Source organism: Somniosus microcephalus, chromosome 18, assembly GCF_052327205.1.
Source record: "Somniosus microcephalus isolate GS21.2 chromosome 18, FLI_Smic_1.0, whole genome shotgun sequence".
Lineage (NCBI taxonomy): Eukaryota > Metazoa > Chordata > Chondrichthyes > Squaliformes > Somniosidae > Somniosus > Somniosus microcephalus.
Window position 1 is genome coordinate 16,170,867 of NC_141004.1, and position 72,089 is coordinate 16,242,955.

Consider the following 72,089-nt stretch of genomic DNA (forward strand, 5'->3'; position numbering starts at 1 on the left):
TGGCGGTTAGGATCAGATCAGCCATGATCTTATTGAATGGCGGAGCAGGCTCGAGGGGCCAATTGGCCTACTCCTGCTCCTATTTCTTATGTTCTTATGTGCCCATCCAGCGTCTTTGCTGCGTGCGAGCAATTATAGACGCGCTTGCGCACTACTGTCGAGTCGGGACTTCACCCCTCCCCCCCTCTCCCTTCAAGGGCCTCCAAACGCCGCGCAGGCGCAGTGCTCTCACCCCTTGTTCGGGTAGCGCATGCGCAGCGAGCAGTTTCGCGAAGGAGAAGGCTGCTCGCAGTTGGTCGCCATCTTGTGCTGCTGTGTTCCTATTCGCCGCCGGGGCATTGTGTTTAATACCGGAGCCAATCAGAGGGGCAAAAGCGCGGGGTAAGTCCGGCAAATTGCTGCCAACAGGCTGAGGAGCTGGAGTTGGACAGGGGAATGGGAGCGAGGTGGCGAGCCCCCCCCACATATTGGGAGAAAGAAGCAATATATTCGGAATTACAGAGAGAGAGAGACACACAGAGACAGACGAGGAGAGAAAGGGGGGTTTGGCGCGAAGCGTGGAGCGCTCGCTTTTCCTCGCGCTCGCCGCCGCCCCTGCACTTTATCCTTTTCGGTCCGCTTTGCCCGTTGGCCCAACGCAGTCCGCCTTACCCGTTCGCCCTACCCGGTCCGCCTTGCCGCCGCTCTCTGGAGTGAACTCTTCCCACTTCCCCCCCCCCCCCCCCCCCAAAAAAAATAATAATTGCGCGAAGCGAGGGCAAAATGGCGACTGTGGGGTCGGAGAGAGGGAGAGGGGGGGGGGGAAAAATCATGTCCAAGGGCCCACGGCGAGTCGGGGCTGTCTGTATATTATTATTGCAGGGCATTGTTATCAGCCCCCCCCCCCCCCCCCCCAGTTATCTGTGATTCTCCAATTCTGGCCTCTTGAGCATTCCTGATTTTAATCTCTCAGCCATTGGTGACCGTGTCTTCAGTCGCCAAGGCCCTAAGCTCTGCAATTCCCTCCTGAAACCTCTCTGCCTCGCTTTCCTCTTTTTTAAGACCCTCCTTAAAATTTAATTATAGTCCTGGCGTGAAATGGTGGGCGGCAGCGTAGGCTATAGGAATGTAGTGTATTCTGTGCAGCCCTCGCTTTTTACAGATGTGTAAATCTTCCTTCACCGGCATATCTCTGTACTCTTAATGCTGCCCCATAGTGATCCACGTGGAGGAATGTACTTGTGTGCAAGTGAATTTATGCCAACCTCCCTGTCTGGGGAAAAAAAAACCACCCCCCAATAGCCTCGTTAGCCGTCTCCATGTCTAGCCTTTCAGTCCCCCTTCCTTTCTGCGTGTGAGGAGTGCTGTGTTAATGCAAGCTGTAATGCTTCACATTAATTATGGACAGCTTAAAATGTTGGGAAATCTAGACACAGACATGGTGGGGGAGTTATTTAACTCTTTTTCATATGGGGACTTGTGTATAAAAGGGAACTTGTGTATAAAATAACGTATTGATTTAATTCAAGTCTGATGTCAGTAGGATTTATTGTTTCAGATAAATTGATTAGCAATTTATAAATTGTAATTTTTGACTCTTTTATAAGAGTATAAAATAAGTCCCCATGGAATGTTTTCAAAAATATAAAACATGTCTTTTTGGGTGATGACAATGTTGCTTGTGTTTGACTTGAGAGGTTGGACCTGTTGGCCTGCATTCTAGGGTCAGAGATAGTGGATGCATTGGTTGTAATCTTCCAAAATTCCCTAGACTCTGGAAAGGTCCCAGCCGATTGGAAAACATCAAATGTAATGCCCATATTCAAGAAAGGAGGGAGACGGAAAGCAGGAAACTCTAGGCCAGTTAGCCATTATAACATCTGTCATTGGGGAAAATGCTGGAATCCATTATTAAGGAAGTAGTAGCAGGACATTTAGCAAATCATAATACAATCAAGCAGAGTCAACATGGTTTTATGAAAGGGAAATCGTGTTTGACAAATTTATTAGAGTTCTTTGAGGATGTTATGAGCAGGATGGATAAAGGGGAACCAGTAGATGTAGTATATTTGGATTTTGAAAAGGCATTTGATAAGGTGCCACATAAAAGCTTACTGCACAAGATAAGAGCTCATGGTGTTGGGGGTAATATATTAGCATGGATAGAGGATTGGCTAACTAACAGAAAACAGAGTTGGGATAAATGGGTCATTTTCAGGTTGGCAAACTAACTAGTGGGGTGCCACAGGGATCAGTGCTGCTGCCATAACTATTTACAATCTATATTTATGACTTTGATGAAGGGACCGAGTGTACTGTAGCCAAATTTGCTGACGATACAAAGATAGGTGGGAAAGCAAGTTGTGAGGTGTACACAGAGTGCAAAGGGATATCGATAGGTTAAGTGAGTGGGCAAAAATTTAGCCAATGGAGTATAATGTGGGAAAATGTGAATTTATCCACTTGGGTAGGAAGAATAGAAAAGCAAAATATTATTTAAATGGAACGATATCTGCGCTCCTCTAATTCTGCCCTCTTGAGCATCCCTGATTATAATTGCTCAATCATTGATGGCCATGCCTCTGTTGCCTAGGCCCTATGCTCTGGAATTCCCTGCGTAAACCTCTCCGCCTCGCTAACTTTCCTCCTTTAAGACGCTCCAGTCACCTGCCCTAATTTCTCCTTGTATGGCTTGGTGTCAATTTTTTTGTCTTAATAATCCTGTGCAGCGCCTTGGGATGTTTTACTATGTTAAAAGCGCTATATAAATACAAGTTATTGTTGTTGGCGAGAGACGACAGAATGCTGCGGTACAGAGGGATCTGGGGTCTTTGTACATGAAACGCAAAGCATGCAGGTGCAGCAAGTAATTAGGAAGGCAAATGGAATGTTGGCCTTTATTGCAAGGTGGATGGAGTATAAAAGCAGGGAAGTCTTGCTACAACTGTACAGGGCGTTGGTGAGACCACACCTAGAGTACTGCGTGCAGTTTTGGTCTTATTTAAGGAGCGATATACTTGCATTGGAGGCAGTTCAGAGAAGGTTCACTAGGTTGATTCCTGGGATGAAGGGGTTGTCTTGAGGAAAGGTTGGGCCTATACTCAATTGGAGTTTAGAAGAATGAGAGGTGATCTTACTGAAACATAAGATTCTGAGGGGGCTTGACAGGGTAGATGCTGAGAGGATGTTTCCCCTCATGGGGGAATCGAGAACTAGGGGGCATAGTTTCAGAATAAGGGGTCGCCCATTTAAGACGGAGATGAGGAATTTCTTCTGAGGGTCGTGAATCTTTGGCATTTTCTACCCCAGAGAGTTGTGGAGGCGGAGTCATTGAAAATATCCACGGCTGAGATAGACAGATTTTTGAACTACAGGGGAGACCAGGGTTATGGGGAACAGGCAAAAAAAGTGGAGTTGAGGCCAAGATCAGATCAGCCACGATCTTGTTGAATGGCAGAGCAGGCTCGAGGGGCCGAATGGCCTACTCCTGCTCCTATTTCTTATGTTCTTAGGTTGATACCTGCTTGGAATCTCTTGAATTTTGCAGCTAATATTTTGTATTTAAAGTAATCATGATATCACTGGTTTATGTGTGAAATATAAATTAATTTAAATCCCCAATCTTTAGTTTGCTTTGTTAATGGGTTTACGTTTTCCTACCTCTTTTAAGTTTTGATTCTGAACTTCCTTGAGGAATGTGTATTTTATTCAGTAAAATAAATGGGTTTGAGTTTTGTTTTTTTTAAAAAAAAACTTTTCATCTCCAGCAAATCTTGTTCAAAAGTATTAGTTCCCAAGATAAAGATGGAAATCAATATGAATTTAAAATGACAGTGTGCAACTGAGAGAGATTGTAGCTTGGGTATTACATTTGATAAATGTGGTCTGGATCAGTGTTCTCATTGAGGTTACAGTCAACCTAACTATGAATTTTCATTCCTATGTCCACTTGAACTGGAAAATTGAAATTATGGGTTATATCCTTTCAAATTCGGAGTCTATGGAAGGCATTTTGAACTGTACAACAGTTGAGATGAAGTATTGGTAATAGGGATGGTTCATTTGAGATGATGGAACAATATCACAAAAGAAGTCTGAGCATTTCTTCCTATCGCATATCACTGCTTCAAATTAGCCAACTAATGAGACAGGTCTGTTTGCCAATAATTCTAAAGGACGCTCGTTTAAAGTTACAAAAGTTGTAAGAGTACTGATAGTAGAACTGAATAGTGAAATAATGAAAATTTGAAATAAAAAAAATACGAGATTAATGTAAGAATATAAATAGGAGCAGGAGTAGGCCATACGACCCTTCGAGCTTCTACATCAACTCCACTTTCCTGCCCGATATCCATATCCCTTGATTCCCTTAGTGCCCAGACTCTCTTGATCTGAGTCTTGATATGGATTCCTTATGTTTGAATTGGGGTATTCTAAGCACTGTTTTTGTACAAAAAGGACAATTAGAAGAAACTCAGGCCTGCTGCTTTACCAGTAAAGTTTATCACTATGCTATAATTTTAATAAACTTTTTTGGATTGATAACTGCATCCATGTGCTTCTTGTGTTTTTTAATTTGTTAGTACTCTGTCAAACAAAACTTAGACCATAAGCTTTTTAATTTGTTAGTACTCTGTCAAACAAAACTTAGACCATAAGCAGACTGTTTCTTTATGCTTGACATTACTTTTTATCATTCTTCAAGTGTCACTGGCAAGGCCAACATTTAGACCCCCATTAGTAGTTGCACTTGAGAAGTTGGTGGTGGGCTGCCTTCTTGAACCGCTGCAGTCCATTTGGCAAAGGTACTTCCACAATGCCGTTAGGTAGGGAGTTCCAGGATTTTGACCCAGCAACAATGTCCGGGTGGTGTGTGGCTTGGAGGGGAACTTGAAAGTGCTGGTGTTCCTATGCACCGGCTGCCCATGTCCCAGGTGATGGAGGTTGTGTGTTTGGGCGGTGTTGCTGAGGAAGCCTTGGCGACTTGCTGCATTGCATTTCGTAGATAGTATACGCTGCAATCATGGCGTGCCGATCAAGTGGACTGCTTTGTCCTGGATGGTGTTGAGCTTCTTGCGTTTGTTGCAGCTGCACTCATCCAGGCAAGCGAAGAGAATTCCATTACACTCCTGACTTGTGCCTTGTTAGTGGTGGAGGGGCTTTGGGGAGTCAGGTGAGCCACTTCCTGCAGAATACCCAGTCTCTGACCTGTTCTAGTAGCTACGGCATTTCCCACATTACAACAGTGACTACACTTCAAAAGTACTTAATTGGCTGTAGAGTGCTTTGGGACGTTCTGAGATCGTGAAAGATGTCATATAAATGCAAGTCTTTTTTTATGTGGTAGTTCCATAGTTAAATATTTAATTGTAGAAGCTTCACAAATTTGGTGATAAAATAAATTCCATTTTGAGTTACATAACCAATCAATATCTGTGTTGAAACTCGTTCTTATGTTTTGCAACAAGAACAGCTACTCCTGTACTTTTGAAAATTTGTGTATAATTTCAAAATGTAATCTTTTTAAATGGCTGAGCTATGGTTAAATCCATCAGTTCTCAATTATGTGCAGTCAATAACTTGTTTGCCGCACTCATAATTATGTGAACAATTATTTTAAATAATTAACTTAGGAAATTGAATTGCAGGGACATCTATCTTGTTTGAAATGGGTTCTCTGCCATAATCAGGTAACGGAGCCAAAAAGTGTCAACACTTTTTCTATCTAATCGATTTATCCAAAAAGCAAGCCAAGCTTGTAGGAACATTTTAAAGTAGATTTTAGTTAAATGTAGGACATTGCTGGTGCACACTAGTGTGTTGCACATCCGTAAATAAAATGAGACATTTAGCAAGTAGAACAGGAGTTAGGTTATTCATCCCTTTGAGCCTGTTCTTCTATTCAGTTAGACCATGGCTGATCTATATCTCCATTCCCATTTACCCCCTTTTGTCTATAGCTCTACCCTTACCTAGTAAAAACCTGTCAGGCTGGGTCTTAAATTTCAGTTGACCTGAAATCCACAGTATTTTGGGGGTGAGAGATCCAGATTTCCACTACCCTGTGAGGAAAAAGTGCATCCTGACTTCACTGCTGAATGGCCCAGCTCCAATTTTAAGATTGTGCCCCATTCTGCATTCCCCCACCAGAGGAAATAGCTTCACTGTATCTGTCCTATTGAATCAGTTTACCATTTCAAACACTTCTATCAGATCACCCCTCAATCTTCTGTACTCGGGAATACAAGGCTAGTTTAAGCAACTTGTCCTCATAACCCTTTAAACCCTGTCATCATTCCGGTAAATCGGCGCTGTACCTCCTTCAAGGCCAATATATCCTTCCTAAGCTACAGTGCCCACAACTCAATGCAGTACTCCAGGTGGGGTGTGACCAAGGCTCTGTACAACTGAAGCATCGCTTCTTCCACTTTTATATTCCTGCTGCCCTTGAGATAAAGGCCAACATTCCATTAGTCTTTTTAATTAATTCTTGTAACTGTGCATCAGCTTTTAGTGATTTGTGTACCTGGACACCTAAATCCCTTTCCTTCTCCACAGTATCTAGACTTGCCATGAAGAGCATTTACTGATTTGTCGTCTTGAATCCAAAGTGGATGACCTCGTACTTCCCCAGTTGAACTCCAGTTTTGCCCACTCTATCCATCTACGTCCCTTTGTAACTTCCTGCTCCCATTTACACACATTACTGTGCCTCCTAATTTATTGTCACCTGCAAACTTGAATATATAACTCACTTTCTTCAAGTGTTAGTCATGGCTTAGTGGTAGTACTCGTGCCTGAGTCAGAACCTTGTCTGATGGAATGCTGCACTGTAGGAGGTGCCATCTTTCAGTTGAGATGTTATAACAAGGCCTCGTCTGCCCTCTCTCTCACATGGATGTAAAAGATCCCGTGGCACTATTTGTAGAAGAGCAGGGGCGTTCTCCCCGGTGTCCTGGACAATATTTATTCCTCAAGTAACTTTACTAAAACAGATTGTCTGGTCATTATCACTGCTGTTTGTGGGACCTGGCTGTGTGCAAATTGGCTGCCAAATTTCCTACATTACAATGGTGACTGCACTTCAGAAGTACTTTATTGGCTGTGAAGCACTGGGAGTCGTCCCAAAGTCATGAAAGGCGCTAGTCTTTTCCGTCAAAGTCATTGATATACAGACCCCTGAGGATCACCACTTGTTACATCCTGCCAATCATTGTACATTCCCTTTATCCCTACTCTCTCTGTCCTACCTCCCAATCAATTACCGACCCACATCAAAATGTTATCTCCAATTTCGATTGTTTTTATTTTTGATAATCTCGTGTGGAACCTTATCAATTGTCTTCTAGGTGTCCATATAGACAACATCCCTAGACACCCCTATCTACCACCTCTTAGTAAATTCAACTAGATTAGTCAGACATGACGTACCCTTCACATCCATGCTAACTACAGGAAACTTTGTGCTATCCGGCACCGACGGGACCGAGCTGTTGCCGTTCCCTCAAAACTGCCGGACACTCCAGCGCTAATGTTGAAAGATACGGAAGCTTCTGAGCTCCGTATCTGTCAACAAACCCTGTTGCTTAGCAACAGCTTCTAAACAGTCCAAGCGTCTCTGTAGCTTAGCAACAGCTTCAGCAGAGCTTGACTGTTGAGGAAAAAAGCAACGAGAGGAAAAAAAGCAACGAGAAAACCTAACGAAAACGGCACCTGATTTTTGCCAGTGGCTCGAGCATTCCGGACAGTTAGCCCCTGGATAACACAAAGTTTCCTGTATTTGCTCAGTTTGTACTATTCCAAGTACTCAGTCATTGTAACTTACCTCAACACTTTCAAAAGGGAATTGGATATCTACTTAAAAAGAAAAAAAATTGCAGGACTATGGGGAAAGAGTGGGACTAATTGGTAGCTCTTTCAAAGAGCCAGGACGATGGGCTGAATGGCCTTCTGTGCAGTATCATTACACTGTGTCCCTGATGACATATTTTGGTAACTTCTCCACAACTGACGTTAATCTCAGTCATGTACATGTTCCAGTTTGACCCATTTGAATTTTTTTGCCAAGACCAAAGACAATAGAAGAATCCCTCTATTTGTATCCAATCTTAAATCCTCTGCTGTCAGAGTTTTCAATCATCCTTAATAATGGAAAGAACTATTGCAAAAAATGCTAATAAGCATGTGCTCACATGGCATCTACCCAGCAGAATATTTGAAGTATTTTGAGCCACATATTACTAGAGTGAAATACACCTGATTACAGATTTGTCACTGATGGTGGGAGTGGTGGAAGACATTTGAATTCAGTACTGTCGTTGACTGTTCAATGTCTGTGGGGCCTGATGCACTTAAATTACAACGTATTTGAAGCCCTGAAGCTTCATTGACTCTTACTGTAGCCAGACGGTGCAGAACTAGTCACTTACAGTAATTAAAGGTTAAATAAATTTCAACGTGACCCAAGAAGGCATATAGATATGTGTGTATATAGAGAAAGCAAGTACAGGAAACTTTGGTTTATCCGGAGGTTGTATGGCCGGAAACCTCGATCTAACGGCAGAAATCAGCAGCCGTTTTGTTAGGTTTTTTTTTCTTCTAGCATTTTTTTAAACAGTCAGTCTCTGGAAAGCCTCTCTGAAGCTGTTGCTAAGCTACAGAGACGCTTCCAAGGTACGGGCCGACTGTTTACAAGCTGTTGCTAAGCAACAGTGTTTGTTGTCAGATACGGAGATGAAAACCTCCATATGCTTCAGCATTAGCGCTGGTCTGTCCGGAAGTTTTCATAGATCGGCATCACGCCGGTCCCGTCGGTGCCGGATATCGCGAAGTTTCCTGTATAACCATTTAAGGATAAAAACACAAAATGCTGGAAATACTCAGCAGGTCACGTAGCATCTGTCGGGAGAGAAACAGAGTTAATATTTCAGGTGTTTTTCTCCCCACAGACGCTGCCTGACCTGTTGAGTATTTCCAGCATTTTCTGTTCTTATTTCAGATTTCCAGCATCCGCAGTATTTTGCTTTTGTAGCCATTAAGGATAGCTGCTGCAACTGTAATCAAAAGTTTGTATCTTCAAAGTACCAACATTTTATTAATTTGCATCATATAAACCCTTAATTTTGTGAATAGGTTTTTTTTTAAATCCAGAAATGAGTCATTGTTGGAGATTTAACTAGGCCTGAGTTCATCCCGTTCCATCATTACAGGGCAGCTTGTATGAATGCTCCAAATTTAACTGTCAAAATATTTGGGAGTTTGCATTGGAAAATAATAATGGAACATAAAGTTGGGAAATACCAAATCTAGCAAAATTAAGCTGTGAACCTAGCGAGTTGCTGTATTATAATGAACTTGCAACCTACTGATACAACAATAACGTACATTTATATAGCACCTTTAAGGCAGAAAAACATCCTGAGGTGTAATCAGATAAAAGTGGACGCTGAGCCAAACAAGGTGCCATTAGGAGCGGTGGTTTTAAAGAGGGTGTTAAAGAAGGATGGAAAGACAGAAAGGTTTTGGGAGGGATTTCCAGAGTGCAGGACCCAGCCGGCTAAAGGTATGATGGCAATGAGAAAGGGTGGGGTATGATGGCAATGAGAAAGGGTGGGGTGGGGGAGTTCACGAGAACTCAGAGTCTGAAGAGCCCAGAGTTCTGGGGGGAGTTGTAAGGCTAGAGAAGGTTACACAAATAGGGAACGGTAAGGCCAGAAGGGATTTAAACACGTTGATGAGATTTTTAAATTGGACCACGAGCCAATGTAGGTCAGCAAGAACAGAGGTGATGATTGTTGAGATTGTAGAAATTACCAATCTCTTTCACATTATCAGGATCGACAGCAAACCAATATGGTGGGAATATTGTGTTTAATCAAAACTTAAGACGGAATATGACACACTACTTATACAGCAAAAACAGATGACCGCGACAAGCAGCTGGTACCAGTCCCGATCAGACAGACAGCTGGCGTGTGCGAACAGTTCTCCGGCTTACGGCCTTTCTCCCTCTCGCCTAGAACCTCCAGGAATGGGTTGAGTCTGCTCCCGGGAGAGTGTTAGACCAGCCTCACTCTTGTATGGCTCTCCCCTCCGCTGTCTGTGCTATGGGCTTTTAAGTTCTTTCTCTTATACCCTTTTTTAGGGGTAGGCCTGATGTAAAATATGGACAGGACCATTTAAACTGTAAGGGCTCTTCCTAAACCAAGGTGCCCAATGGCACGTCGAGTTCTTTGTCTCAACTTCGAAATAAAGATCCTCACTCCAGCAGGGGTCTTCACAATCATTACACATGCTTTATTGTTTATACGCTTTGAAGGCCTAGCGATTGGGATTTCTCTTATCTCCCTTGTCCCTATCCTCCCTAGTTTGGAGTCAGACATGACATTCTCGGCCATCAGATGTTCGTAACTGCTTGTTATCAGTTATTTATGTTCATGTTGTTCATGCAGCTTTAGCTATGCAAAACTAACTATTTCATTATCAGACTATTGTACCATGGAATGAATTATTAAATTCCCAAAGATATCTTCTATTCTCATACACTGGTTAACTTACGCATTTTAAAGCAGTTTTGTTAAACAAAGTCAAAATCCTAACTTGGCATTATAATATGGTTATTAGCAGTAATGGAAGAAACATGGGCGTTGGGCCTTGGTTGGTCAAATTAAAGATTCATAAATCAACCTTCCTAGCACACAAACAGCAGACAGCTAGCCTGGAAACAAGGGCCGCGATCTGTATAGAAGAGGCGGGCTGAGGGCTGGCCCGCTGCACGGCAGCTTTCGGGCCTGCTCCTGGATGCCACCGGCCTGCAGTTACGATTTTTGCTTGATTGGCCTTGTTACAGCCAACGTGCGGGTCCCTCTAGGCAATTGCTTGGAGCATGTCAGTTTTTCGCATCTGATGACGGGTTGTTTAAGTAAATATTTAAAGGGGCCATGTCCCCTTTGCCAATAATGTTAATGGGGTGCCTTGGTGCTATATTATCTAGATATGGGGAGTTGACAGCGACTGGCCTGAACACAATTTATTGAATGCACTTGCTGGTCATATTAGGGCGAATGTTGGTGGTGACACTGAGGGGAAACCACCGTTTATTAGACAGATGATGCCTGGGGTTTTGAGAATGTCGGACTTATATTCATCTCCATGTGCCAGCCACCTGTGGTTGAAACGTAAGCTTATGCGAATCTGGCATAGATGAGTGCATCACTTGCCTGACGGCCAGCAGTGTGGCCTCCTGCTGCTGGATTGGCCACATCTTGCCCCGCAAGGCATCGCTCGTTTTCCTCCTCAGAGGCTGTCTGCTGAGCCACTTGTTCATCCGGCAGCACTAAGCCACGCTGCTGTGCGATGTTGTGCAAGGCGCAGCAAACCATGATGATTCTGGATACCCTGGCTGGTGCATAATGCAAGGCTCCTCCAGATCTGTCTAGGCATTGGAAGTGCATTTTGAGCAAGCCGATGGTTTGCTCGATGATGCTTCTGGTGGATATGTGACTCAAATTGTACTGCTCCTCGGCTTCGTTTGATGGCCTCCTCATCGGTGTCATAAGCCACTTCTTCAGGGGATAGTCCTTGTCGCCAAGACGCCATCTGGAAAGTTGGTTTGGTGGATAGAAGAGCTGAGGCACAGTAGACTGGCACAGGATGAAGGAGTCATGGCAATTGACAGGGTACTTTGCGCAAACATGCAGGATGATCTTCCTGTGGTTATAGATCAGCTGGACATTCAGGGAGTGGAATCCCTTGCTGTTGACAAGTACAGCTAGGTTGTGATAGGGGGCCCTAATGGCTACATGTGTGCAGTCTATAACGCCCTGCACCATTGGCAAGCCTGCAATATTGGCAAAGCCAACTGCACGCGCTGTCACACTTGGGCCATCCGTGGAGAAGTGGATGTAATTGTGCGCCTTTGCAAAGAGGGCATCAGTGACCTGCGTGATGCAGGTGTGTGCGGCCGACTGGGAGATGCCACTGATGTCTGCAGCTGATCTCTGGAAGGAGCCCGAAGCAAAGAAGATGAGTGCAGTGGTGACTTTACAGCAACGGGTAAGGAGTGTCCACACGCTCCTCTGGGCTCCAGGTGTTGGTGCAGCATTGCGCAGATGTCAGCGACTACATCTCTCGAAAGACTCAGCCTCCTTTGGCACTGCTGCTCTCTCATGCTGAGGAAGCTGATCCTCTGCCTGTAAACCCTGTGTTGGGATTATCTCCTGCAGCGAGGTGCAGCCCTGCGCTGAGGCTTCTGCCCTGTGCATCATCAGGTGGGTAAGGAGGAGGTTGGCCATCATGGTGCTGCTCATGGGTTTTGGACAAGAGATGCAGGGGGGATGTGAGGAAAAACTTTTTTACACAGCGAGTGGTGATGACCTGGAATTCGCTGCCGACGGAAGTGGTGGAATCGGATACACTCAATATTTTCAAGGGGAGGCTGGATAGGCATTTGAGGGAAATAAACTTGCAGGGCTACGGGGATAGAGCGGGGGAATGGGACTGACTGGATTGCTCTGCAGAGAGCCGGCATGGACTCAATGGGCCGAATGGCCTCCTTCTGTGCCGTTATGACTCTATGGTGCTGCTGTTGTGGCTGGTTGTGGTGCTGCCACGGCTGCTCTTCCTCCAAATCTGACGACCAGGATGTGAGGATATAAATGTTTCCCATCCCGTAGCTATAGATTTCATTTGAGGCAAGAAGCTTGCAAGCGCACAGTCGAAGTGGCCTGAAATTATTCCAATCAGGTCACACTGCAGATGGCTGTCAGCTTGAACAGTCAAGGTCAGTAGATTTGCAAAATCTTATCCCAAACCTCCAACAACAAGGTTGTTGCATTTGAATGTCAGCCATGTTACAGGAACGCTTTTAAAGTGCTGCACCAATGACTACAAATCATCTCCAGCAACTCGTCTCCTTGCAGCTGGCCTGTTTCTGACAAGACGGGAAACGAGCCAGAAGCACGAAAATGGGAAACCACTATCAAAATAGGATTAGCCAGGCAGCTAACTGCCTTAACTACCTGTTCCAGCTGGGTCAGTTTGAGAGCGGCTGACCCGACACTCACAAAAATCACATGGGGGCGGGTTGGCAGTCCGACGCTAATTTTTCCGATTTTCACTGCCGGCCCGCCTCCTCAGGGCTATTAAAATCGAGCCCAAGGTCATATGTGACCATCACAATGCAAAGTGTTATAACATCCGCAGGGAACCAAAACATAAGCAAATTCTAAGCATCAAGGTTCACCAGACTGGTTCCTGGGATGGGGGGATTGTCCTATGAGGAGAGATTGAGTAGACTAGGCCTATATTCTCTCAAGTTTAGAAGAATGAGAGGTGATCTCATTGAAACATACAAAATTCTTACAGGGCTTGACAGGGTAGATGCAGGGAGGACGTTTCCCCTGGCTGGGGAGTCTAGAACCAGGGGTCACAGTCTCCGAATAAGGGGTCGGCAATTTAGGACTGAGATGAGGAGAAATTTCTTCACTTAGAGGGTGGTGAATCTTTGGAATTCTCTACCCCAGAGAGCTGTGGAGGCTCAGTCGTTGAGTATATTCAAGACAGAGATCGATAGATTTTTGAATATTAAGGGAATCGAGGGATATGGGGATCAGGCAGGAAAATGGAGATGAGGTAGAAGATCAGCCATGATCTTATTGAATGGCGGAGCAGGTTCGAAGGGCCAAATGGCCGACTCCTGCTCCTATTTCTTATGTTCTTATCTATCCAGTTATTCTAACACCAGTCTGAAGAGACTATTTGTCTCAAGTTCTAATACCATCATGTAAACACAGCATTATTCGCGTCACAATTTTATCCGCATAACCATATACATTTTGGACATCACTGATTTCTACCATGACTAAGTGGAACTTAGTGCAGGTTACTATACAAAGGTGATCCAGATAAATGACACTTTTTGAATAAAACATTTTTTATGAAAGTGGTGGAAAAGTGAGCTCGCACAGATAACCAGGCTTTCCCTCTTTCCATCCATCAGTAAATGGTCGAAAGTAACGAAGTTGGCTCATTGCTCTATGGATGATGCAGTAATAGAAATTGCTTGGTAACTATTCTACTTCGATGTGACCTTTCCTACCAAACAAGTGCCCAAAATTGAAACCAGTAGTGGGGAAGATTGGCTTTCTATTATTTCTGTTCTGTACATTATAGCGCGGTGGTGATCAACCTACGTCATACACACTGAAAATGGTGTATATGGTCAGTTGAAAAATAATGCCCTAGTAGACTAGGAAAAATTCTTGATTGTGCCCACAGTATCCAGTGGCAGCCTGTCATGCCATATCAGAACATGATTAAATGAAGCTTGCATGTTTCTATGCAGCAAACTACTCACGACTTCTTAGAATGGGAATTTTAATTAAATGGAAGCGGAAACTACAGGAGAAATTCTGCAACTGAAGTTGGCATGCAGCAACCTAATAAGTCTACATTTTGTCATTTTATGGCATTCATACTCCTAAAAGATTCACCATCTGTGAAATGTAGTGGTTGAATTCTATCCTGCCAAATTAATTTCACTTCACTAAATGAGCCATCATAGTAACTACCCTGTGGCAGTTTTTGAAAAATATAATTGTGTACAAAGCTGGGTACTGATGCCCAGTGTCAGAAGACCCACAATTATGCTTTAATGAAATCCCGTTGATATGCCTGGATGTTGTGAATTAAGAACGTCACAAAGGGTGTGCAGTACATAGCATTAATTGCATCTTCTTCTTGAATCATGTGGGTACCACAGACATGCCAACTCTTGCGAATTTATCATGAGAGATGCGATTTCGAAGTAAAATTAAGCCTCATGATCTCGCAAAAGAACCGCCAAATCTCGCGATTTTTAAAGAGCTCCCCTGCAAAGCTGGTCGTGCACACCTTCAGATGTCAGTCATCGGTTAGTGACGGCCGAATGCGTCCGGGGGCAAAGGTCAGGAAATGCACTTCTTGTCTGGGAGCAAAGGTTGGGGAAGCACCAGCTTTTCTGTTCATGGAGGATAGTGGATAATCCCAGGGTCCAGGAGCTGCTGCTCACAGCAGTCGGGAAGGAGGCGGGACTACAACTTTCGGGTTTTAGCCCCGCCTCCATGGACGTCCGGCCAATCCACGCGATTTTCCCTTGATTGACCTTGTTAAGTCCGCCCAGCAGGCCAATTAAGGGCCACCCGGCAACAGGTGACATCACAGACTGAAATTTCATCTGTCAAGAGTTTTTGACAGATGATATATCAGTGTTTCACAGCTGTTTAAAGCTGTCAAACACTGACAGTCTGACTTCTAACCTGAGTCCTTCTATGCAGACTCAGTTAGAACTCTCACTGACAGTGAAAGCTGAAGGCTGTCACTTTTGACAGCTCGCAGCCATTCAGCTTTCAGTGCCAGCTGAGTGATGGACTCCCAACGCCTAGAGGAAGAAAGGCTTTTAAGGTAAGTACAGGTAATTTAAACTTCTTTACACACTTTAGACACACCAAACACACTTACACACTTACCTTTGCACTCATGCACCCATCACTCACCTGAACACCGACATCGCGACCCCTCCAAGTCCTTCAACCCGACGGCCCGCCTGCTCTAACCTGGCGTGGTTTGGAGCCATCGGGAATCCCACACGACACCCCTCAAAATAGGGATTAGGCTAAAAACTGCCTGTTAACTACCTGTTAACAGGCAGTTAATTGGCACTAATCCCTTCCCACCTCAGGTCGGCGGGTCCCAGTGCGGGGCGGGTACCCGCTTACTTTGAAACTTACGTGGTGGCGGGATGGTGTCGGGACCCCCGAATTTGGGATTTTAGCCCCCCGCACGCCTAAAAGCCCGCCTCACGGCACACTGAAAATCTGGCCCCAAGTATTTTTCCCCCTTCTCTCTCCTCAAGACAGTCAGGGCGCGGAGACAGTTGAATTGCTGCGATTTTTCAAAAGCGGTTCCTGGCTCAACCTAAATATACCACACACCTTATTAGCATATGCACATGTCAATCAGAGCCGCTACCACAACAACCCTGCAAAAGAAACTATCTGTGCATGCATGCAACCAGCACCCACTTTGTAGCTCAACCAACTCCAAATTAAGTTTAATTGCACTGGCTTCAATCAATTTGTAATTTTATTTTCTTTCTTTGAAATGACAGCGATGGGGGTAATCACTAATTAATTAATATAGATTACCCATTTACAATTATCAAAGAAATCACAAGTGAACCAGACTGGATTTACTAGGAACAAAACCACTTGTGTACATTTGTGTTTTAGAACATTTTTCAATTAAATCAAATAAAGGTTGAATGAACCACGTGTAATAGCATAAGCATTACTGCTATTTTACTAAAAATGAAAAACACTGGTTGCCCCCGTGTTATCAAACAAAAAAAACCAATTTTATACATGCCCGCCGTTTTTAAGGGACACAACTTACAGCAATAAAGGAACGTAAACGATTGCAGTAAATAAGCCACTACTGAGGTTTATAAACCAACTGTCAATCTGTATTGGTTTATGTTTGGAAAGAAATAGCAACTCATGATTTTTATACTAAATCTCTTGATTTTTAAGAGTTTGTCTCTTGATTTATGAGACAGTGGGCTTGGCATTACTGGTACCAGTGTTCTAAGTATGCCTAGTGACAACAATGCCAGACTAGATTTTGAAGATATTGAAAAAGCAGTAATGAAACTCGACTGTACACTAAAGAATGATGAACATAAACAAGAAATACTGATGCCCTATCTTGATATTTATTACTGTTATATTTAATCGCATTTGCTGTGAGAATATTTTGGTGGAAGTAAGGCAGTACTGAAGTTCCCTGAAAAGCATACATCTGCGAACAATCCAAGCCTTTATAATAATTTGCATGATAATCTTTTTTTCTTTGTCTCCTTTCTGTTTTCTTTTTTCTATGCCACAATGCTGTGTAACTAGCAGTGGCAACTTAGAAAAAAACATTCTGCGTTTGGAGAGCACCCATTGCCAGCACATTAATCAACTTCGCATCCATTGACATGAAATTTATCAACAAATTGCTGAAGGGTGCTTTATTTTTGCTGCCCCTGTTTCTTTCTCCTCCATTTTCCCGCCAACATCTTGGTGAGGAATAGAAAATGCAACAGATGCAAAGATATTTAAATAAATGGAAGTGAAGAAAATCTGTAGAGACCTGATTTGATTTAATAGCTACCATGATGGTTTTTTCTTAAATTGGCTGTCTCCTGCACCAAGCCGATAAATTAGATGGAAAATAAGTTTTTTGTAAAATAAAATCTGGTGCAGACTTCCTTCAGGTATTCTAAGCACATTGATAAGCAAACGCTGTCACCTGTGACGTCCCTCTTCTAACAGTATCTATCTATCTATATATATAAAGCGATGCTTCTGTCCTTCTGTCTGTCCTTCTGTCTGTCATCACGTGTGCGTCTGTCGGGCTATGCGCTCGAAAGTTACAGGGCGTACCTACGCGTGCGTTACGTCGAAAGAAAGCTTACCTTTCCAAAACGGTTTTAAGCGTATTTACGTTTCGGCCGGGCTAAAATCGCGCCCGCGGTATCCGAAAAACCTTAACATTCCACTCATTAGCATCTCATTATCCGCTCATTAGCGACAGAGTGACCTCGAGCTCGACCAATCGTACGCCGGGTTGCTGGCGTGTGCCGCCGGGCCAATCAGTGCGTGTGTGGGCGGGCCTTATCGTTCTGAACCGAGGTGAGTCGCCGCCATCTTGATTCCAAACTTTTCCTTTCTTTTTCCCGCTTTCTGCGTCTTTAAAAAAAACGTTGCTTTTAAAACACATATTGTTTAAAAAAAAAATGATTTAGAAAGTAATTAACTTATCTAATCTCATTAATTTTCCTACCTTTCCCCGTTTTTCCAGGTAGGCCTCGAAGCCTCGGCCTCTCCTCCGCACCCACGCCCGAGCTAGGCACCTCCCGGCCCCACTCGAAGGCTGGAGGGGCGGGCCTCAGCCCAGCGCCGCTACCTTACTAAAGGGTGCGCGCGCAGCAGGAGCAGCTGAGACGCGGCGTCTCTCTCTCTCTGGCTCGGCCGGGGGGCGGGGCTTGGTGAGCGTCAACGGTTACCCTGGCAACCGGGCCCACCGGCCGTCTCGCACAGCCGCAATCTTGAAGCCAGCTCGGGAGGCCGGTGCTCGGAAGATCGCGCCTCCGGAGTTCGGTGCTTGGCTGGTTGGGGGGGGCGAGTCTCGGGGGGGCCAACCTCGGGAGTTCGGGGGGTGGGGATCAGGGGGCTCGGGAGTTTGGGGGGACGGGGATCAGGGGGCTCGGGGACTCTCCCCCTCCCCTCCCTCCTCTCCCCCCCCCCTCCTCTCTCCTCCTGCCTCTCTCCCCCTCCCCTCCCCTCCCTCCCTCCCCTCCCTCTCTTCCCCCTCCCCCCTCCCCTCCCTCTCTTCCCCCCAGTCGCTCTCTCTCTTCCCCCCAGTCGCTCTCTCTCTTCCCCCCAGTCGCTCTCTCTCTCTCTTCCAACAACAACAACATGCCCTCGAAAAAGCCTCGGCACCGCCGAGCACTTCAGCTAGTATCCCTATAAAAGTCTTGCATCTAATGCAATCACCACACCGCAAAGTCTCGTACCTCAAAGTGCACGTCACATTTCCAACTGGTTGGTTTAAATGTTTTTGTTAAATAGGAACGAACGACAAGTGAATAGGTGCTGAGTGTACCAACAAATGAGTAACAGAAACATTGACGCAAACTAGCAGTCAGCCAACTGCTACCAGTAATGATTAAAAATGAATAACAATTACAATACTCTCTTTTAGGGGGAAATTGTTTCAACTGCACTCTTAATTTATTAATTACCCAAGCCTCTATATTAATATTTGTAAAATGTTAGATCAGCTTGTGTTCTTGCAGCTGGTTGGTTTAAATTTCATATTCATACATGAATGACAAATCCGAACTCCTGTGAGAGCTTTTTCTTCATTCTTATTTACAAACCTTTCTGTTTCTCTTTGAGCACTGAGGAAAATTACCCATCAAATCACTGGGGGGAAAAAAATTGGCCACAGCAAATCAAAATCTCGGAACTAATATATCCTCTTTCCTTTCCTCCCTCTTTATTAAACAACTTGTCCCCAGTGATTTCAGTCTCCATCTCGGCTTCCCTTATCCTGTCTGTTTCATTTTACCATCCTCCTGTGCTCCCTAAACCTCTTCCATATAAACTCTATGACCCATATTCTTGGCTGCCGCCTTGATCTTGCATCTCCCATGGCTTCTCGATTACTGACGTGCCATCTCTGATCACTTCCTTATATATCTTCCCACCTGTATCCTCTCCCCGCCCCCCCCCAATACCTTCCAACCCCATTTCCTTCTATGTCCGCCCCTGATAAAACTCCCCTAAGTTGTTTACCATTTGCAGCTCTATTTGTTCAGCCCCTTCTTCACTGTCTATTTCCAGTTGTTGCCCTCTATTGAGGCACTGACAATGCCCCCCACTCCCTCCTTTTCAAAACTGCTGACATCACTACTTCCTCAAAAAAACAACCCTCTGTCCTTGGAGACTAGCACACCATCTCCAAATCCATTTATTCTCCAAAGATCCCACAACTCCGATTAAATCTCTCCAATTTGGTTTCTGCCCCTCCAACCGCAACAAAATGGTTCTAACTAAAGTTACAAACAGCATTCCCTGTGACTGACCGTGGTGCATTATTCCTCCTCGACCTTTCTGCGGCCTTTGCCACAGTCAACCATGCTATCCTCCTAGAATGCCATTCCTCCATTGTCCAGCTTGATGGGACTGCCTTCGTTTGATTCCACTCTTACTTATCCAATTAGAGCCAAATGATCTTTACCAATAGTTTCTCTTCACACCTATGAACCGTCATCTCGGGAGTTCCCCAAGGAGCCATTTTTAAACCCCGCCCTTTCCTCATTTACATGCTGCTCCTTGACAACATCATCCACAGATGGTCAGCATCCACATGTATGATGACACCAAGCTATACCAGATTGCTTGTCCAACATCGTCCTGGATAAGCCGCAGTTTCCTACAGCTAAACATTGGGAAAACAGAAGCTGTCTTCTTCAGTCTCCACCACAAAATCTGTGCCCTCGCCACTGTCTCAAGTTGAACCAGACTGTTCACAACCATGGCCTCTTAGTCAACATCAAGCTGAGCTTCTAACTCCCCTATCCATCACAAAGACTGCCTCCATTCACCTCTGCGACATCACCTGCACCACCTCCTCTCATCCCACCTATTGTTGAAACTCTCATCCATTAAACTTGGTGACTCCAATGCTCTTCTCGCGTCCTCCGCCTTCCATAAACCTCAGCCCAACCAGAATGCCACTGCCTGTATCCTATCCAGTACCAGGCCACGCTCGGCCATTATCCCTGTCGTCACTGATCTATTTTGGCTCCTGGCCCCATACGCCTCATTTTAAATCCTCATTCTTGTGTTTAAATCCCTTTATGGCCTTACCCCTCCCTCTGCTCCAGTGGTGCAATCCCCCCTCCCCCCATCTGCATGACCAAAGCCACTTGATCAACTTACCGTTTAACAGACTATATATTCCTGGTCATAATACTAATGTGTGTTTATATGTGTATTTATTTATTCATTCAATAATTATCAATTTCCTATGGTGTTACACACTGAGCCGTGACCAGCTGAATTTGGGTTAAGAGAGTAGGAGATAATTAGACCAGGCAAATAATTCAATCCCCATTTTAAAGTCATACATTTTGACCTTATTTTTATATTATTTATAGTTAAAAAGAATGATTAGCAGGAATTTGGGAAGCAAAAGTAGAGTTGGTTGGAGCATAGAATTTATTCTGCAGTAGAGGTTGAGGAGAGGGGAAGTGTGTGCAAAACTGAGGTGCTACAGTGCCACCATTGAGAGGAGGGTATAATTACATGGTAACAATCTGAACAAGGCACTTTCCATTATAAATTTATAATGGGAAAAGTTGACAGAAGTGTGACAGAAATATGATAACAGGAAGTAAAATTTCGTAGACAGCTGGTGCGTACAAACCTAAGATCTTTAATATGTCATAGACGATTATAAAATGACAATACTCTAATTTACTTTGAGCAGTGGGACAGCAGATCTGTAGGTATTATAGTTTATAAAAATTGGCCAATGTCTTGGCCAAAGCAGATGAAGAGGTGCTGCAGTTGGCCTCGGCACCTGTGAGCAAGGGAAGGATAAAATCAGATAAGGTTCCCATTCCTGACCACTGTCCAGTGACTCGTACTGGAAAGTTCATATACATATGTAGATGATCTGGTGCGGACCAGATAAAGTTCAGTTGTGACACACCCCACTTGGAAAATGGTATGTGCGTAATATACCAGGCGACACCTATTGAGTATCAGCCAAGATGGGATAAAGGGAGAACATTGTGAGGGGGGGAGCAGATAGTTTGAGCGATCACTCTGTCTGTTAATGTGCTAATTCTGCTGAATTCTGCTGCAAAGGCAGCCTTGCTGCCTGATCAGTGTCTCCAGTTTACCTGAATAGTTTTTTTTAAAGATGGAGCCAAGGTTTGAAACCTTGCGAACACCCCACAAGAGTGAACTATTAGTAGGCCTCTTGCCTCACAGACTGAGTTAGTTGTACCTGCTGTTACTAATGTCCTTAATTTTATATAAAGTGTTTACATGAAATATGCAATATATATATATAGCAGTCTGACCTATAAATTGTACATCTAAGCCAGTTTGAAATGTTATGGGTCTCATTCCGGAACAATAAACCATTGCTATTTCAGGATAGAAAATATACATACATGATGCTTACAGTGCAAATGGTGATTTAAAAATAGTGGTGATTTCATGCGGTCCAAATGTCCATTCTGTTCCTTCCATGTAGCATTTATCCAGTGCGTCCAATCGCTAGTTGAACTGCCAATGTATTTCTGCCAATGGAAGTGCCATATTGAATAGTAGAAGCACTGTACTTCTAAATATTGGTAGAAATAGGTAGTGAATCAGGGATAACAGAAAATGCTGGAAATACTCAGCAGGCCAGGCAGCATCTGTGGAGAGAGAGAAACAGAGTTAACGTTTCCGGTCTGGGAGTGAATCAGGGAGTTTTTTTTAAATAACACACTGGGCTAAAAATTTTAAATATTTTACTGGGTCTCTATTGTGAAGCAATTTCTAGGTCCTCAGAGCTATGCAGAGTTCCCTCATGTGTTAGGAAGTAAGTACTACAACAGCCTTAAAAATGTCACCGTTTTGTAAATTTATATATTTGTCATTTCTAACGATCTTAAACATAATTAAAATTGTCCCTTTTGGAATTAATACTTCAATAAAGTTGCAGTAAACATTGTATCTTTTGTCTCCACTTCCTCTCTACCCCCTCGTCCAACAGTTTACAAACTGGTTCAGTTAGGGAACATTATTTTGAAGGGAGGGTGTGCTAATATTTCTAGTACAGCTTTCATTGGATGTGTAATAAATCTGGGAGTCACGAGTTGAAAATTTAATGTAGACACCATTGTGGCCTACTTCCATTGCTCTCAGTCCATTTTCCATTTCTTCAAACTCTATTTTGCTTTGCCCTGATGTGGTAGTCCATCCCCTACTGGCTATAATTGTAATTGGAACATTGAGGCTTTTCTAACCAATAGCAGCAAAGTTTGGAAGGTGATAGATACCGTGGAACCCGCTTAATCACAGCCGCTCGAGACAACCTCACAAATTGCGATGAAGCAGCAAAAGCAACAAAAACCAAGGCTGGTTTGGTGCTTGACAACCTGGTGCTTGACAATCTATTATTTACCTTAATTTCGTACATCTTGCAACAATGGTGGATACAGTATAACTTTTTTTTTAAAGAGGAAAATGCTTGTGAATTTTTTATGCTGCAAAGAATATTGTGAAACCTCTGAATTCTGGAAACCTGAGATTCAGAAATGTCATGTTTTTGTGCGACTAGCTTTTGAATCTTCAATTCCTCAAAACTGAAACATCCACGTGCTCACGCAGTGACGAGTTATGGTGCTACTTTTGCTGAACAATTTGGAAATTCGACTTCCATTCCTCCCTTGCCCACACAACACTAACAAACAGGTGGAAACCAGGTCAAGCCAGTTCAAACTGGTATGTTGACCAACAAACCCAGATTGGGAGGTGAAAGCCTCATTTCAAAGGTGACCAGCAGGATTTCGGCGCACCACAGTTGCATATAAGCAGGAATTGCAATAAAGAGAACTTTACACAATTGGAAGTATAGGGGGAAAACGGAACTTTAGAAACTTGCGTTAAAACGGGAGTTGAAAATAAGTGGGTATGACTGTCATTTTAATTCACCGCCCCACTCCCACTCGGACCTCACCGTCCTTGGCCTCTTGCATTGTTCCACGGAAGCTCAACGTAAGCTCGAGGAACAGCACCTCATCTTCCGATTAGGCACTTTACAGCCTTCCGGACTCAATATCGAGTTCAACAATTTCAGATCATAACCTCGGCCCCTATTACATTTTTACTTATATTTTTTATCCACCCCTTTGTTTTGGTTTTTCCCTTTCTCCCCCCCCCCCTTTCCTTTTTTTTTCTGTCCCACATGGCAGCTGTCTCCCATTCTGCCAGCGCATTTCACACCTAATCTAGAGCCGTCTTTTGTCTCCACTAGTCCTATCACCATCTCGTCTCGTTTTGAATACCTCTTAATGTCTCTTCTCTTTTGTTCTCTCCCAGCCCGGCCTCTTAATCTATTTCATTCCCTGTGCCTCTTTAGTCTTGATAAAGGGTTTTGACCCGAAACGTTGACTCTAATTTCTCTCCACGGATGTTGCCTGGCCTGCTGAGTTTTTCCAGCATTTTCTGTTGTTATTTATGACTGTATCAGCTTTATTAAACCACTGTTGTTACAAATGGATCAGTTTTGATAATTTATTTGCAATATGCTTTCAGGAGAGTTGACAGAAATCTCCTAAAGATTTTGAATTATTCCAAGCAAGTTTACAGATCAGTGTATTTTTTTCTCTCCCGTTCCTTGAATTTTCTTCTCTCTCGGCTCCTTGCTGGGATATGGTTCCGCAGGCAACAGGGGCCCCTAGATTGCCAAGAGGCAGTTCTTCGTGTATGAGTAGATTATGAGTATAGAGACTTTTTTGCAGGGAAGCATTGCAGGCAATCCCAATCCTGCCCTCACCGGTCATCTACACCCTTATGTGATGAAAATAGAATTTACATTTTATGAGGCATATATATCATATATGTATCCTTTTAAAATAGTAGTAGCCCTAAGTATGTCGCTGGAAAACTAATGCCTACGGGGCAGCAGTTTTTCTGTTTCAAAACCCTAAGAAGTTTTGATTATTAGTCGAGTCAGAGGTTATCAATTAGTGAATGGGGCAGTTTAAATGCGAAATCCATGAACACCCCTGAGGCATGTTGCTTTCAACTTGTGTGTTAATACTGTTGGTATTCTAGCTTCCGAATTAAATGCTGGAGCATAAGGCTCGTTGTTCCCATAATTGTTAAGCAAATGGTGATCCACTGTAAATTGCAGATTAGGATAGATAGCATCATTGTTGCATTGAAGCTTAATGTAATCAAGATGATGGATGATATCATCTTTAATTACTTGACCATCAAAGTGAAAGCATCCTTTATAACCTAGGGATCTTCTTGTTATTCAGTTTTTCTATTTATCATGTGGCTGCTACCTGAGACAGGTATGGATTGAGCTCCATAAGCAGAGCCTACATTTGGAACATCAGAGTTTTTGAGGTAAAAACAGAAAATGGTGGAAACATTCAGCAGGTCAGGCAGCATCTGTGGAGAAAGAAACAGAGTTAACGTTTCAGATCGATGGCCCTTCGTCAGAAGCTTTTGAGGGTTTGGTGAAAAGAAGGGAAAAAGTGAGACTTGTGGCAAAGATGATGGTACAGGGAATGTGGCTACATTTTTTTTGTTCTTGCAATGTGGGTGACAGGAGGAAGGCTGCATTTATTGCCTGAGAAAGCTGCCGCCTTGAACTGTTACCTTCTTTGTAGTCATGGTGCTTCAATGATGGTGTTAGGTAGGGAATTCCAGGATTTAGGCCCAACCACAATGAGGGAAAGGTGATGTAGATCCAAGTCAGAATGGTGTGTGACTTGGTGGGGAACTTGGAGGTGATTGTATACCATGATATTTCTGCTCTTGTCCTTCTCAGAGGTAGAGGTTACAGGGATCGGAGGTGCTGTCAAAATAAATTTGGTGAGTTGCTGCAGTGCATCCTGTAGATAGTGCACACTGTAGCCACAGTGTGCTGGTGGTGGATATTGTGTCCAGTGGCATGGGGTACAGATCAAACAGGCTGTTCTGTCCTGGATGGTGTCTTACATATTTTTGCAGCTGCACATATCCAGTGATTATTCCATCACAGTCCTGATTTAAGCCTTAAGATGATAGAGAGATTGTGAGGAATCAGGAGGTGAGCCACTCATCAGAGTACCTAGCCACTACTCTGCTGATATAGCCACGGTGTTGATGTGGCTGATCCAGTTAGGCTTCCGGTCAATGAGGATCCCCAAGCTGTTGAAAGTGGGGACCAGTGATGCTATTGAAGGTCGAAGGTTGCTGGTTGGATTTGTTGGAGATGGTAATTGCCTGGCACTTATATGGCACTAATGATAGCTGCCATTTGTCAGCCCAAGCCTGGATGTTGTCCAGATCCTGCTGTAAGATGGCATAGGCTGCTTCATTATCTGAGGGAGTTTTGAATTGAGCTTCTTCTTCTTATCGTGTCCACGGACAGTCTATACATAGCCCAGCCAGAACTGGACACATTTTTGCGCCTTGTTGTTGAATTCGGCAAGATCTGCAACAGTGCAGGGTTCCTCTAACGATGGGCATTGCAGGAGATGTTGCATAGTCTGTGCCTCAGTTCCACATTCACAAGTTGCCGGGCTGGTTGAATATCCCCATTTGTTTAGTGACACCTTTGAGCAACCTACACCGGTCCTAAGTCTGTTAAGGCACTTCCAGGTTGCCCAGTTGCAATTAGCTCCTGGGGGAAGGCTTTCATCAAGTAAAATTTCCATCGCTGGGGGTTGTTCAAGACTGGCAAGCCAGTCTTTCCACAAGGCGATGCGGGCTTCAGATGAGGTTGATTGTACAACACTGTTCATGAAGCTCTTCCTTGACTTTAGGCGGCTGGGTGTAGGTGTATGACAATGCAGAGGGTGCCTCTCATCTGATGTTTGACGGAGTTGCTCTTTCTTGCTGGCTACCGTTCTTCTTTTATCAGGGGGAGCGATACCCGCCAGGATATATAGGCTGTTGGTGTTTGTTGGTTTTAAGCAACCTGTGATAAATCGGCAGCTTGCATTCAGAACGGCATCCATCTTCTTGGCATGAGTAGACCTTTCCCATGCAGGGCAGGCGCATTCGGCAGTGGAATAGCAAAGAGCAAGTGCACTGGTTCGCAATGTTTTCGGGCTTGCTCCCCATCTTGTGTTAGTGAGCTTATTCAGGATGTTGTTTCGTGCGCTCACTTTTGCCTTTGTCTTCTCGATGTGGTTCTTGAAGGTGAGGCATCGGTCAAGGGTGACTCCTAAGTAGATAGGGTGCTCGCAATGCGTCAGTGTTGCTCCACACCAGGTTACTTTCAACTGGCGTTTGGCTTCACGGTTTCTGAGGTGGAATGCACAAACTTGCGTCTTTGATGGGTTTGCGCGAAGGTGGTTATCGTCATACAGGTAGTAGGATTTTAGTCCCTCCAAGGCCTCAGAAAGCGTTTTCTCCACGGTGTTAAAATCAGTGCTTTGGGCAGTGACACATAAGTCATCAGCATGTATAAAACAGCGTGTGACACCGTCTATAGGTTGGTCATTCGTGTAGATGTTGTACAGCAGCAGTACAAGCACGCTTCCCTGAGGAAGACCATTCTTCTGAATACGCCACCTGCTGCGCTTCCCACCTAGTTCAACATAGAACCGGCGATTCTGAGGCATGAATTGAGCTGAATACTGTGGAATAGTCAGTAAACGGCCCCACTTCTGACCTTAGAATGGAGGAAAGCTCATTGATGAAGCAGCTGAAGATTGTTAGGTTAAGAACACTGCTCTGAGAACCTTGCTGGCTGGCCTTTGATAATCACGACCATCTTCCTACGTGACCTCATCAATAGCTGGAGGGCAGGAAGCAAAGGGAAGGAATACAACATCCAGGAGGTATTGTTGTACAAGACCTTATTTAAGTTGCAATTTTGCATACAGTTTTTTTTTGCAGCACCTTATCAAAATGTCCAAAACATCAAGAAGGTAGGAGAAAAGGAAATGTTCATGGTCTGACTTCCATGGTCAAACTCCTTCCTACAGTATGTTTGGTTGGATGCATTTGTGTATATTTATATATTGCAATTATGAATTTTGCACCTCATCCGACCTGCATCCCACTGTCTTGCCTGTCTTATCTAGATCTGTTTGAGTGTTGTGATAATTCTAGAATACTATAACTAATGTCAGAGGGTTTACAGAATGAATGAGAATTTCACATCTTCCTGTAACTTTTTTTAGGTTTTGCTGCGTTCAATTTGAGCAACATTCTGCCAAGAAGCTGCTTACACATTCAAGTTAATAATGGAACAGTACACAGCGAATAATAGCAATTCCACCGAACAAATTGTGGTTCAGGGACAAATTCAACAACAGGTATGAATCGTATATGCCGAATACTTTCATTTGTGCATGTGGTTTGCACGTACAGATTGTATAAAATGTTATTGTAGTTTTTGGTGGCAGAAAATGGCAGCCAGAACACACATTTTACCATCGTAATAGTATTTACGGGGGGAGGCAACCTGTGATTTGCTCACAACCTTCTGTTAATGTCACTCTATTGCCAGTCTTCAGGCAATGTGCAAGGGTAGCCCAGGATAGCTTGCTCTTTCTATATGTTTTTCCCGTCCTTTTTCAAAACCAACTACAAGATTGGAGCCTTGTTGTATGGGCAACTCTGCCAGTTGCAAACCATATCGTACCACTTTGGCATGGTATGCTGGAGCACAATGCTGTGTGCCACTATAGTATTGTACAGTAACACCTTAATCTATACTGTAACTTAGTGCTCTTGCAGTTGCTGTGTTTAGTCAAATGGCAATGTTCTCAATTTGTGCTGAAATTCAGACAAGATGACATTTGGCCTCAGTACGTCTGGGTTCCTCCTGCTGGAAATTGTCTATCTGGACATTGGGCAAGGGCAGGATTGAGCTCGGTTCTGTTTTCCTCAAGGATCTGGCCAACACTCACTGCTTTGGGAGCGGTTACAGAGGACAGCTGTTGCCTGCTATCCATCAAGAATCAGAACCTTCAGGAGAAAACTGCAAAGGGGAAAATAAAACTTCAGCTTTTATTGGCTTGATTGTGGGATTGAAAATGATTTGGGTGTTTTACAAGTCCTGTATTTTTGTCTCTGTAATACAGCACTAATTCTCTGTTTTTATCTTTTATTTTACTCCTTTCTATTGTTTATTGTTCTAGGGTCAGCCGTTAATGGTCCAAGTTAGTGGTGGTCAGCTAATCACATCCACTGGTCAGCCAATCATGGTTCAAGCAGTGCCTACAGGTCAAGGACAGACAATTATGCAGGTTCCTGTCTCCGGAGGACAGGGTCTACAACAGGTCAGCACATATTTCCTTCTCATAAAATAGTTTTTTTTTCTCCTGGATTAATTCCTTTGATTTAGGGATATTATTTCTATTGTGTTGCTATGTAACCATTGTCACTAAATAGCACATGGGTGTACTAAGCCATTCAGACTAGGTTCGATTCCTGGCCTGTGCTGAGTTAGCTGATCTCGGCAGGAGGTAGTTGACTCAATTGGTCTCCACACCTCTTGAGCAATGTTCCCTCTAAGCTGCATGGGTGCACGGCCGCGCAGTAATCTGCAAGGTGCTGCGCAGGCCACTCGCCAACTTTTCCAGTTGAAATACTGTGGATGCGCAGAAATTTAAAGGAACCGCGCATTGACATAAACAGGCCATGCACAACAAAGAAAATTTAGAGGGAATGTTGCTCTGGAGGTTTAACATCAGCCAGGGCTCTGCCCTGATTGCTTTCCGATGCCACTTGCTGGAAAATGCATATGTGTGAATGTCGGGTCAGGACAGCACCAGGCTCAGTCATGACACCCTGCATGTTGACTAGCCTGCTGATATTCGCTGCTCGCACATGAAGAATGGCCAATGAGGCAAGGTACTAGAGAGGGTTACTGCTGTCTGTGCAAGCAAGAGACAGCACCTTCAGGAGAGGAGTGAGGGAAATTGTTTTTGGTGTAATAATGCATCTAAACTGGCTGGAGTGAATGGCCAAACAGAGGCTATCATAATAGTTCCCTGATGTGATTATTCCAATAGTGTTCTGTTAAGATGCCTGACAGACTACACCGCCAAGGGGTGACTAACTACAGTAAACTAATTTGAAAAGAAAGACTTGCATTTATATAGCGCCTTTCACGACCATTGGACGTCCCAAAGTGCTTTACAGCCAATGAAGTATTTTTTGAAGTGTAGTCGCTGTTGTAATGTAGGAAACACGGTTGCCAATTTGCACACAGCAAGCTCCCACAAACAGCAATGTGATAATGACCAGATAATCTGTTTTAGTGATGTTGATTTAGGGATATATATTGGCCAGGACGCAGGGATAACTCCCCTGCTGCACTTCGAAATAGTGCCATGGGATCTTTAACGTCCACCTGATAGAGCAGACGGGGCCTCGGTTTAACGTCTCATCCGAAAGATGGCACCTCCAACAGTGCAGCACTCCCTCAGTACTGCGCTGGAGTGTCAGCCTAGATTTGTTGTGCTCAAGCTTTTGGAGTGGGGCTTGAACCCACAACCTTCTGACTCAGAGGCGAGGGTGCTACCATCTGTATTTGAGTTTCTGGGTTTTCCTTGCTTAATAACTTGGATATTCCATAAATTCATAATTGTGTGTATCCGTGTTAACAACAACAACTTGCATTTATATAGCGCCTTAAACGTACCAAGCGTTATTAAACACAATTTGTCACCGAGCCACATAAGGAGATATTAGGGCAGGTGACCTAAAGCTTGGTCGAAGAGCTGGGTTTTAAGGAGCGTCTTAAAGGAGGAGAGAGAGCTGGAGGTGTAACAGGCAGAATTGGATGAAGCATATCGCTAAGTGTGTTGATCTAATGTGCTGTTGGCTAGTTAAACTGTTCTGTTAACAATGTAACCTGTTTTTAGGGGCTTCAAAATGTAAGCATAACTGAGTGCCTCTGCTGTATATTGAGAAAAATTTGGAAAAGTGTGTTGATAGATGGGTTGCGGCTTTGAGGTAAAGGGAATTGGCGAATAAGGCTGAATAAAGGCTGCTGCAGCAATGATCTCCTTCACAGCTGGAATTACCTTTTCTCGTTCCATTATATTTTTATGCTGTTAAAACGGTAGCCACTTAAAACAAAAGTAGCACAGTAGTGGATTCTGTTCATAATAGATCCATGATGGGTGTACCCTGTAGCTTCCTATTTGTAATAGAATCATTGATATAATTTGCTAGACTTGAGGACATTTCAGGACTTTCAGCATGTTCTAACCCACAAGCAATCTATTGCATCTTCATATAATCTGCCGTTACAAGTATGGACTGTTTCCATTCTTTTCAGATTCAGCTGGTTCAACCAAGTCAGCTGCAGATCCAAAGTGGGCAGGCTGTTCAGGTCCAGAACCAACAAGGTCAGCCACAACAAATTATTATTCAACAGCCTCAGGCAGCTGTGACAGCAGGACAAACACAGGTAAGTTACCTCAACACTTCAAAAGGGAATTGGATATATACTTAAAAAGGAAAGATTTGCAGGGCTGTGAAGAAAGAGCAGGGGTGTGAGACTAATTGGTAGCTTTTTCAGAGAGCCAGCACGGGCATGATGGGCCGAATGGCCGCCTTCTGTGCTGTATGATTCAATGAACACTAACGGGACAATCAACACCGTGCATCTGATGCTATCAGGGGTGGGGGGGGGTGGGGGGAGGAGGAGGAGCAGTCCATGATTGAGGTAGTCATGCATGAACTGTGGAAGGAATAGGTTTGATGGACCAAATTACCTTTTCCATTCCAAGCTTTCTTGTGTTCAATCTGTAGACGGGCATAGGACTGCCAACTTTTGCCCAGTCCAGGACCCAGCAGTGGTAATATTTTTAAGGGCTGTGTACATTTGTAAAATTGGTCTGCTCATGCATGCCTTTTCAAAAATTGCATCAGTCAATAAAGTTGACTATCCAGTTCAAAAGAAAGACTTTCATTTATATAGCGCCTTTCACGAACTCGGGCCGTCGCAAAGCGCTTTACAGCTAATTAAGTAATTTTTGAAGTGTGGTCACTGTTGTAATGTAGGAACCGTGGCAGCCAATTTTGCGCAAAAATGCAAGGATAATGATCTGATTTAGTGATGCTGGTTGAGGGATAAATACTGACCAGGACACCAGGGAGAGTTCCCCGGCTCTTCTTTGATCCATGGGATCTTTTATGTCCACCTGAAAGGGGATGCAGGGCCTCAGTTTAATGTCGCACCTGACAGTGCAGCACTCCCTCAGTACTCGGTGTCAGGCTAGATTTTGTGCTCAAGTCTCTGGAGTGGGACTTGAACCCACAACCTTCTGACTCCTAGGTGAGGGTGCTACCAACTGAGCTGTGGATGAAACCAGGTGAGTGATCACCCTAGAAGTAATTTTTTTTGCAATTTCTTGTTACTTTCCATATAATTCCCTATACCTCATCAAAAGCATAATTCCTGCTAAGACAGAAGGCGAGCCTCTGTCAGTACCACTCCAACTGATTTGAGAGGTATGTGAGAGTGGACATTAGCAACTTGCCTTTCCATTTTTGCTTTCTCTTTCACATTACATCTAGAACTACAAATGCAAAGTCTGGATCTATATTGTGCTGCAATATTTCCATATACTAATGAATCATACAGATTTTTATCTAATCTAAAATCATTGCTGGTACTTGTTGAAATCAATCATCTTGACTATACTAACAGAACATCCATTATGTTTTGACAATCGTGTTAGCAATAGCGAGTTTTCAGCATGCATCTTTAATGCTGAAACGTACTTCAGTATTGTAATATTAAAGCTACTTAAATCTCGTGAATGTTAACCCTATATGACAAAGATAAACACTTAAACCACTTCTGCTCACCCAGTCTTTTGTTTTTTATATGTTGTCTCTCATTGGTTTCTATTTTAATTTTGTTTTCAAATGTTATCCTTTTTTATAATTTACTGTTTAAAAAAGTGACTTAAGAATGTTAGCTACCTCTTTATCTGTCTATTTCAAAGGTGAGAGTTGGCTTTTTTGGCTGAAAGGTTCCAGCTTGACTCAATTGGTATCACTCTCACCTCTGACTCAGTTTATGGGTTCAGGCCCCAATCTCGGACTTGGACACATAATATAGGTTGACACTTAGTGCAGTTTTGAAGAAGTCCCCTCTACTGTTCAGTTGGACGTTAAGAATCCCATGATACTACTTGAAGAAGAGCAAGGGGTTTTCCTGGTGTTCCTCCCTCGACCAACACCGCTAATAATGTCATCCATCTCACTGTTGTCCGTGAGACCTTGGCATGCACAAAATGGCTGCCACATTTGCCTACATAAAAATAGTCATTGCGTTTCAATTTGTATCTGAAACATTTTGGGCTGTTCCTGAGAAATTTCATAACGTAAATAACTTTTGAAACTGGCTCCAAAGGCCCCTTGTTCAACTAGTTAAGGTTTGAAACTCCAAAAATTAACATGGTCCCATTAATGATGAAGCTAAGTCGATCCTTGATGCATTTTTTAAGCATCAAAATGTTTCAAGCTTGTTTTTTAACTCGTGCAGATAGGAGAAGGGTTACTGTCCCACTAGCAGTTGCTTATCAGAGTCTAAAAACTGTTTGCTGCCCCAAGCCATTTGGCTCAGATGAATGAATGTCATCAGCTTGCAGTCAAGATGGAAGAATTGCTCAGCTGAAATAAGACACCCAACGACTCTTGCTGTTGAATGATATTTACTGCTAGTCATTCCCAGAAATCCTGGAGAAGAGCGTATTAGAACCTCTTGTGGTTAGAGGGAGGAATTCTTTATGGCGAATGGATTGCAAAGCCAGAGAAGAGCTGAAAAAGAATATGTTGGGTTATAGATGTGAATATTTACCTAATGCCCTCATTGAGGCTGAGCCAGAAGAAATTCTATGAACAGCTTTGTCCTACTATCAGTGGCTGTCCAGCACAGTGACATCTCCCATATATCCAACCTACCTGTAAAAAGAACCAACAGTCAGCAACATCATTACAACAGGCATCTACAAAATTTCAACTGAAAATCAAAACTGCTCACTAGAATAGATCCTCTGGGCTTGTCTATAATGCTCTGTGTACAGTTCTATTGTATATACTAAACTGTGTTTTCTGTACACTACCAGCAATGTACAAATGTCTAACTGTGTTTAACTCAGAACAATGGCACAAAAAAATTGACTTGTTTTCATAACTGACTAGGGTCAACAGCAAATAGTGCAAGGACAGCAGGTGGCACAGACTGCAGAGGGGCAGACAATTGTGTACCAGCCGGTGAATGCAGACGGCACCATACTCCAGCAAGGTAACCAGCAAGTTTGTTGGAATTAATTTTTTGATGGTGGTTGGAATGCTAAGAGCAGACAGCAGTGACTTAATCAGCTGATCTTCCCTCCCTCACCTCTTTCCTACTTGTCACTACAGAATTTCTGGTGGGTCACTGGGCCGCATTTCTTTGCAAAACTGTTCATTATTGAATGATGTGCATTTTTTTTCTCCTATGAACATGTTATGAGCTGATAATGTAAATTTTCCCCTTTCTCATCCCTTCTGAAAGGGTGAGCATCAATAATTATGCACTTGCACCACATGCTGGCTAAAAGCTGATTTGGCTCGTGCATGCTTGCCCCATGTGTCATTTGCTCGGTACGTGCTTTGAAAACTGAATACATTGTATGCCCAGTACACAGAGAAGCCAATTTTTGCGATTAAAGCCGTGATGCTAATGGATGAATTGGTGTTCACTTGTCTGCTGTCCAGTGGAGCACGCCATGATATATGTGCAAAATGCATACCAGTGTCAACCTTTAGACAGGTAGGGTTGCCACTTTTCCCAAGTCCAAAACTGAGCCAAGAGCAGGGTATGGATGGGATCGTGGCTTGAGATTTAATGTCTTCTTTGCTGATGGTGAGAATTATTTGGTGACCATAATAATAGTAAAATATTGCAAAACAAAATAGAAAAAGTAGATTTTTAATTTTTTTTAAAACAGACTTTGACTGTCTATTCAAGAAAGGCATCAAAAGCTGATAATATATTTCTGGATAAAGGATTATTTGAAAAGAGGTGATAAAATTAAAAGATATGAAGGATAAAAAGGTTAAAATTTGATACTTCCCTGCTCTTTCAAGGAGCATCTTCAAAAGTAACAAAAATTTACTGAGGTAAGCTGTTAAGAGCAAGAAGTAAAACAACAATAAATGTATAAAATTGCACATTTAGCAAAACAATTATAGACACTTACAGTAAGTCAGTTTTTCGAATTGATGATTAAGTTGTCACTAGACTGGATTTCCATGGCCCTTCACAGTTTTCACTCCAGTTCGTGTTGAACAGGAAACTTCCTCAATTGCAGCCTTATTTTTCAAATCATATCTGTTCAGGAAACCAAATCTACGGAGGGTGTTCAGTCTCGCCACATTCAAATGGGATGGAATAGGTTTGCTGTTACTAGGGGTAGAAAACACGGGATGCTATGGCTCTTGTAAAATGTAGTTTCCTGAAAAAACCCTAGCAATGGTGCTGCACACCATACCGATGCAAGAACTATCCTCTTTCAAAACAATACGGGAGTCCTTCATCGTCAATATTGTCTATGGATGATCCAGTTTGCTGCAGTGGCTCGATGTTGGTTGGTTGGAGAGAAGAGCTCCTCTCGCATGATGCAGCTCCACCTCAACTGGGAGGCCACAGATTTCCCTCTTCCTGCATCTTGTGCCATTGGATTGCCTGGGTGCAGCGAATACAGGAATGTTGGTCAGGGAGGAAAACATGCTCAAATGGAGCCCATCTAATATTCTTATATTCACTGTGCCCAGACAATCCAGTAGCTCCAGGCGCAGGAACAAGCAAATCTGCTCCATTATTTTTGCATCAATGAGTGCACTAATGAGCCTGTATTTGTTCGCATGAGGGCATCTTGTTATTAACACCTAGCAGAGTCTACTTGTTTTGTATGTTTCTAAATCACATATTGAAAACATTTGTCAAAATAATCAGGCCACCCTTATAGCTGTGGGCGACACAATCCAAGATCTCCGCAGTACTGCCAGTGTGAAATGTTGAGTCAAGACTGGGTATTTCCCTACATTGTGGGGGAGAGGAGAATTGAAGGACACACCACCCCATGCTGTGGCACAGCTCTTGGCAGCTGGCTGCAGAGTAATACAGCTGGTGAGAAAAATAAATAAAGATAGAAAGTGAGAGGTGGGGGAGAGAAACACAGCCTTGTGGCTGTAGCATTTTTGGAACATGCTTCTGCATTTACAGCCAGCACTACAAGGTGCAAGGAATTTGTGCGGTGTTAACTACTGGGAGCCACAGCATTTTGCTGTTCCTCTAATTCTCATTTGGAGAAGTTTCAACATTTAAATTGAAATTTTAAAAGTTTAAGCAAATGATGAAGTGGTAAGCATTGACATTTACTGCAGAATATTTAAATGAAAGTTACATGCATTATTCAGAGATGCCATTTTTGGCAATAGCTAAATATGTCTGAATAAGAGCTACTGTGCTGAGCTAATGCAGTCATGAATCAAGCCTCCTGGAGCAAGTCGGTACTCATTTTCTAATATATATTTGCATATAAACATTTAGATTAGAAGGCAAAAATCGCTCCATAACAAATGGAGCTATTAATTTTCACTTAGTAAACTCCAGAGATAAAATATAACGTGTTTATTTTACCTTGCTTTAAATTTCAACAAAAATCTATCTCATTTTCTGGCCCCTTCCCCCAGCCCTTTTTTGGGTCATACCATGGCACTAGTCAGTAAGGCAAGCAACCTATTCACAGGTTTTTGAGGCAAATGGAGGGCATGTGAGTAGCCTAAGCTAACATACCTTCCAATTTGTATTCTCTTTTACTTTCCTTTCTCTGGGAAAGCATCTAGTTTCAATTCAGTGCCTCCATCCCATAGCATGACTGAGGTTGGGAGCTCACTGCATGTGTGATCATAAAATTAACCCCCAAAAGCATGCCAAACTCTCACTATGCCATAGATGTCTCCAAACTCTGCACCAGCACAAAACAGATGTGGAACCTTGGAACCCAGGCTCTGAGGTAGTACACTGTTCACAACAGGGCTAAAGCATATTAGCTAAATATTTGAAAATCTGAACCATTTTAATTTGCAATGATCTGTGCTTTGCATTACTTTTAGATCAATTTTGTAATAAAAAAAAATTTGCATTTTTTTGAGCAAGCTTACTTTAGTTGTTTACTTTAAACTTGTATGACTTCTATGCAAGGTTTGAAAGATGATGTGTATCGTTTTCTTGAAAAGGGAAGAGATTAATCTTGTTCCTTTCATTTTTCCTTTTCCCTCTGTTCTCTCTTGTTATCTCTCTCTCTCGATCCTCTCCTCTGATTTTACTCTGCCCTCTTTTTGCTCGTCTCCTTTTTGTCTTGTCTTGTCTTTCTCCTCTTTGTGTTATGTGCTAAAGTTGCAGTCCCTGTTACAGGCATGATCACCATTCCAGCTGCCAGCCTTGCTGGGGCCCAAATTGTCCAGACAGGAGCCAGCACAAGCACCACAAATAGCAGCCAGGGCACTGTAACGGTAACATTACCAGTCACTGGAAATATGGTCAATGCAGGCGGTATGGTGATGGTAAGTCTAGTTTGGAGCAATATAGTGAATAGAGCACAGCTTAAACATTTACAGAATACTTATTACTCAAATCATAACCAAGTCTGTTTAAGTTAACAAAAAGAGGATTCTACCCTTGAGGCGAATGCATTTTGAATCATTGGTCATCTGTCAGAATTACATGTGATAAAGATGTGCTATGTTGTAATGTGGTAGGACACAGGTTCCTGTCCGTGGTTCTCTGCTCTGATCCAGCTGTTAGTCAACCTGACTAGGGAGTGTACTGAGCAAAGACAAAGTGATACCTTAGGGGGAATCTCAGCCATGCTACCCTATGCTGGTTTCCCTGCTTTCCTGTAAAGCAGACCAATTGTGTGTTATAGGCACAGGTTTTGAGGCAGGTTGCCTGCCCACCCACTCCTCATTTCTTTTTCTAATTATGAGTAAAGTAGAGTTAAAAATGTATATAGCCACATAATCATTAATGTAGTCTTCTCCGAATATTTCTCTTGTAACATTTTTGTGATTAAGTTCCTCATTTCCTAATCCCACCCCATGGGCCAGATTTTCATTGGGCTGTGAGGCGGGCTTTCAGGCGTGTGGGGGGCAAAAATCCCGAATTCGGGGGTCCCGACACCATCCCGCCCAAAACCCGCCTCCACGTAAGTTTCAAGGGAGGCGGGTACCCGCCCCGCACTGGGACCCGCCGACCTGAGGCGGGAAGGGATTAGTGCCAATTAACTGCCTGTTAACAGGTAGTTAACAGGCAGTTTTTAGCCTAATCCCTATTTTGAGGGGTGTTGTATGGGATTCCCGACGGCTCCAAACCACGCCAGGTTAGAGCAGGCGGGCCGTCGGGTTGAAGGACTTGGAGGGGTCGCGATGTCGGTGTTCAGGTGAGTGATGGGTGCATGAGTGCAAAGGTATGTGTGTTTGGTGTGTCTAAAGTGTGTAAAGAAGTTTAAATTACCTGTACTTACCTTAACAGCCTTTCTTCCTGTAGGCGTCGGGAGTCCATCACTCAGCTGGAACTGAAAGCTGAACGGCTGCGATCTGTCAAAAGTGACAGCCTTCAGCTTTCAGTGCCGGTGACAGTTCTAACTGAGTCTGTGCAGAAGGACTCAAGTTAGAACTCAGACTGTCAGTGTTTGACAGCTTCAAACAGCTGTGAAACACTGATATTTCATCTGTCAAAAACTCTTGACAGATGAAATTTCAGTCTGTGACGTCACCTGTTGCCGGGTGACCCTTAATTGGCCCGCTGAGCCTGCTGGGAGGGCTCAACAGGGAAAATTGCGTCGATTGGCCGGACGTCGATGGAGGCGGGACTAAAACCCGAAAGTTGTAGTCCCGCCTCCTTCCCGACAGCTTAATGAAAATCCAGCCCCATGTCTCTGGACCCTACCCATGAAGATGAACAATCTGCTCACGAGCTACTACTAGTCACACTCTTGAACAAGCTATTTAAGGTGTGATAGTGATGCAGCGTGCCTTTCATTTAACATTTCATAATCCCATTGAACCAAGCCATTGCCAGAGAGTCTCCCCAGTGGCACAGCTGGGTTGAGGTTTTGTCTCATTGGCACAGATCTGCATTTTACCATTCCATGACGCTCTACTAAAAGGCCTCTTGCCGTAGCTTTGAATTTGGTGAGGAAATGGTACGGCATTCCTTGCAGGGTTAACAGGAACATCTCTTGTTTGTGATAAACAGCAAGTTTGAGGCTTCCTGGTTCTCCTAGGAGACACTAGCTTACTAAACCATGGAAGAAGTACAATATATATGTTGCAAAATTATCATCTACACAGGAGAGCAAGCTACCTTTTTCTTACCAATCTTTCCATTGGCTCTTTTTTATGGCAACCCGTGCAGATGGTGCCAGGTGCTAGCACAGTTCCAGCTATGCAGAGAATCCCCTTGCCAGGTGCAGAGCTGCTGGAAGAAGAACCGTTATATGTAAACGCCAAACAGTATCACCGGATCTTAAAAAGGAGACAGGCACGAGCCAAGCTAGAGGCAGAAGGCCGAATTCCAAAAGAAAGGAGAGTAAGTAAAACGGAACAAAGTAGGTCTGCCTTCTTGAGATGATAAAATTTCACCACAGATAAATGTTTTTGAGTAAATGTCCTTAGTGGTGGATAAAGTTTATCCTTTTTTGTACTGATGTGTGTTCTGGTAATAACATTTAAATATTTCGGAAGACTGGGGAATAAATTACACATTTGGTCTAGGCTTGTTTTTCTTGCATTGTATGCCTCGACTACTAACACAAACCTCATTGCAACTGGAGCCTGCATATATTTGCTTGAAAAATACCATCCATGGTTTATGTCTTTATTTTGTTTACAGGCTGGATGTCGGTTCTGTTGTATGAGCACCAAAACCTTCTCAGCTCTTTAGAATCCTCCTAAAACAACACTGTGTTTTAATCTTGTTTATTCATAAGAACATAAGAAATAGGAGCAAGAGTAGGCCAATCGGCCCCTCGAGCCTGCTCCACCATTCAATAAGATCATGGCTGATCTGATCCTAACCTCAAATCTTCTATCACTCTGCATCCACCCGAACCCATGTGATCTCCCGGGAGAGGCGAAAAACCAGATAAAGACCCAATGGCCAATTTGGGAGAAAAAAATCTGGGAAATTCCTCTCCGACCCATCTAGGCGATCGAAATTCTTCCAGGAGATCACTCTGTCCCTATATTTTCTACAGTACTTACCTTCTGTAAAGGCGATCTCCACCCCAGCCAGGAACAGGAATAAAACCATCTCCTGAAATCTAACAGAATTAGAACACAGTAGGAGCAGAACAAGGCTACACGGCCCCTGGGCCCGCTCCACTACCCACAGGGCCATGACCATTCCGAACCCAGACTCATGTCCAATTTCCTGCCCGCTCCCCGTAACCCTTTATTCCCTTTACTTCTAGGAAACTTATCTATTTCTGTTTTAAATTTATTTAATGATGTAGCTTCCACAGCTTTCTGGGGCAGCAAATTCCACAAACCTACCACCCTCTGAGTGAAGAAGTTTCTCCTCATCTCAGTTTTGAATGAGCAGCCCCTTATTTTAAGATTATGCCCCCTAGTTCTAGTTTCACCCATCATTGGGAACATCCTCACCGCATCCACCCGATCAAGCCCCTTCACAATCTTATATGTTTCAATAAGATCGCCTCTCATTCTTCTGAACTCCAATGAGTAGAGTCCCAATCTACTCAACCTCTCCTCATATGACCACCCCCTCATCCCCGGGATTAACCGAGTGAACCTTCTTTGTACTGACTCGAGAGCAAGTATGTCTTTTCTTAAGTATGGACACCAAAACTGTATGCAGTATTCCAGGTGCGGCCTCACCAATACCTTGTACAACTGCAGCAATACCTCCCTGTTTTTATATTCCAACCCCCTAGCAATAAAAGCCAACATTCCATTGGCCTTCTTAATCACTTGCTGCACCTGCATACTAACTTTTTGAGTTTCGTGCACCAGGACCCCCAGATCCCTTTGTACTACAGTACTTTCCAGTTTCTTGCCATTAAGATAATAACTTGCTCTATGATTTTTCCTGCCAAAGTGCATAACCTCACACTTTCCAGTATTGTATTCCATCTGCCAAATCTCTGCCCACTTACTTAGCCTGTCTATGTCCCTTTGCAGGTTTTTTATGTCCTCCTCACTCACTACTTTCCGTCCCATCTTTGTATCATCTGCAAACTTTGATATGTTACACTCGGTCCCCTCCTCCAAATCGTTAATATAGATTGTAAAGAGTTGGGGACCCAGCACTGACCCCTGCGGAACACCACTAGTTACTGGTTGCCAATCTGAGAACGAACCATTTATCCCAACTCTCTGCTTTCTGTTAGAGAGCCAATCCTCTGACCGCTTAAGCATCCAGCACCAAGAGAGGCCAATGTTTACCCAGCACTATACTGTAGTAGTCAGAAATAAATTAATTTTATTCATTTTACATGGAGTCTACAGCACAAACAGGCCATTTGGCCCAATTGGTCCGTGCCAGCGTTTATGCTCCACACGAGCGTCCTCCCACCTGGGAGTATCCCCTCCACTCAGCTACCAAATAAAGCTACTTGTTTGTGCCGTGATACCACAAGTGCACTTTGTGTTCATTTTCATTAAGAGAAAGTAAACAAAGAACGCATTCATTATGAGTGACTGACTACAAGAATCCTATAGACCAATGTAATACACTCAATCCTCTGGTACTTCCCAAGTACCTTATCCTTTCCTTCTGTGTCATGTTCCTCTGTGCAACAGAATGGTTTACACTTGGTCTCAGTATGCCATTGCTGGGCTACCATATCTGGAGGTACATGACTAGACTAGTAATGAGCGTCCCAGGTCTCTATGATCCAACCACTTTATGAATGCTGATATACTAGCATACTGTCACAAGGAAGGGTGGTGCAATCTAGCATTTTACCTGTTGTCTTTTTTTTTTACTAAATATGTAAAAGCAAGGGAATGATATAAAACAAATTGGGAAATGAATAAATGGACAGACACAATCACAAACTCACCCTCGCACACAGACACAGAATTCAAATACAGGAAACTTACTGGTATCCGGCACTGACGGGACCGAGCTGGTGCCGTTAGATCAAAACTGCCGTATAAACCAGCGGCAATGTTAAAACATACAGAGCTTTTCAGCTCCGTGTGAATCAACAAACCCTGTTGCTTAGCAACAGCTTCAAAACAGTCGGCTGCAGCTGCAAGCGTCTCTAGCTGAAGCTGTTGCTTAGCTACAGACCTTGCAGAGCCTGACTGGGGGGGAAAAAAAAGCAACGAGAAGTAAAAAAAACTTATAGAAAACGGCTCCTGAATTTTGCCGGTAGATAAGAGCTTCCCGGACTTTTAACCTCCGGTTAAACGAAAGTTTCCTGTAACTGTCCTGGAAGAGTTTTAACTTATTCCACATCAGGCCAAACTTTCTAAGATGCCCCCTTCCTGTTAAATATGTATTACTCTAACCAGAACTCGCAACCAAACTGGAAAAGTGGGGAGGATGCAATTAGAGTTATCGGGAGCTAAACCTTCTTTATCCAAAAGCTTGGACTCTGCCCCTTAAGGATAGTGGTTCTTGCCCTAAACATGTTCCTTTATATGCCAATGTTAACTTGGTAAACTTGGCAAAGAATTTGCTGCAAGAGGCAGAGACAGGGCCCTACACTAGCACAGTACAGGCTATAAGAGGCTGCCTGTCTTTTGGCATTGGATGAAAGCTGACATCCCATTCTCCACCCCACTACCGTTCCCACACAGGCACCCAACTATCACTCACGTAAGTGCATGCATGAACCCTTTAAAACAAGATACTTCCATCTTTGTAAAAAGGGTGCAATACCCAGAGTAAGGGCAAGTGAAGCCATTTCAGGCTCCAGACCATTTTAGAATTGAAACTGTTGATTGCCTTCGAGGGAAGTCGTACGGCTGCCTCATGGGGAAATGGGAATGACCTCCCTCTCCTCAGTATCCCAGAAACCTTAATCTCTGCTCATATGGGGCACTGGGCAAAGGAAGTCTTACCTCTTTAGGAAAGGCTGTTTTGTGTCCCTTGATTGCAGGGTTAAATAAACCAAAACTCCCCATGAACTCCCAGATGGATTAATTAATGGAATTAAAATTTCAGTCCATAAAATCCTGCTAACTGGGAATTGACTGTACTGTACGCGGAGTTGGAGCACCTGGTTCATTTTGACGTTAAGAGCTTTGATGCACATTGATAGAATCAAATGTATTCACAAGGCTTGGCAACCTTTCATATGCTATGAGATACATACCCAGTGTTGCATTAAAAGTTCAGCTCACTGAATGGTGCAGTGTATCATGTTCTGTTATCATACAGCAAATGGAAAATCTTCCAAGAATATCAATGGGCATTCTGCTAATTCGAATTCTGCACCTCGGGCAAACCTTACATTTTTTTTATTCTTGGCCTTGTCTACCAAACGTTACTGTCTGGGCTTGTCAGTGAAATTGTTTGCTGGGTCTGTATTTGATGCAGGCCTATAACCTAGCTTGGGAGAGATTCTCTCTCTTACTAAGTGTAATACTGAGTCAGTCTCCTCAGATAGGTGGTTAAAAGAAATGAAGACATTTAGATTGCCTGCTGTGACGGGCTGCCTTCATTTTTTGAATGGAAGCATCTTTCTCATACCAAGATCTCACCCAAACAGCTAACAATCCCTCCACAGATGTTAAAAAATATATGTACTTACATAGCTTACTGTGAAATTTGGGATACTGCCTGCTTTGGGAAAGTAACTAAGGGAAATTCTAGGGAAATGCATTTTATATTATGTTGAAAGGGACGTTCACATGGATGACCTGAGCATCTCTTAAAGGGGTGATGTTCTAGTGTTTTTTCTCTCTTGGCAACCTGGGTCCAGTCATAGTATGTGGAGGATGCTCATGCACCAAGAATGAAGACAACCTGCAAAGCAGGTTATCTAACTTCTATCTGCTGGTGTTGAATAGGCTGTCCATTTGGGTTGAAATGTCTCCTCATTAAGGCTGTTCATTTATTGCTGTAACCGTGTAGCTTTTTCTTTCTATTTACAGAAATACCTCCATGAGTCACGTCATCGCCACGCAATGCAGCGAAAGCGCGGAGAAGGCGGGCGCTTTTTTTCTCCCAAGGAGGGTGAAGAGATTGTACGTGTTGTTTTCCTATGTGTAACTATTATGAAACAAAGGTTTATACGCTCCAGCAATGGTTCTCAAACTTTGCCTGGGCCACCTAATCAAAAGATTCACAAAGCTTCTCATGCTCCACTAGCTATAGATATTGGTGCTGGTAATAATACCTAAGCTATTTAACCCCTCAGTGTCTGTGATGACCACTTCAGTAGATAGTGTACATGCTGTGCATGATTTACAGTCATTTTTACAGTTCCTAAATTGTAAATCAAACTCCAGGCCTTGACTAAGCCCTCCAGATGATGTGGTTGTGTGTGCTTTTTTTTTAGACCTCTGCTTTCTTTTGCATGAAATAACTCTGTGCCAACCAGCATAGAAATAAACTTACATTTGGAATGTTTAAACTGTATTCATTGAGAATGGGCCAGGTCTCATTCTGCAGTTTGAGAATCATTGCTGTAAAGGATGGACTGAAGCATTTAGCTATTACAGTGGGACACCATGGATTGGGGTAATGAAGGCTACCATTGCCCATTTATACTGTAATAGTAGCTATCTGTGGTGCAGCGTTTCTGCAGGGTACATAATCACTTGGATGGCCCTTACTCTTGTACCTTATCAGAACTTCGACTCAGCGTTATATTTTAACAGTAGATAGAATTCTATATAAATCAGTGAAAGATCATTCCTCTATAAGTAATGATGTCACAGTCATTGATCATCAGTGTTACTGTCATCATGTGTTAAAAGCGGCTGTGGTTTGTTGTAAACAGACATTTGCACCAAATTTTTCAGTGATACATTATTTAAAAATCAAACAGTATAAAAACAATTTGTATCAACCTTGTCATCCCTTTGATTTCTGTAAGAAGTCACACAACATCAGGTTATAGTCCAACAGTTTTATTTGAAATCACAAGCTTTCGGAGCGCTGCTCCTTCGTCAGGTGAAGTGGAGCGATGCATAAAGACACGGCTTATATAGTCAGAGAATACTGCCAGATGATTACAGGTAATCTTTCTAACTGCCATTTATCACACCTCGGCAGAGAGATAATCACAGCAATCAAAGGTGTGACTGGTGTCCAAACAGGTTAGTCAGGAAAACATTACATCAAAGAACAATGAGGTGGGGTCACAAGGGGTCAAATGTTGCAGATGCTGGGGTCTGTATGAAAAACAAAAAACAGGCAAAAAAACATTTTTTTTGCTGGAAATCACAGCAGGTCCGGCCGCATCTGTGTAGAGAGAACAAGCCAACGACGACTCGAGTCTGGGTGACCCTACGTCAGGTGGGGTTACATGTAGCGTGACATGAACCCAAGATCTCGGTTGAGGCCGTCCTCATGAGTGCGGAACTTGGCTATCAGTTTCTGCTCTACGATTTTGCGCTGTCGTGTGTCATTCATGATTTTATGTAAAAAGTGAGTGCTGAAGACATTTCCTGGAGCGGGGGCTGGTTTAGAGGAATTACTAATCCCGCCATTGAAGGAATTAAATTCTCATTCAGTCAACCCTGAAGTACCATAGATTAATTATTTCAGTTGAGGTTTATTCAACTCCCATCAACTGTTGGCTTCAGTAACTCCTTCAAGAAGTTACCCCAATGATGCCATCCGGGCTTCTTGTTTAAATCTCACTAGTGAATCTGCTGTGGTGTGGCTGACAATAAACAAGAAGATAGACTGAAGCAAAAAAGGTTATATGTAACACGCAATGAATTATTTTATATAATGGGTGTGTCCCTTAAGGTCGCAAAGTCTGTAAATAGGTGTGTCCTGGGTTTTTTATTTCTGGATTGGCAGGTGCTTGTAAATACTGTGCTTCTCAAGGTCAGAAAAATAATGCTTTTCTTGAGTGTGACATTTGTGATATCTGGAGTGCCACAAACACATTACAAAAGGTTTTTTTTGTTCAAAAATGATCAAGACATGGAGCAGGAGAGAGTGGCAAAAAGATTTTCAAGATAATCATGATTCTTTGTGATGGTATTTTTAAGTGAATTGTGATGGTGATATACTCTAATATTTTCATCCAAGCCTACTTTGAAAAGCTGTAATGTAACAGCTCTGGTAATATATCCTTTCTTGTCTCCCTGACTTTGGCCTAGACATAAAAAGAAAAGAAATTGTACATGCTGTCAACCTGAAATAAAACTGACAATACTGGAAATGTACAGCAGGTCTGTCAGCGTCTGAAGCAAAGATAGGTTTACATTTTGGATAGAGTCCCATCATCAGAATTGGTTATTTTAAGCAATTAAACTTCTTGATACTTTTTTCTTTTTATAAAGGTCATCTCAGTCAGGCTGTGAAAAGGCGTAAGACAGAGAAAAGGTGAGTAAAATAGCTCATAAATAGGAGGGAGTGTAGTGGACTATACATAAGAAAAATCGGTTGGAAAATGGTGGAGTCAGCTAAGTTCTGAAGTCACAATTTATACTGGCGGGCTAAGCTTGGTTGGAACAGTGTAAGATGACAAGGATAGAAAGTTCAGGGGGCTTTTTGTGGCAAGGCACAAGGAAGCCAGGGTCATACGTTCAAACAAGTCGGCAATGTTGAGCAGAGGAGTTGCCCAAGCTGCAGTTGGCCTCCATATTACAGAGACTGAAAATGAGCAGCTAATATGGTGTAGTATATTTGAGAAAGTACATCGGAATCACTGTCTGCCACAAGAAACGTGTTTAGAGCCCTGGACAGTAATGTGGGAAGAAAGGATTGGACAGGTGTTGCAACTGCTGTAGTTGCCTTGGAAAGTGCCTAGAGAGGAGTAGCTGGAGCTGAGGTGATGGAAAAGTGAATGTGTTATGGAGGGAGATGTTCCTCTGGAAAGCTGAGCAGAAGGGAAATCATGTGCTTTGATGGTGGGTTTACACTGCAGTTGGTGGGAAATGAGGCCAAGAGGGAGCCTGCCGTCGTCACTGGGGGTGAGAGTGGAGACACAGGAAATGGGACAGACATTATCGAGCAACTTGTCAACCACAGCAAAGGAAAACCTTGGCAGGGGACAAAGAATTCATCCAAGCAGAGAAAGAAACTGAGGAAACAAGATGAAGTGTTTTCACAAAGAGATGTCGGTTGAAAAATTCATAAGAACATAAGAAATAGGAGCAGGAATAGGCCACTTGGCCCCTCGAGCCTGCTCCGCCATTCAATAAGATCATGGCTGATCTTGGGCTCAAAGCCACTTCCCCGCCCACTGCCCATAACCCTTCACTCCCTTATCTTGCAAAAATGTGTCTATCTCCACCTTAAATGTATTTAATGACCCAGCCTCCACAGCTCTCCGGGGCAGAGAATTCCACAGATTTACAACCATCTGAGAGAAGAAATTCCTCCTCATCTCAGTTCTAAAAGGGCGACCCATTTATTCTGAAACTATGCCCCCGAGTTCTAGATTTCTCCACGAGGGGAAACATCCTCTCTGCATCTGCCTTGTCGAGCCCCCTCAGTATCTTATATGTTTCAATAAGATCACCTCTCATTCTTCTAAATTCCAATGAGTATAGGCCCAGCCTGCTCAATCTTTCCTCATAAGTCAACCCCCTTATCTCTGGAATTAACCTAGTGAATCATCTCTGAACTGCCTCCAATGCAAGTATATTCTTCCTTAAATAAGGAGACCAAAACTGTACGCAGTACTCAAGGTGTGGTCTCACCTATACTCTGTACAGTTGTAGCAGGACTTCCCTGCTTTTATACTCCAACCTCTTTGAAATAAAGGCCAACATTCCATTTGCCTTTTTGATTACTTGCTGTACCTGCATGCTAACTTTTTGTGTTTTGTGCACAAGGACCCCCAGGTCCCTCTGAACTGTAGCATTGTGTAATCTCTCCATTTAAATAATAGTTCCAACCAGTTGTGGGAATTCATAGAATAGTATATAGAATAATACAGCACAGAAGGGAGCCAATATAATAGCAAAATACTGCAGATGCTGGAAATCTCAGATAATTTCAGATAATTATCCCTGCCCCCATTTTTCATGCAGTATGATTTTTGCCATTCCCATTTGCAACATTTTATCTTTCCTGCCTCTTACAAAAGTACAGCATGTTCTTTCTATTCCTTCCTCCCCTCCTAACCCCCCGCCCCCCTGTCTCTGCACCTGCTTCATATCTGTTACATCTCCAGCTTTTTCCAGTTCTGATGAAGGGTCCCAGACCTGAAACGTTAACTCTGTTTCTCTCTCCACGGATGCTGCCTGGCCTGCTGAGTATTTCCAGCATTTTCTGTTGTTATTACAGAAGGAAGCCAGTCGGCCCATCGAGTCTGTGCCCGTGAATTCATGGCGGTTTAGGAATATAGATCAAAAGTCCACCACCAGGGGTGGGGAGGGAGGACTCCAAGATGGACGTTGTAGAGCTGAGTGATTGGTGGAACTGGGAAGTGCAGTCAGTGAATTGCTGCAGGTCAATGTGGGAGCAGGAAGCAGCAATAACACAATTGTCAGTGTAACAGAAGAAAAGACATGGGAGTTGGTCTGAATAGGACTGGAACAAGCAGTGTTCCACATATGCTACAAAAAGAAACCCATAACTGGGCCTGTTGTGGACTTCCATAGTTGACACCTTTTGATTTCGGGAAATTATGTGGAATTAAAAGAGAAATTGTTGAGGGTATGAACAATTTCAGCCAAGCATAGGAGATTGGTGGTAGATGAAAACTGGTTGAGATATTGCTCAAGCAAGAAGTCCCAAGGTGGCTGGGAGGACACCCTGTGAGAGATGGACATTTAGAGGGACTGGACATCAATTGTTGGCAATTGGAACCAGAAAATCTGTCATTGTCAAAATGGAGGAGGACGTCAAAAGAGTAAATGGGCAGAGCCTGGGCAAGAGAAATTAAGATTTGATTTAAATTAAATTAACTCTTGGAGAAGGTGCAGAGAGGAGTTACTAGAATGGTACCAGGCATGAGGGACTTCAGTATGTGGATAGACTGGAGAAGCTGGGATTGTTCTCCTTAGAACAGAGAAGGTTAAGGGGAAATTTAATAGAGGCGTTCAAGATTATAAAAGGTTTTGATAGAGTAGATAGAGAAAAACTGTTTATGCTGGCAGGAGGATCGGTAACCAGAGGGCACAGATTTAGTATAATTGGCAAAATAACTAGAGCGGAGAGAAGGAGAAACTTTTTACGCTGCAAGTTGTTGTGATCTGGAATGCGCTGCCTGAAAGGGCGGTGGAAGCAGATTCAATAGTAACTTTCAAAAAGGAATTGGATAAATACTTGAAAGGGAAAAATTTGCAGGGCTATGGGGAAAGAGTGGGAGAGTGGGACTAATTGGAGTGCTCTTTCAAAGAGCCAGCACGATGGGCCGAATGGCCTCCTCCTATGCTGTATGATTTTATAAGATAAGAGGATATGAGTTTGGTGGGACAAGAGAAAACTAAAACAATGGTTCTGGCAACCATTTCTGTTTGTGAAATTTGGGGAGAAGGTAGAAAGTGGGAGTATGGATTGGGGACTAAGAGATTGGAGCAGTATTAGAGAAGATATCCATGTGAAATCAGTTACAGCCTGGGATATAATGGTATGGTATTCAGTAATAAGGCTAGGCTTCTGGCGGAGATGGGAAGAGGAGTCAGATCATTGCTGTTAAGTCTCAGCCAGGTCGAAGTACTTGTATCTTTCACAAATTCTGAAATTTGTGCTTTTATTTTAATGATGTGTATTTAAAAAGTGTATTTTTTCCAAATGAGGTTTTTTTTCCCTTATTTCAAAGAGAATTACTTGGCTTTGTTCCTCCTGTGAAATTAGATCAGGTAGCTAATTTTAATGTGTTAAATGTTCTTTCATGGAGCATGTCATTCAACGCAGCTGTCTGGCAGCAGTATATACTGTGAAGCTGGTTCATGTAACTTTGAGCCACTAAATTTGTTTGTCTAGAAATTTTTTTTTAATGTAGTTTGTTATGGTTTGATGTCAGATGGAAATGTGACTTCTGATTATTGTCACGTTGAAATGGCTGGCTGCTATGCAGGAAAGCTGCATGTGATGGGTTTTGATTTCACACAAAACAGACTCCCTGTTGTTTCAGTGATGTGCAGGATAATTATAGAATGCTTAGTTTCTCCATCAATGAAATTGCTTTCTCCTTCGAATTGGGTGCAAATTCAGTACCCCTTTACTCAGTTCCAATGTGTGTTTAATGCCTCTGGCTCCCGACACCCAAGTCTTACGCAGCCAGAGTAAATGCCTAATATTTCATCTGTAAATTTTAGGATAAATAAATTGAATTCGTCATCATTTTAATATGTCCAAATCTGGTTTAGTGTGTCAGATAGGCTGAAGACGTGAGAATCCTACATGAGCCCAGTATGCAGTTTTGCATTTTGAGGGTTCATTGTTAGATCTGGGCTACATTATCTTTACTGGGGCAGTAAACAAAAGGCACAAATTTCCGTTGATTAGAGCTGTTTTGCTTCCAGAAACTGTTGGGCCGTTTGAATGAAAAAGACTATTTTAAAATCCAAAACTTAACAGTTCATGAAGGCGAAGATGGGATCAGTGTCAGAGATCAAAGTGGAACCTATCTGAATTAAAAGACAGTACCACGAGTATCAGGTCAGAGATCAAACGAAGTGGCAAGACTGGAAACGCAAAGAAATCTGTAGCTGGCTAAGCAGCAAAGAGAGGAAAGAGCATGTCCGCATGTCCAGGGGGAGGAAGAGCAGTTTTGTATGTATTAGTTAGACTACTTAAGCTGGAGGCTGAAAGGAGCTAAGCTAATGGGAAAAGGGATGACTCCATTGCAAAGCTGACAATGCAGGCAAAAATGAGAAGTAATGATAAAATGGGCTTGTTGGCACAAGCGGTGCCACTTACAAGATTGGTAAGTCCCCATCCAGTAGATTCAGCACATAATTCGGCGCATAGTAACGTAATTAAGTCTAGCCTTATTCCAATTCTTAAGGAAGGGGCTATTTCACATGGATTCTTGCAACTGAGCATTATGTAGTCTCGTGAACACTGGGAAGCCCATGACTGGAGTAAGCTAGATTTTCATAATAGACAGCCAGCAGGCCTGATCCTGCTCCTATTTCGTGTGTCTAATTCTGTTAGATTCAGGAGATGGTTCTGTGATAGTGGATTGGTGGTTAGGATCAGATCAGCCATGATCTTATTGAATGGCAGAGCAGGCTCGAGGGGCCGATTGGCCTACTCCTGCTCCTATTTCTTATGTTCTTATGTTAAACCCAGTGAGCGGGCGACTCCCTGCAACCTGGGACTGCATGGCTGCACAGATCACCAGACATGATTCCATGTGTTCCTATTGTGGGGCACAAAATGAACAACTGTTGATCTATGAGGTAGTCCAGAGCGCAGTCGAGGAGGTACACGACATCTGAGCGTGTCGGGAACCTTTTCTAATCCCATAGAACAGGGGCTCTCAACCAGGTGTCCATGGCCCCCTAGGCGTCCACGGGAAGATTTCAGGGGGTCCACCAGTTGTTTTGTCCCATCAATATAGAGGAGAGACTACGGATGTTTATGACATAAACATCATTAGTCTCCTTTGCATATTGAGACGAGTGGAATAGTCTCAGCTATAAAGACTGCATGCACAATCAATTCAGGTTCTTACTGTTGGGCACCATTTGAACGCTTAGACAAGTCCCTTTGCGTGTCACTGACTTTTACAGCAGTATTTATCTAGGTAAGTTTATTTTTGATCCAGCCCTATTCGCTTCCATGTTCCACTCGCTGCTTTTAATTGTTAACTATCATCAGATACTTCTCAAAACTGTTTTTACTTCAGCATATGGGTTGAGAGCAGGGTATTTGCAGGGGCCAAGAATTCTTGAAAGTTCCCCACTTCACCTTTCAGAAGCAGACCAAAGTACCACAAATGGTCCACAACGTTCTCTCTGGACCTTCCGCTCTGACACGTGGCCAGATACCATTCTGAAACTCAGATAAGCCTTTCAGCAGAACATGGATGGATGATTGGTCCTGCCAAGGTAAATACTTTGGGAACCTTTCTCAATTGTGTATAACCAGCCACATCTTCCGCCCATTCATTCTATTTGAGGAAGTCTGGTGACCTAGTCTGCGACACACTGACTGCTGTCCTGCTCTTGACTGGACTGGGTCCAACGCTGCCTCCCCAAGATCCTGCAAATCCATTGGCAGGATAGGCGCACCAGCATCAGTGTGCTTGCTCAGGCCAACATCCCCAGCATCGAAGCTTTGACCACGCTCAATCAGCTCCGATGGACGGGCCACATTGTCCGCATGCCCGATACGAGACTCCCAAAACAAGCGCTCTACTCGGAGCTCCGGCACGGCAAGAGAGCCCCAGGTGGGCAGAGGAAACGCTTCAAGGACACCCTCAAAGCCTCCTTGAAAAAGTGCAACATCCCCACCGACACCTGGGAATCCCTGGCCCAAGACCGCACAAAGTGGAGGAGAAGCATCCAGGAAGGCGCCGAACACCTCGAGTCTCTTCGCCGGGAGCAAGCGGAAGCCAAGCGCAGGCAGCGCAAGGAGCGCACGTCAACCCAAGCACCCCACCCACCCGCCCCTTCAACCACCATCTGCCCCACCTGTGACAGAGTCTGTAAGTCCCGCATTGGACTCATCAGTCACCTGCGAACTCATTTTTAATGTGGAAGCAAGTCATCCTCGGCTCCGAGGGATTGCCTAAGCCTAAGTCATCATCGAATATATGAGCGACTGTTTTCAAAGTCAGTGCACTAGAGCTGCAAACATCGACTGAGCTGAATAGGGAGCACTCAAAAATAAAAAAAAGTGACAAGGGATTAATGCACAGTGTGTCACTGCCACTTATGGTTAGACTGTTTTAGCCCCTTGAATAAGTCACTGATAAGAAGGCAAACAGGAACTGAATTGTACAGCGGTGTGCGGATACACGTGTCAGACGCTGGCAAGTGACTGCAAGGAAACATGTACAAGTGCAGACAGTCTATCCAGTCATCCATTTCCTTTCCCCTCATGCAGAGCCACCCTGTGTCAGTTGGAAGCTGCTCGTGCATTTGAAAAGAGCGCGGTCAATGGAGAGAGTGCACGCGCGCCACGTGACCTGGGGACGGGGGAAGGAAAGAAAAAGACTTTGCGGTCTCTGAGCTTGCGGCAAGGCCGTAATAATCCGGATCCGCTGTGACTCTCTCCTTCAATGTCTTCAGTCTAGAGTTAATAAAATAGCTGAGTTAATAAAAAAGACGTATCACGATTTTCCTCGCACTTGAGACTCAGCGCTTTATATTCATGGCCTTGTTCTTCCCTGACGGACGGATAGGTCTAGTCTGGGTTTTCATGTACTTTGAGATACCGCCGGCTATTTGTGAAAGGGTTGGGGAGGAGGCAAGAGGGAGGGGGGCTGCCTTTGTCACTAAACGATTCATGGCGATGAGGTCGGGTGGGTAAAGTTGGTCAGGGCTCTGTTTATTTCTCCATTTTTCTCATGTACCATTGTCCTCCGCCATTACTGGTGCTGTTAATTCAAGTCGTGGCTTTCACCGCCATGTTGGGGTTTGGTATCGAAATAAGAGGGCAGTTCTGTTTCCGAAATGGAGGACGTGGACCTGGAATTTTAGTCCAGTCCAACTGAGTGTGCACAAAATGAGCCTGTAGTGAGCACTGCGCTTGTTGCTCCTGGTTCATTTCCTGTTAAACAAATGGTTGATGGGGTGGAGCAGACCCATGGCAGCAAATGGGCACATAATGTAAATTTAGGTTAAAAGCAGAAAATGCTGGAAATACTCAGCAGATCAGTCAGCATCTGTGGAGAGAGAAATAGAGTTAACATTTCAGGCCGATGACCTTTCATCAGACCTGAAATGTTGGGCCTGATTTTGTGGATTGTGTGGGAAATGGTCGGATTCCCCGAATGTGGGGTTCTGACCCGAAAAAAAATGGGTCAGCCAGCTGCACGCAATTTTCCCTCAAGTGGCCAATTAATTTCCAGCGTGTGGACAGCCTTGCTAATTGTCCATTTCTAGTCAGAAAGCCCCACAGTATGATGTCATCATTCGTGGTGCTTTCAAGGTCCACAGCAAGCATTGCTTCCTCTGTTGGCTTCCAAACGCACCATACAGGATGGCAGAGGAGCCTGCAGCAGCTGTGGCCAGTGCCAGACCCCGAGCTGCCTCCAAATTCGACGAAGCTTCACTGCAGGCATTATTGGATGGGGTTAGGGCCCACAGGGAGGTCCTCTTCCCTAGGTCAGGCAGGAAGAGGCCTCCCACTGAGACCAAGGCTGCATGGATGCAGGTGTCAGCAGATGTCAACTCGAATGTGCATGTAACCTAGGCATCACATCTCTAACTCCTTCCTCTACTCCCCCACAGGACCATCCAGAGCCCCCGTCCCCACTGCGGAGGAGGAAGAGGCTGTGCAGCCAGACTCCTCAGAGGAAGCTCCAACCTCTGAGGGTGCAGCGTCAGCAGAAGTAAGCGCACCCAGCACCAGCGCAGACACTCACACCTCGGGGGGACCTTCGGGACATAGAGTAGTGTTGTCACCTGGTGTTTCACAGCTCACAAGTGAGCCTCAGCAGATTCTGGAGACAGGGACAGCAGTGGAGAGTCCTCGTCGGAGGGCGCAGGACTCTGCCAGCTCAGCTCAGCTGCGCTGCATGTCGACCCTCTGCCTCTGGGTCCATCCACAAGAGAAGAGGTGATGGATCTCCATGCACAGATGCAGGAGCCTGGCAGGTTTTATCTCCAGGGTGGCTGCGAGTGTGGAGCGAATGGAGGAGTCCATAGCGACCATGAGCAGAGCCTTTGTGGAGTCATTGGCGCAGAAACGCATCACCATGGAAAGGTTGGCAACCTCCATGGAGGAGATAACTCGCCGGGGTATGGAAAACATGGTGAGTGCTCATAAGAGAATGACATCTCTTGAGGAGCGTTGGCCATCTATTGAACAGAGAAACCAGACCTTCATGGAAGTCCTTCTGAGTAGGACTGCCAGTGCAGATACGGGTCCCCATGGCCCCCTAAAGCGCAGCAAGATGCTCTCAAGCCACTTCCAAGCGCTGGCCCCTTCTGGCCTGTGCAGCTTCAGGTGAGTGAGCAGCAGCCTGGTGCTCATCCTGCTGTTCCTGGTTCTGCTGCTGTCGCCTCTGCTGCTGGAGATCCTGTAATGGCAAGAAGGGAAGGAAAAAAGGCGTCCCATGCTTCTGGTAGATGCCTCCGCTGAGGAAGCGCTGAGTGAGGGTGGCGAGAGGGGCTTCCCAGGAGATCACATTGGAGAAATGTGTGAGGCTCCAACCTTCCACAGCTGTGCCTAAGCCTTGAAGAAGTAGCCCCAAGCCTGCAACAACAAGGTCCTTCAACATACAAATGCTGTCCCTTTAAATCGCAGCTTTCCCGAATGACCTGCAGCTGAGAGCAAGCAAGCTGGCAAGCTTCATACCAGGTTTCATCAGCGGGGTTCCCCGCAGGCGTGTTTAGCGTGGGGAACCCTTGAAAATCGCAAGGGCCCCTTAAAATGGCATTAAACATGCCAATAATTGGTGATTAGGGTCCCGACGGCCAGTCCCGCCAGCGGCGGGCGGGACTGATTCGGGTCGCAGAGAAACGGCGGTCCGAAAGTCGGACGGGGCGGGGAATCAGGCGGGGGGCGGTCACGGCCCCCTATTTCTGCGATTTTCGGCCCCCGCCCGCCTGAAAACCTGCCTGAAGGCTGGCAGAAAATCGGGGCCATTATCTCTGTTTCTCTCTCCACAGATGCTGCCTGACCTGCTGAGTGTTCCCAGCATTTTCTGTTTATATTTCAGATTTCCAGCATCCGCAGTATTTTGCTTATGTAAATTTAGGATTTAATAAACTCTTTTACGTAAGGTGTAATCGAGCTATTAATAGCTAATTTTTATATAGAAAAAGTACTTGTGTTGTGTAACAGGGAGTCCACGGAATTTTTATAACACGGGAGGGGGCCTCAGAAGCAATAAGATTGAGAACCCCGTAGAATACGGCTGAGTGCCTACACCCAATCACTCCGAATGATCGGCAAAGTGAAAACAGGATGTATTCTGACTTTAGTCTGCCTGCATCTGTTGTGCATCCGTTGTGGGAAGTTAAGTTACAAAGGGAAGGAATTCCTATCTTCATGACATTTATGGGCTTTCAGCCAAAATCAAACCAGATCTCCATTTTGGACAAGTGAATGAAAGGGAATCATAGCAACATTGCTGTAAGATATTATTAGAGAATGATTTGAATCTTAATATGCAACAGACCTGTGTAGTTACTTTGAGCTACATTATATCTGCAAAGAAAGAAAACAAAATATACAAATCCCAGCTTTTAAAAGACATGGGGCTAAATATTGAGTAGCCTACTTTCTCCAGGGTGCTACTTTTAGCGCACGGAAAAATTAGCGCCCCGCGCTGGAAATTGCATGGTTGCACCCCAAGAGGGAAGCGGGGCGCTACTGGAAGCGCCCCGCATCCCTCTTGGGGCGCTGTGAGTCAATATCACGGCGCTACGTGCCGCAGTGCTGCGCCATGTCGCGCCACGGTATTGCAGGCCTTCCTCCCCTTAAAGGAGAGGGGCCTTGCAAAGCGCAACCCGGGGCCCAGGCCCCCGGGGATCGGGAGTGCCGGCAAAAGAGCCCGGCACTCAAGAGAAGTGCCAGGCCCTTGGAGCGCAGCCGGCACTTCAGGGGAGTGGGGTGTTCAGGAGGCCAGGGACGGGAGTGTAGGCAGGTGCTGGCAGGCGGCCAGCAACAAAAGTGGCCGCCCCGCACCTCGCCTTTAAATAGCGCCGCCCTGGCCTCAGGTAGGCCCCCCTGACATAGCGCCCGGCAGTAAGTCAGGGGGCACTTCCGAAGATCATGGCTGGAGCGCTGCGCACAACAATGACATCATCGCTGCCGGGTGCTGCCAGTTAGCGCCGCCGCTAACCTCCCGCTGAATTTCGCTAACGGGAGGCGCAAAGCAACCCAATTTGCCCCCTCTCTCCGGTCTCTGACGGCACCTATCATCAATCCTTTTCAGCAGGATAACCGTGTTTTAAAAGTCTGAATTGTAATAGTGCCACAAAATAGCAACACACCCCGCAGACTTTCAAACTAGGTTGGGGATCTAAGAGAGCAAGAAGAGTCGGAGAGAGGTAGGTTAGAATGGGTAAAGGGAGTGCAGAACAACTGGTTTTGGCAGCTCTTGATGAAAAGAGGGCATGCGAGAGGTCCAAGAGGACTCTGGAGGAAGGAGAAGTGGTGGAGGTGTGTGAGAAGAAAGCACAGGAATGAAGACTGCAGAATCAGAGCTCAGCATCATGTCAAGCTTGTAACTTGCTGAGGTTGTAAGGCAATGAAGCCGAGAACAAATCGTTTGGAGTGATAAAGGGGAAGGTCAAAGAATGGTGAAAACCTGGCAGGTGGGAATCCAAACAACAGTGGGGCTAGAAGGATAAATGGGATCAGAAGAAAGTGAAAGGCAAGAGGGAGCAGGAGATTGGGTTGCACCCATTGAGCAACTTTGAAAGTGTCTTTCTGAAAGAGAAATTTTTTTTTTTAATTAAAAGTGCCAAATGTTGATGTGAAGCTGAAAACCAGGGTAGATCTGATGCAGACAGATGTAAATGTTGCTGGAGAGAGAGAGCAAGAGAATGCTTACAACTGCATGTGATAGAGAGGATGGATCACATCAGGTGGCAGCTGCAGTGGTCAAAGGAGCATTGAAAACACCGAAATATCTTGAGTCCTGACAAAGGGTCTTTACCCAAAGCATTAACCCACAATTTATTTTCAGTGCTGACGGATCTGCTGTATATTTCCAACATTGTCTGACTTTGACCTCATTAACCTGGTCTCTTGTATCAGATGCATGTTATAAACTCGCATACACTGTTAGTAAAATACGCAGATATCATATGTGAGTGTGCATGCAATATAGATGAGGGGCAATCCCGTCATCTGTTTCTTGAGATTATCTTGCCATCTCTCCCACTCCTGAATGTGTACAGTAAAATGAAAATATTGAAAGTTGTGCAAAGAACATCAATACAGTTTATTTTCTTCACGCCTCAAGTTATACCCTTGTGAAAAATGAAAATTCTATGGCGGTAGCCCTAAGAATATGTTGAAAACCAACCCTTAAGGTTGTCACCTGAGATTTCTGTGATATTTATTTGTACATTTATATTTATTCAACAGCCTGAATGATTTCTGGGTAGGCTAGAGAAAAAAACAAAAAAGGTAAAGTATTATTCTGTTACATTTTCAGAGTGATGTGAGGTACTATATTCACCCTGCACTCTGACATTCTCCTCAACAAACATTCTCCTACAGTGCAGTTTCAGTAGAGGTACAATTAACAATAGGGCAAGTAGATTGACAAACCTGTGTCTCTGCACACACTTGAGCTTGTTAAAGCCATTAAACACCAAAGTCTTATCTCTTTGACCACAGTAAAATCACCACATTGACCATACTGCAGTACAATCTTGTTTAATCTGGGATTCTTATCTGGAATCCACAATAATCTTAACTGCTCACTCATTGGCCCACGGTTTGGAGCAGTACATAAGGCACCTGGCAAATGGAAAAGTTGCACTCTGACTCCAGCGCTCTGATCTGGAAACAAAGCGATTTAGGTAAGTGTTCCTTTTCTTGATAAACCAACAACCCTCAGTTTATCAAGGAAAGTGCACTTAGTAAAACAAGTCCGAGCTCCCTCTGGTCACCTTGCTCGGTTTCTCCTGCTGACGTTTTTTGGTCTTGATTGTTGCCGTCTGATCGCTATCCCTGGACACTCAACGCCAAAAGAAATTGAACAACAGTAGCAGCATTTCTAGGGACTGTTCACACAAGATAAACAAAAGGCAAAATACCGTCGATGTTAGAAATCTAAAAACAAAAACCGAAACAGCTCAGCAGGTCCGGCAGTATCTTCGGAGTAACAGAAGTCATTCAGTCAGCACTTCAGGTCACAGATCCTTCAGTCCTAAGGGTTTTATACCTGAACCATTGACTGACTTCTGTTTCTTCACAGATGCTTCCTGACCTGAGTACGTCCAGCTATTTCTGTTCTTTGTTTTCACACGTACTGCAGGAGTTTCAGTTTGCTCTGCCAGTGTAAACAAAGGGGTTGTGTTTATTTGTGCCGCACTGTATCAGCCATCTTGAATATGTTATTCTGACCGCCATTAATCCAGCAGATTTTGTGTTGTTGGATTGATCGGGATTAGTGAGGCAAAACTATAGAATGAGAGACTATCACAGCAGTCGGAAGCATCATGAAACACTGATGAAGTATTTGTAAGTGGTGGAAATCCTTCATTTTCTTCATTTGAGAAGTCAAGATTAAAATTTAGTACCCATAGTGCGAGACGTCACCAAGGTTGAAAAGATTTAAAAGAGAAGAGGCGAATGAGACAGTAATTAGGTGATGCCAAGATTGGTTTTAAAAGCCTGAAGATTGTAGGGAGGAGGTAGAGATTTAGGGAGGTAAGTAGTTACAGTTTTGATTGAGTTAGAATGTGACAAGTCTTGATTGTAACAGTTAATAGTTGGGAAGAGGAAATGGGTGTAGGACGGCATATGTGCACCTTGGGAGACACGAGAGAAAAGCTTAGAGCACTGGCCATAGTGGCATTGATGAAATAAAGTGGGGAACAGGAATGGTTGTGACATTGGAGGCTAGAGCTGAGAGAGGATCACCTATCAGATAATGAGCGGTATTCGAGTATGGAAATATTCAGGTCCTGGGCCGACTTTGCTTTTATAGAGAGCTAGGAGTTCCTGGGGGAGGGGGAAAAGTGTTTGGCATGAGAAAAGGAATCTGGGCTTCTTGGCTGAAGCTATAGAAATGATGAAGATTTGTTAATTCTATTTAAGATCAGAGGAGATAGGCCAAGAAGGACTAAGGATGGAGATATCAAGGGTAAAAGGTGATCGCTATTGGTTAGATTTGCAAGAAACATTAAAAAGACTTGAAAGATTTTTGCTGTTTTGTCGGAGGGCATGGACAGGCATTGCACTGCGTGAAGAATGGAGGTTGTGTTCAACGAGGAGCTGCAATCAAGAAAGTTGATGAATATAGAATAGGTGGATAAGATTTGATGTTGTGGAGCAGGACATTAGTATGAAAAGGACCAGAGTGAGAGAGAGGATAAATTTCTGAGAAACCCCTGAATTAATGGAAAATGTTAGAGGATCCACTATCAACTACAGCACAGATAGTGTTATACCAAAGACATTAAGATAAACTTGGGAGAGATGATCTCTGCATTTCAGCTTACTCTCTGTCTTTATACCTACCCTTCCCAATAGTGAACAATTTAGGCTCGTCAATTCAGCTGGAATTATATAAATGTGTTGGGGAGCATTTCTTAACTAACAGTTTTCTGAATCAACTAAGTTATATAAACATTATTGATGGGAAATTTTACAAAAACTTAAGTTAATCTTTTCAATCTTTCCTTTTTCCCCTCTGCAGAAACACCAGCAGCAGAATGAAGAAATAGTGGGTCAGGTGATCAGGGTGGCCTAAACCTCTGCCTTATGCAAGTCTTTTGAAACGAGCACCAAGTAAAATTGATGGTCTCTCCTCAGTCCAGTATTCCTACATTGACTGCCTCGCCTGCATTCCTGAAACAGAAATGGGAGCTTTACAACGAAACAGGCTTCTCCAGAAAAATCTGCTTTATGTTGCAAACCTTGAGAATTTAGACTAAAAAGTACAAATAATGGCAACAAAACTCACTTCAATAGAAAAAGGACCTTGAGTAACTGTTTAGTCCAGATGGAGAAAACCAATTTTAAAACTGCTTTCAGTGGTGATGGTATGTAGTCTATATTAGTTTTGGTAGGGGGGCAACCCTCCTGATACTTTGTCCACTTTTAGAAAGTTGGCGGAGGTCAAAGAGTAGTGTCCTGTGCGTTTATTAAGTTTATCAAAGACTTCTTTGGGGGGGGGGGGGGGGGTGGAATATGATTGGAATAAAGGTATCTTGTAATGGGTGGGGTGGGGAGGGAAGGAAAGGGTTTTCCTGATGCATATGGTATGTTATGAAACTTACATGATTTTGTATTTTTTTTTCCAGTGTTTGTTAATTAAGAGATAATGTGTGAGTGCATTTTAAAAAGATGTCATTCTGTGTACATGATGCAAATACTCAGTAAAATGTAGCAGAGAAACTGCTTCTTGAGAGACAGTAAACCATTTTGGGAGGTAAACAATTTATTTTAGAAAAATGGCAAGTTAGATGCAATTTTGGTGCTTCAAATGTGGCTGTAATGCAGCAAAAAAGTTTCTTTTTCCCCAAAAGGGGTGATAGAACGTGCTACCGATTAGCAAGTACGTGCAGCGTGAAATCTAGCACTGAGCGTTGCAGACCAGATGGTCCAACATTCGATCTCTGGTCTGTCCTAAGTTAGGTGATCTTGGCCAGGACAGCAGTAGACCTCAACTCTGGGCCTTCGGGCAGGAGGGCACTCAGAACATTCAGCTATGGTTGCTACTCCTGATCGGCGTCTAATGACTTCTGGAAAGTCCGCACATGCAGATGTTGCGTGAGGACCGCTCAGTGACGCCCTCCGCCGTTGAATGGCACACCAGTGTTCATTGTCTTGCCGCTTGCATGAAAAATGACACTTTGGTGTGGTCGCAGAGGTGTGCTGCTGTCAATGAAACCTTACTCCAGCATGAGTTGGTGCTGCAGGAGAGGAGACTTGGGGAGGGGAACACATTACAAGAAATGGTAGTTATTTTCAGTACAGTATTCTGCTTTTTTTTTCCTTTAAAGGTAGACTATCTTTTTCCCTAGACAAAAGTTGCATGAGTTTTATTCCTAAATTTAAAATGGAGATGGTATGCACAAGTGCAATCTAACCGTAAAGTACCATTTCCTCTAGCATGGTTGTCCCTTCACCTTTATTTTACTATTTTGGCAAATGCCAATTACATCCATATATTTATGAATTAAAGTTTTTTCAAAACAAAAAGGGATACTGTCTCATTAGAAAGCAATATTTGGCTTAAACTTTATTCTTAAAGAAAAATTAAGACAATGTCCTTTTTTCACCTGGGACCTATATTCAAATCCAGCAAAGAGAAAAATGAAGTTTAATTTTCTCTGGGACTTGTGTGGGGTGTTAAAGCACAGGGCTTTGGCCGCCAAGGATTGGGTTCAAAAAGCAGTCCAACTGCACGCTGGAGCAACTGAATATGGTGCCAGTCTGTTCGAATATCCTTCCGCGTCTTTACACGGCTCAGAATCCAGCTCAGATAAAAGGGAACAAAGAGCTGCCCTCCAGAATGGCTGTTAAACGTGCTAAAGAAAACACTTGGCAGCCTTGATGTAGCACTTGATCCTGGCCCTTCAGTGCATGTGTTGGAATTGCAGAAGTTTCTTGGTAGGGCGGTCGTGTGTTAGAACTTGGTTTCAAATCCAACCTAGACAGGAAAAAACCTTTTTTTCCCTGTCTACAGGAACAGGGGAGGTGTAGTGCTTGAGAAAATATCCTTTCAGCTGTGGACCAGATTTCAAATCCAACCTGTACTGGTGGGATGAAAGTCTCTTGTAGCTAAAAGAATCCTAAATTAAATGAATTTAGGGTACTCTCCATCAATTCAGTTTCTAGTACGTTGCAGTCCACAAAACAGCCTATAATTTGCCATTAATTGGGCAACACAAAGGAGCATTGTTGTGGGAATGAAAATATCACAGCTCAGAGGTTCCTTGGGATTCTCCTGCCAACAGAAGATTGGCAAAACCCCCAGAGAAACGGTGTAAAACAGCAGTGTTTAGCTATTTACATAGTTTTGGCAGGGGTTCTACCAGCAAAACCGCCCCTGTGGAAATTCCAAACGCACATGTGCATGTTCTTCAGTGTTTGGGATTAAAGCACGGTGATAGAGTAGAGCTCAAGGAGTTTTACCCTGTATCTAGCCCACAATTGACCAGGAAGTACTCGAGGGCAACAGAGGGTAAAGTGGAAAGACCTTGGAGCGATCAACAGAAATCAAAACTCAGTATTTCTCGAGTCCTAATGCAAAACCTTCCAAACATGCACCAGAAGAACCAGTTAGCCAGATATTGCCTTTTTACGCTTGCATCAATTAACTATACAGTGACTGAGTAACGCAAACTCAGTATTAAGGGCTTTGAATATCAGGTAAAACATTTTAATTGTTGCAGATATAAAGGTCACACAGATTATAAATATTTCAACCGGTGCATTGAAATGAGTGCAACTTGTTTTTGTATATAGGTTACAGATTTATAATTTTTATATACTGCGTTTGGTTTGTAAGCATGAATCTAGCTGTAGAAAGGAAGTACTGTGTACGTGGTTCAGCTAATAAAACCTTACCATTTTAGTATTTTAAAAAAGACTCGTTTATATCTTGGTAACCTGGCTGGACTGTGGCTTGATCTAGTTGAAAAGAGTGCAACTTGTTTTTGTATATAGGTTACAGACGGAATGGGATTTTCAGCTTTCTTCGCTGCAGTATCTGCTAATACTGGAATTTTAGCCCAGCGATCTAGAATTTGCGCAGTTGGTGACTTTTTTATGCCTTGAGTGTTGGTGAACGCTTTGGAGAATTGTGTTTTTAAATTTCCAATTGAAACACCTGGAGTAGCGCACTGAGATATTATAGTATCTTGGGTGTGAGGTTGTTGGCGTGGCATTCACACAACTGTTAGAATATCATTGCTGGACTGCTAAATGGCTTGCAAACTCTGTGGCTGGAGATACTTATTACCATCTGTTAATACAAACACATCTGGCCAGTCATCTTTTCTAGTTAAATAGAATAAATGTGTTATATTTTTTCCACAGGATTTTTGGAATAAAGTTAACTTGTCACAGTAAGATAAGTTGAGAAAAATTAGCTGTTTTCATTTCAGATTATCAGTGTTGGCCCAGTTGGCAGGAACAGCTGCTCTGCTGTTAAAAGCCCACTCATCACCAGGTTTGACATTAAAAACTTGCGACATAGCAACATTACTGCACATTAACCAACTGACACTTAAGTCAGAAATGATCGGATAGCTCCACTGCAGGCTGAATGAGTAAGGACATCATCCAGTGATACCAATGAGACACCCAACTAGCCACTCAGGTCATCCCACAGGCAGAGGATTGGATGACGACTCCTTCAATTGATTTGTTTCTCCAACCCCAGCTACATGCTCAAGGGTCTCCATTAGCATCTAGACTAATCCAATCTGTAGAGGGTGCTGAATCAAAAACAATTGACCTGCATGGTAGAGTTAGTCATACATAAAATACAGCCATCCTCCCCCCATGACTCAGCAATCTTCAGGTCATGTGTTGGGGGGGCAGGCAGGGTTCTGATAGTCTGTTGTGTGTAGATGTAAACAATTTTCTGCATTGTTGGCACCATTTTTTTTTAATGTCACAGAAGCAGAGAGTTTCAGATGGTCAACAGCACTCAACTTTGCCATTAAATAGTATTTCCTGCCATGCGATCAGCCTGACACTCCAGTGGTGTGCATAGAGAATACTACACATTCAAAGTGAAAATAGACCATTGTACTGGTGGGGAGGAGTTGGCAAAAAGTTCAACCTAGCTGGACCTCATCTTCCAAGGGATCAAGACCTCCACTTTGGGATCCTATAGGATGTTTAGTGACTGGTTTGAATTAGACTACATGGTACCAGGCCATCCCACTATTGCAAGCTGATGCTCCAAGTTGCTGACAAAATTCAGTGCTGACCACTTACCCTCCCCGCCTCATGGCCACTCATGTCCTGTCAGTTAGAAGCGATTCTAGCTATTTCATATAGTGGGCTACCACCCAAGACAAATCTAATTTATCTTTCTCGCTTCACTCTGCCTGAACTAGGTCCCAAAAGGGGTGGATTGCAAGACAGTGGCCTTTAAAATGTTATTTAAATGATGGTCTGGTTCAGATCTAACTTTCATTTAGATCAAGCCAAAAAAAAAAAAAAATCAATTGAAGTATAAAACGTGCTTAATTAACCAGGGTGCTTTTAATGTAAAGCTCAATACTCCATGAGAGCATAGCCCAACCTAGCAATGCACCAATTTCATTCCTTCCACACTATTTCCCCTTTCAGGATTTCATCTACTTGTACATTTTCCCTCCAATCTAAGTGAAGGAATGTTGGGTATACCTACAGCTTAAGCTACAAAGCCCATCAAATGTTTTCATGCATTATTGGATTATACTCCGGTGCTAGTCACAGAGTTGTCAGTTTTGTTAATTTTTTTTTAAGGCAGGGGATGGATGGATGATCCATGCTAGATGGATCAAAATGGCTATACCAATGTGCACACTACTACAAGTAAAGGAAATTAATGTGCAGGCACAGAACCCTAACTGATCATATGCTTGAAGGGACTACTTATTTAAAACATTTGGTATCTCTACTAAGCAACAGTGGCATCGTATAGCCCATGAGGGACTTACTAAGTTCACGTTTGCCTTCTAATGATCTTCTGCTTGGGTGCAGAGAGGGCTCTTGTTTCTTTATCGTTCTTAGTGAAGTATGATCATTTACAATATAAACTATATAAAACAGCTGGAGCTTGTTTATTTCTAGTCACCAATTGCCCTTTTACACATGTGTATCACTATACAAGATTTTTTTTTTTTTTTTACACTTCAGTTAATTGAAAATGTAGTGAAATAAAGAAAAATTTCCATAGAATGGTTAAATAAAAACTCCTTTCACACAAGTTGCTGTTGTATTAATCATTATTCAGGATATACAAGAGCTTGCTCTTCACCTTAATCCTATAAAGCACTTTAATTTAGTTATTACAACTATGGGGGAGGCACTTTAGGGGTTTGCTCTCTTTCTTCCCCCCACCCCACATTGAGAATTAATTATAATTATAGTCAGTTATAAAAGCATTCAAATCAACTGGTGCCCCCAAGAATTTAATTTGTTATAACAGTTTAAGTAATGAACTTTTGTCTAGAGAAAGCTAGTACTGAACATAGAGAGTGGAGGTTGGTGACCAATTCATGGGTACTCCACACTGTCATGACCATTGCTAATTGGAATGGAATCCTAAATATAGATGGACTCACCCACAGAAACTATGAGGAAAACAAGTTTTGATTCTCACAGTATCTTTGCTGGTCAGAACACACCATATTCCTTCATTGGCATTTCAACTTCCAAAATTGAAGGAAGGCAGAGAACCGACTTTGCAGTGGAGTTTGGTATTTGAGCCAAGCACATTTGGACAAATCAGTGTGGTAAATTAATTAAAGCTCTTTACCAAGGATGGATAGGGATTCCTATAGAACTCCAGACACCGCTTAAAAGCATTGGGAGGGAAGAGGAACACCATCAGGCTATTTTACAAAATTACTTTATTAGTAAGCTAGCAGCTCACGTGTAGGCATTTTCAGGGAGCATCCTCCCTGTTCTGCATTAGTATATGCTACCCCATGACATTGCAGTAATTTTTGTGGAGAACGTCATAAGTTGCAGGGGACTAAGCTGGTCATTATCTTTCATAGCAAGTCCAAAACATTTTCTGGTAATTATCACAATGCTGTCTGTGGGAGCTTGGTGTGCGCAAATTGCCCGTCGCGTTTCCTACATTATAACTGGCTGTAAAGCACTTTGGGACGTCGAAGTCGTGAAAGGCGCTACAGAAGTGCAAGTGTCTGTCTTAAAGAATGTTGAAGAACTGGTGTCTGCATAACAATATTTTAATAACAAATTAATCACAAGTGTCTTAGTTTCTTAATCAACTATCCATTCTGGAGCAAACCTCTTTGTAAAGAGAGCAATGTTCCTACATACAATCCATCGGACACTAGAGTACTCCCATTACCAAAATGTTACCCCAACATCCACAAGTTGTTTACAAGATTTTGCCACAAACTCAATAAGGGGAATGTTATTTTCACTTCAATGCAAGCCTATAAAAATGGCACCAAAAAACATAATTACTATTTCCAAGTGCTTTGATAGTATTTACATTAGGCAAGTTAGTCCATTTACCATCATTACTACAGCTGACGCAAGTCCTCAGTGCCATTTTCACCAACCTGGTGTTCACTCATTACATATCTCACTCTGGTGCATTTAAGTATTTTACCTTTACTCATTTCACCTAGGAATAGAATACAATTCACTTCAAACTGTCACAGGCATCTCAGATTGATCACACGATAAAAAGGTTTGTATAGCACCGAACTCAGTTACAAGCAGTGCATCAGTGGCCCTACTGCAGTTTAGTCCATGGGTAAAACGGATAAGTTTCCTGCCAAGCAATATGATGCGGTGATCTCCCAGTTGCCTGAACAGCCAGCTTGGCAATGTTACCAAGAGGGGGAAAAAAAGTGAACATGTTAGATGTGAAGCTACTTTAAGCCTGTGCTAGGTTTGAGGGGAAAGGGCACTCCTGATAGATTAGAGATACTGGCTCAGAGAGAAAGGAAACAGCAAGTTGGAGCTCCCATTATTCCCCAATAGAAGCAAACCAACCTTTGATCTACCACCACTAACAGCAATTTGTGAAGTTAAACCTGAAAAGCCATGTTACACAATGTTCGACAAGCTTAAATTCAAGGTTAGAGTACAAGATTGTTTTCAGCTCTGCCAAGCAACGTATGGAGAATATAGCAAGTAAAATCACATACAATATCTACTGTGTATCAGATGCACTTTTACTTGTACCAAATCTTGATTACTCACGCTGCTATACTCATAGAAAGACTCAAATAGCACAACACGAACATACGATGAGATAAATGACAAAGCATCAACAAAATTCTGCTGGGATGCTGAAATTTGAGGACTTTTTTTTTTTAATATATAGTCTTGGTTTGCTAAATATTAGCAAGACAATGACCTCTTCAGTTTGAAATAGCATGTGGCTTGGCACTGGAAGGGGGAGGGAGAGAAGGACAGTGGGGAAAAAAAAAAAATCTACATCTAAAACAAAAATGCGCTTGCATGAAAGAAATCTGAGCCACAGCAAACCTGACAAATTGTCCAGTTGTGGGGAACAGTCACTCCACGATGACTCCTGGCTGTTCAGTCACATTTTGTGCTAACAAAATAGGAGTTATCCAATAATATAAATTAACAGACAGCAAAGTGAGAATTCAGCGGTTAAAACTGAAAGGCACATTTTAAATTAAGTGACTTGGAATAAATAGACTATGAGCAAGAGATAGAAATCTAATCCTCAACACAACCAGAAAAACATCTGATCATAAATGTCAGAAATGTTTACTAGACTGCATCATGTGAAAGACAGGTTTTGCATACCACTGACAGTTGATGGGCAAGGCCGCACTAATGTAACTGAATACCCGAACTGAACTTAAAGCTAGACATTTCTTTTTAAATGCGGACGAAAGAGAGAAATTTAGACAAACTGTCAGCCTGATAACCTGCAGTAGCTATTTTATCTCAAACAGCCTGTGGATTCTCACATCCTCTATTTCTTTAAATAAATAAAGTCAAAATTATAGTTACCTATAATTAATTATCAGGGCAGAGAACAGAAGACTAGGTACTCAGTCAGTAAATACACTCAAGTGCGCCCAACAGATATCAGAAAGCTCCAGTACACTTATCAATACAGCACTTACTCGCTCTTGGAGCCTACCAAGGGAAATTTCTTAATTTTGTAAGTTGTATGCCTTAGATATAGCCCCAACACCTTTAAGCTACAAGAATCACACCAATGTGTATCCATACTATTTTCCAGAAGCACGATTCCATTTTGCAAGCATCTTTTATAAAATAAAGAGTTGTGCTCAGTTTAAATAGACACATGGGTTATGTTGAACACAATGGAATAGGCCAGCTACTTGGGGGTCCACATTGTAGAAGGTGGAGAGGAGACAAGGTCCAAAACGGAATTCTGTAACACTGATCAGATAAGGTCTAAACTGAATGTTCCGTGGTTAATGGCGTGCAACGCCTTTAAAAGCACAGTGCGAGACATTTCAACATGAGCATCACATTCAAATCTAATTGGCACCAACTCAAGCCATCTCTGTCCAAGGGGCGGCAAAATATAATGTGCAAGAAAGTAAAGTGCAAGAAGGAAGGTCTGAAATGGGAGTGTGTAGGTGAGTTGCCAGAAGTAATCTAGAAAGACGCATCTACCAATCAATGCAAAAGAAGTGCGCATTGCACTCGGCTCCTTGCCTCACCGGTTTGTGTTTGGGTGGGGGGGTGGGGGGAAAGTGTATAAAAGAATGCTTCTAAGCATGGTTATCCCCTTTCAGCGAGAAGCACCATATGCTATACTTTTCCCAGGACACCACATTACCAGGAACGTCTGTAGTGTGCCACCTGCAGTGGGTAAGCAGCCACAAAGGATTATATTCGAGTTAGGCCCAAACTGTTGGGCTATTAACTGATGGCATACAACAAGCAGGATATTGTCTTTACTTCGGAGCTACTCCTTAGGTACATGACCATCCCTTCAAAACTAAATCCTGCCTTGTGCGGCTTTTATTTTGTCACTCAATCCAGTCCCCACAAGAGCCATTGGGCTTTTTGCTTCGGAAGTCCTGCAGAAGCCATTTTCCCACCCCCCCCCACCCTCGAGATTTATTTTCCTATAATAAATAAATTACAACTTTCAGCCAGAAATAGCAGAAGATCTTCATTTTCCATCAGCTGGGCGTGGAGGCCGACGACACTACAAATGGTGCCTCCAGTCCGTTCATCCTGCAGCTCGTATTTGTTAATGGGAGTCCAGTCATGTCCAGTGCCCCACAGTCACTGCAGTCTCATTCTCTGCATAAGCGGCGGGCTTGGAGGGGGCTTCGGTTTAAGAAGCAGCAGAGCAGCAGGCCCCAGTGCTTAGCGGCTGCGGTTCATCATCATCAATGATCTGTATGCCCCGCCGTGTGTTGCCCGCCCGACTGGGATCGTTCTCTCTTGCCGCTTCCTCTGCTTGGGCAACTTCAAGCATCTCTGAAAAGGAGGGAAAATAAAAACGTTTTAGGAACTCCCAAAGTACTGACCACGTCATTAATAGAAAGTGGTTGGGGGGGGGGGGGGGGGGGGGGGTAAAAAAGGAAAAAAAAGACTTGCATTTATATAGCTCCTTTCACAACCTCAGGACTTCCCAAAGCACTTTACAGCCAATGATGTGCTTTCGTAGTTACTGTTGTAGGAAATGCAGCAGCCAATTTTAACACAGCAAGCTCCCACAAAACAGCAATGTGATAATGACATGACCAGACCATTTTTTTTTTTTTTTTTTTTTTGTGGTGTTGGTCAGGGGATAAGTATTGGCCAGGATATCAGGGAGAAGTCCCTTGCTCCTCTTCAAATAGTGCCATGGGATCTTTTACATCCACCCAAGGGGAGGCAGACGGGGCCTCAGTTTAACGTCTCATCCTAAAATAGCATTGCTGCACTGGACATTTTCTGCATCTTTGGGACAGCTGCAACATTGTTCTGAAAGACACCACCGCTCCAATGTTTGACACTGTAGCACAAACTTCCCATCCATCCCCCAACCTCCAAATAAGTTTCTGTATTAATTATTTAAAAAAAAAAAAAAAAAAAGAGGTTGAATATGTAGCACCAGCCACATAAGGAGATATTCAATTTAAATGGGCCAGAACTTCGGGTCCCCACGGGTGAGTATGCGCTGGGTACTCTTGCGTAGGCCCAACAAAAGTGCCAGTTTCATGCATGCACGGGAAACCGGAACTTCCGTTCCCTTAAAAAGGAAGGGGTTCACAGGTCGAACGTGTGCGCCGGAGAGGCAGCGCGCACGCCTGGAACTTCCTTTTTTTTTTTTTTTTGCGGGTTTCTCCGGGAGGGCAAGTCTCCAGGAGCTACGCTTCTAAAAAGCAGTCGCAAGGCCTGCTTTTAACAAGGTATGTGGTGAATTAAGTTAAATTAAAACATTTTTTCCACAGGTTTATTATTTTTAAATACTTTAAAGAAAGGCAAGTTTATTTTTAGCCCTGTTAGAAACTAATTATTTTTTCAAAAAATAATTAAACAAAAATTTCAATTTATGTAATTTAGTTATTTTTAAAAATTTTGAAGTTTGTGATTTTTGGGGCTGAATTGTATTCATAGATTCGACAGCTCTTCCTGTCAAATCTATGAATAGAGATTCCCTGCTACCATTGGCTCTCCATGGCCCATGTGATCCCAGGGGACGCATCGAACTAACTGCGCCCCTGGGATACGCAAGCACTGCTCGCCGGCAGTTGGAGTCCCAGGATCGGAATCCCACACGGGCCCACAGCACAACAGCTGGCGCGCTAGGTAAGTGCAGGTCGGAGGCTTGCACCCGCGGGAAGCCTCCAAACCAAATTTTTGGACCATTAATAGGACACGAGACCAAAAGCTTAGTCAAAGAGGCAGGTTTTAAGGAGCATCTTAAAAAAAAAAAGGTGGGAGAGGTTGAACAGGCACAATTGGGTGAAGCACATCACAGCTGAGAGCTAGTCAGAGTTGGAGAACACTCACTCACTTTTACAGACATCAAGAAAGAGTTCCTCAATGCCTTTGTTCACTTTGGCAGAAGTGTGGAAGTGCTTTGCTCCTACAGACTCTGCATACCTGTTGGGGAGGAATTATTTAAAGAATTTTAATGAGTCAAGAGATTGAACATCAAAGACTATAAACAAAAATGTTAATCCGGGGGGCACAGCACGTAGGAGCAGTAATGTAGATTTGCACCCACAAGATTAATATCCTCAACTAGGCAATTATGTGGAGGTGGCAGAAAGCAAGAAGCACTCCCCTTCTGCCACCCTTGTAGCCATCTATTTTTCCCACTGGCAGCAGGTCCTCTCAGCCAGGCAAGGCATGCAACATACAAAGACTCAGAAGGGCGCAGGGAAATAAAACGCAAGTGGCACTTTAAAAAGAGTCACTGCAACACAATGTTCCGAAGAGACTCGCGTTGGTTTAATCAACAGCATTTGTTTAAAGACAGGAGGTAGAGTCAGCAATTCTCAAACTTTTTTGGTTGAAGGACCCCTTTTCAAATAGATTAGTAATCACTGACCCCCCCCATCTAAATTAGAATACTCATATGAAAGTGCTGCGTGTAAACAGAGCATTTCAATTATGCTTTTAAGAAAACAGATATCAATGAGACGGGTGTGCCTGCTTCTCACTGCAGAGTCCGTCTACCCTTGGTGTGATGTTTCTCCCCAGCAGAGGCAGCTTAAACTCCACCATATTTCCTGAAAATGTTGGTGTAGCAATGCTAAGGAAACTCTACCAACTGTATATCGAGGTGGCATGGTTTTGGCCACACACTGCTTTGTGTCATAGCACAGTCTGCGATCGGCTGTGAAGAGGGCTCTTCTCGTGGGTTAAGCGGAGTTTGTCTGTGGTTGCCTTCCTTGTAGAATAGCATAGCATTTTATCCAGGGAAGAGGACTTGCGATTTTTGTTGGTAAACAACTTGGGAATTGATTCTAAATGGGTTTGTAACCTTCAGGCATCTCCCCTCCTAGGTGAGACAGCCAGCCCACTCTGCGCTGCACATGTGGCGGCCGCACTTGCCCATTATTTCGCGGACCCCCTGGAAAGTCTCTATGGGGCTCCTCCCCTCCACCAGGGGTCCGCGGACCCCAGTTTGAGAACCTCTGCATTAAAAGAGCAACGAGATG

At 43.5% G+C, this 72,089-nt stretch overlaps 2 protein-coding genes across 4 annotated transcripts in view; one reads left to right on the forward strand and one right to left on the reverse strand.

Annotated features, from left to right (window-relative positions):
- Positions 1-255: 255 nt before the first annotated feature.
- LOC147105047 (nuclear transcription factor Y subunit alpha-like) lies at positions 256-60,416 on the forward strand. 3 transcript variants are annotated; one of them, XM_086011092.1, is made up of 11 exons: positions 256-381; positions 27,485-27,619; positions 28,448-28,588; positions 30,598-30,729; positions 33,477-33,579; positions 36,721-36,887; positions 38,740-38,913; positions 43,455-43,547; positions 45,825-45,867; positions 57,661-57,702; positions 59,945-60,416. In XM_086011092.1, exons 2-9 carry the CDS (start codon positions 27,548-27,550, stop codon positions 45,843-45,845), a joined length of 903 nt encoding a protein of 300 aa, XP_085867218.1. In that variant the 5' UTR covers positions 256-381; positions 27,485-27,547; the 3' UTR covers positions 45,846-45,867; positions 57,661-57,702; positions 59,945-60,416. The 3 variants fall into 3 exon arrangements, with proteins under 3 accessions (XP_085867218.1, XP_085867219.1, XP_085867221.1); XM_086011095.1 differs by having other exon boundaries at positions 257-381; positions 36,739-36,887; XM_086011093.1 differs by lacking the exon at positions 45,825-45,867.
- Positions 60,417-66,155: 5,739 nt separating this feature from the next.
- LOC147105048 (ras-related protein Rab-21-like) overlaps positions 66,156-72,089 on the reverse strand; it is a 25,247-nt gene continuing 19,313 nt past the window's right edge. Inside the window, exons 6-7 of the mRNA XM_086011096.1 lie at positions 70,937-71,025; positions 66,156-69,411 (exon numbers count right to left, since the gene is read on the reverse strand). Of these exons, the coding sequence (XP_085867222.1) occupies positions 69,266-69,411; positions 70,937-71,025 (235 nt within the window). The 3' untranslated portion in view covers positions 66,156-69,265. The remainder of the gene's footprint in view (positions 69,412-70,936; positions 71,026-72,089) is intronic.

Coding starts and splice junctions, on each gene's coding strand:
- LOC147105047 (XM_086011092.1), top strand. CDS start 27,548: ATGGAACAGTACACAGCGAATAATAGCAATTCCACCGAACAAATTGTG. Junction 30,730..33,476: donor TGACAGCAGGACAAACACAG/GTAAGTTACCTC, acceptor ATAACTGACTAG/GGTCAACAGCAAATAGTGCA. Junction 33,580..36,720: donor CGGCACCATACTCCAGCAAG/GTAACCAGCAAG, acceptor TATGTGCTAAAG/TTGCAGTCCCTGTTACAGGC.